The 72,089-nt window shown below is 34.2% G+C and overlaps 2 protein-coding genes across 3 annotated transcripts; both read right to left on the bottom strand.

Annotated features, from left to right (window-relative positions):
* Positions 1–50,541: 50,541 nt before the first annotated feature.
* On the bottom strand, positions 50,542–55,066 carry LOC129880358 (protein trichome birefringence-like 2). The gene is made up of 5 exons (XM_055954348.1): positions 53,980–55,066; positions 53,309–53,501; positions 53,031–53,221; positions 52,758–52,916; positions 50,542–51,084 (listed from the first exon to the last, which is right to left on the bottom strand). Exons 1-5 carry the CDS (start codon positions 54,867–54,869, stop codon positions 50,742–50,744), a joined length of 1,776 nt encoding a protein of 591 aa, XP_055810323.1. The 5' UTR covers positions 54,870–55,066; the 3' UTR covers positions 50,542–50,741.
* Positions 55,067–58,789: 3,723 nt separating this feature from the next.
* Positions 58,790–65,465, bottom strand: LOC129880357 (F-box/kelch-repeat protein At3g23880-like). 2 transcript variants are annotated; one of them, XM_055954347.1, is made up of 2 exons: positions 64,152–65,465; positions 58,790–59,388 (listed from the first exon to the last, which is right to left on the bottom strand). In XM_055954347.1, the coding sequence occupies exon 1, from the start codon at positions 65,309–65,311 to the stop codon at positions 64,169–64,171; it is 1,143 nt and encodes a 380-aa protein (XP_055810322.1). In that variant the 5' UTR covers positions 65,312–65,465; the 3' UTR covers positions 58,790–59,388; positions 64,152–64,168. The 2 variants fall into 2 exon arrangements, with proteins under 2 accessions (XP_055810322.1, XP_055810321.1); XM_055954346.1 differs by having other exon boundaries at positions 64,122–65,464.
* Between the last annotated feature and the right edge of the window lie 6,624 nt (positions 65,466–72,089).

The raw sequence follows: 72,089 nt of genomic DNA, 5'->3' as shown, positions 1-72,089 counted from the left end.
ATCTGAAAACATAATGTCGACCTAGGAAATATTCACAATATTAAGAGGCCCAAGGTTGGGGACAATGTAGTGATCAAGCTGGATATGACCAAGGCCCATGATAGGGTCTCTTGGTCCTTTATTTGTATGGTCATGAGGAGGATGGGATTTGGAGAAGTCCTTATTGATATGGTCTAGAGGATCATGTCAGACAACTGGTACTCAGTGATCATTAATGGTGCAAGACATGGTTTCTTCCATTCTACAAGAGGTCTCAAGCAAGGAGACCCCCTATCACATGTCTTATTCATTATAGGAGCTGAAGTTCTTTCCAAGCTGCTGAATAATCTCCACCAACATTACCTATATACTGGTTTCCAAATGGAAAGAAAGGGTCCTCAAGTAAACCACCTAAGCTTTGCAGATGATGTGATCATCTTTACATCTACCAGCAACTTTTCTCTAACACTTATTACTAAGACTCTTCATATTTATGTAAATTCTTCAGGCCAGCTTATCAACAAGGACAAAAGCCAATTCCTGATTCCTATTAAAACTCCTTCAGAAGTTGTTGATAGAATCAGCAGGATCACAGGTTTTAAGTGTACACATGGTCCTATGACTTACCTAGGATGTCCACTCTACATTGGAGGACAGAGAATCATATACTTTACAAGTATGATTTACAAAGTTCTATCCAAGATTAGAGGTTGGCAGGATAGGGTGCTGAGTTATGGAGGCAGAGCAACCTTGGTGAAATTAGTATTGCAATCACTACCAATCCACTTATTGTCTGCAATCCGGCCTACTACTACCACTATGAAGCAGATTAAAGGCGTCATAGCTGACTTCTTTTGGGGGTGGGACAAAGAAAAGAGAAAATGTCACTGGACTTCCTGGGAGACTCTAAGTTTTCCTTATGAGGAGGGTGGTATTGGAGTCAAAAACTTAGAGGATATGTGTTTGTCATTGCAGTATAAATAATGGTGGATATTCAGATCTAAGAGGACACTTTGGGGTGATTTCCTTAGAGTAAAGTATTGTCAAAGGGCTTATACAGTGATCAAAAAATGGGACACAGGGCAGTCTCTCATCTGGAAACACATGATGACCAATAAAGAAGCTATGGAACCTCACATTCAGTGGTGTATTAACTCTGGAAGCTGCAGCTTTTGGTGGGATGACTGGTTGGGGGTTGGTCCCTTAGCCTATCACAATAGCTTTCTCCCTAGATTGAATAACACCACAGTTTCACACTTCATGGATAATGGGATTTAGAATGAAGACAAAGTGAGACAACAGCCCCTCCTCAGCTTGTTTGCAAAATCCTCAGCACTGCAATCCACTACAAGCCTAATCTACAGGATCAAGCTTATTGGAAGCCTAACTCCTATGGAAACTTCACATGTGCATCTTCTTAGGATCTAGTAAGAAAGAAGAGGATCAAAACTCTCACCAACAACAATATTTGACACAATAGCATACCTTTCAAAGTGTCCTTTTTGCTATGGAGAGCTTTCAGATTCAAGCTGCCTACCAATGAAAAACTTGTAATATTTGGCCATGCACCTGCAACCTATTTCTGTTGCTACAGGCCAGGTCTTGATGATATAGACCATATTTTTATTTCTAACCATTTAGCACAACACATATGGAGGTATTTTGCAGGGTGGTGGGGCATGCAACACAGCAACACTCCTCTAAAGAATGCACTTATAAGGTAGTGGTTGGTCAAAACTAACAATGATATCCATAAACTAATTATGCAAGCTACCTCTATTTTTGTGTGTTGGAATCTTTGGAAGAATAGATGTGCCTGCAAGTATGGAGGCAAGAAGTCTAGCTCATCTAGAATTATATTTTCTATTGTTAAAGACCTATACATGCTAACCATTTCTGCCTTCCCCCAACTCAAGATGCCTAGTAAATGGAGAGACTTTGTAGACATTGTGGAGAACAACAGTCATATTATTAGAGTGATTCAGGTCAAATGAAACAAGCCTCATCCTACCTTTGTTAAGCTGAACACTGATGGAAGTGCCATTAATAATCCTAGTAGGATAGGAGCAGGTGGTATACTTAGAGATCATAAAGGGGAGATGATATATGCCTTTGCTACTCCTCTAGAAGTGGGATCCAATAACCAGGTAGAAGTTCAAGCTGTAGTGCTTGGAATTACCTAGTGTATTCAAAATGGGTACAACAGGGTAATCCTGGAGACTGACTCAGAACTTTTAGTAGGATGGTTGAGGCACAAACTTAGTCTACCATAGAGTATCATATAGTACATCACAGAGCTCCAATACCTTGTTTCATTGATAGATAAATGCTAGTGCAACCATGTATACAAGGAAGCCAACTTTCCAGCAGACACTCTGTCCAAATATAGCCATGAAATTGATACCATTCACCAGTTCTACACTTACCAACAACTTCTACATGCAATCAGAGGATATGTCAAGTTAGACAAGCTGGAGATGGCTGCATTCAGAAGAAGAAAGCTCAAACAAATCAAGGAACCACCATGAACTCTCTTTATGGATGTTGCAGTAATGTTCTAACTTTCTCAGCAACTTGGATGTATTTATTTCATAAATATAGCTACTTTGAAGAGGTCATAGTTAGGACATTTATAAAGGAGAGAGTCTCCCTCATTTATTGCTTTCCTAGAATAACTACCTTACCATTAGAGGTAAGGAATAGAGTAGGCCTTTCTTCTTTGTTCCTGTGTGCAGGTACATTGAAGACCTACAACAAGGGATCGAATACTTGGAGCCCCCTTCTTGTTTGTTTCCTTGGTGCAGGTACACTAAAGGGATGCCACACCTGTCCCAATTTTGGACTTGCTTTGGAGCTTCAGCAGTCACACTAACAACTACTAAAAGAGATTTGAGTATATGCTTCTTGCCTTTTCTGTCTTGGTATAAAGCTGCAGCTCTTTGCATACTGTAAAACTTCAACATACATCTACAACAAAAGCCAACAAGCAACAAGCTACAATAACTATAGCTACAACAACCACATTGAGCAGTACACAATAACAACAAGATTCAACAATAGGCCTTAACATGAGCCCTTTGTGCAGATTTGCAACACTTTTCTCTTGTTTGTTTTAGTTGTGCAGGTACATTACACAACTGCAGCACCCAAGAACAAGATCATCAACATCCAATATCCCACAACAACTTGCAGCACTGTACTTTCCAGCAAATAAAAAGAATCATAGACCTTCACTCTGCAGAGCTGTTGGAGAAGTTGCAATACCCAACAACAATATCTTACAACAACAATCCCAACAACCTGCAACACCGAAGAACCTCAAGAAGACAATTGCAACAACATCCAACTACACAACAATCTACACAACTCTAATACACCTTGCCTTCTTTGTTAAGCTTGATAGGTTGTGTTTGTCAATATGATACAATGCCTAAATCTCCAACAACAACCAAAAGGGACTTTATATTTCTACAAATTGGACAAATTCGGTATGACAAGCCTAAGAAAGACAAAGATGAAATGAACGATCTCGATTCATAGAAATTAGAAGTTTCGTATACTTGTTTTTTTTCAATTTAGCTATGTATAACATGTAGCTTATTTGAATAGGACTAGTGTAGGTTTCTTTCTTGTATTCACATGGAAGGGAGGAGTCTCCCTCATTTATGTTTTTCTTAGTAGCATTGTATCGAGAGGAGTCCTCTCATAGGTTTTACTTTTTTTCTAGTTTCTACGAAGCACCTTTTTGTATTGGGGATGATTAGCCGACCTTAGTAGGTTAGCTGACTTATGAATCATCTTAAGAATGGAGGTAAGGTTTATGTCCCCCTTATTATATTATTTCTCTTTTCATGTATAATAAAGCTTGGGGGTGCTGCTCAACTCCTGACTATGCACGAGAGATGAGAGCCTCGTGTAGGGTCTGTTCCCATAAAAAAATATATACTCTCAGTGATGTTGTAAACGACTTTTGGAAGGGTCAACCACAAATTATTTTTTTTCCATTTTTTTAGCAACTGCCTACCTTTTATTTTGTCTTCTAAATTCAATTAGAATTCAGAAAGGACACACTTATTTTAAAATACGAATAGCCTAAATTTTCATAATTTTACAACTAATTAGGATTTGGAGAGAATAAATTTGTATCATTCTACTAGAGTCCTACCCAAAAAGTAATTATAATTACTTTGCAAGAAGAAATCCCTCACCATCACTACATGTCTATAAATAGACTCTCTCCTTTTATTTATTTTCATCATTGACATTGATAATTTTGATGCTCCTTTTTGCATATCCTCTTGAGTTCATCAATATACGAGGTACACTTTTTTTACTAACACCATCGCATCATTATACATATGTACTCCCAGTGATGTTGTAAATGACTTTTGGAAGGGTAATACACATATTTTTTTATTTTTTTATTTATTTTCATTTTTTGTTTTTCTTTTTTTTAGCAAATAAAAATATTACTTCATATATAATAAATTTTATTCTATTGGAGTCAATGGCATCACATAGTCCAAGTCAAAGGCTTTACACCATCTGAGGCAAAGACTTTACATGATTTGTGGCAAAGACTTTACACCATCTGAGTCAAAGGCATCACACAGTCCAAACCAAAGACTTTATACCGCCTGAGGTAAAGATTTTATATGATTTGTGGCAAAAACTTTACACTATCTGAGTCAAAGCCATTCCATAGTCCAAGCTAAAGATTTTACACCGTCTAAGACAAAGACTTTACATGATTTGTGGTAAAGACTTTACACCGTCTGAGTCAAAGGCATTCTATAGTCCGAGCTAAAGACTTTACAACATCTAAGGCAAAGACTTTACATTATTTATGGTAAAGACTTTACACCGTCTGAGTCAAAGGCATTCCATATTTCGAAGTAAAGACTTTACACCATCTAAGACAAAGACTTTACATGATTTATGGCAAAGACTTAACACCATCTGAGTCAAAGACATTCCATAGTCCGAGCTAAAGACTTTACACTGTCTAAGGCAAAGACTTTACATGATTTGTGGCAAAAATTTTACACCGTCTAAGTCAAAGGCATTCCATAGTTCAACCTAAAGACTTTACACCATCTAAGGCAAAGACTTTACATGATTTGTGGCAAATACTTTACATCGTCTGAGTCAAAGGAATTTCATAGTTCGAGCTAAAGACTTTACACCGTCTAAGGAAAAGACTTTACATGATTTATGGCAAAGACTTCTGTCTAAGGCAAAGACTTTACATGATTTGTGGCAAAGACTTTACACCGTCTGAGTCAAAGGCATTCCATAGTTTGAGCTAAAGACTTTACACCATCTAAGGTAAAGACTTTACATAATTTGTGGCAAAGACTTTACACTGTTTGAGTCAAAGACATCACATAGTTCGAGCTAAAGACTTTACACCGTCTAAGGCAAAGACTTTACATGATTTGTGGCAAAGACTTTACATTGTTTGAGTCAAAGACATTCCACAGTCTAAGCCAAATACTTTACACCATCTAAGACAAAGACTTTACCTGATTTGTAAAGACTTTCCACCATCTAGATAAGACATAGGTCTTGCTCAAAGAATATAATCATTAATTATTGAAATTCATGACCGTGATTATTGAATTACTAATTTAAGAACTAATAAAATATATTTTTTTACAGATTGAATAATGATTTACTTTAGAGATTTGACTTCCTCTTCTTCAGAGTTGCGACACTTTGTGTGTTTTGATAGTACAAGAGATATATCATTGTATGAGAGCATCAAAGCCAGGAGAGACTTAATTTATCAGAAACCAACCTTCTTAATCTAAAACATATCCAAAATATATAGCTTAAGTCCCTCAGGATCGTTTTGAATAAACTTCAAAAATGAACTTTACATGCAGGAAAGTTGACAGATTCATATTCGCATGATCTTATTAAAAAAAATACTCATATCTCAATGTAGAGAAGCCGAAAAGAAGGTTCATAGAACTACACTATTTATAATAATCACAACTAATAGCTTTATGGATTTGTATAAATACTTCTTTGAAGTTAATTCAAATTCTGCCTTGATTGGCCTTCTTTAATTCACACGTTATATATGATAATCTACAAGAACATTGTGATGATCAAATAATAGCGTGTCCTATTTTTTTTTAACTTATGAGACTAAACTTAGGATGTAACTCACGGACTATGGTGAAGAGGGTCAAGAGAGACTATGAGTTCTTTGGATACTCATGCGACTGAACTCAGAATGTAATTCTAAGCGTCTACGTACCTTAGTGAAGAGGATCAAGTTATAACATAGTTCTGAAAGAGTGATTTTTTTATTTATATTTTTTTTGGTGTCCTAACTTTTGCCTAGGCTGCCTCTTTTGAGATATTCAACCTAGCAAATATTGTTTTTTTGAATGTCGTGCACAGTTTATACTCTTGCAGGCCAGGAGTAACATGCAGTTTATACTCATACCTTAAGGAGTGTGTTTTTTTCTTCAGGAAAAATGTCTCTTTATGAACTTTCCGTTAATGGGGCCAATGTGCAATCCTTCTGAGTCAACTAGTTTGTAAGCACCACTTGAGTATACTTTTTGTACCACATATGGTCCATCCCATTTAGCGAAGAACTTGCTTCCAGACCAATGAGAAGTAATAATGGGCGTTCTTACAACCAGAACTTGATTACCCACTTGGAAGCATCTAAGATGAACCTTCTTATTAAAAGATTGAGCTAGACGTGCTTGATAACATTTTAGACTTTGTTAGGCCTCTAGTCTTTTTTCATCAAGAGCCTTCAATTCTTCAAGGCATAACCAAGCATTTTCTTCATCAGTGAGTCTTTCTTAAATAGTAAGGCACAATGACGGAATTTGATGCTCAAGTGGAAGAACTGCTTCAACTCCATAAATAAGAGAATAGGGATTCACTTGTGTTGGTGTGCGATAAGTAGTCCTATATGCCCAAAGAGCCTTTTCCATTCTTTCATGCCAATCTCTCTTAGACTTGAAAATAACTTTTTTCAACAAGTTGTAGAGTGTCTTGTTAAATGGTTTAGCGAGACCATTAGCAGCCTCATAATACATAGAGAAATTGCATTGCTTGAAGCCAAAAAGATCACACATCTTTATCATTAACTTGTTATCAAATGACTTGTCATTATCTGTCAATATGTATTGAGGAATACCAAAATGGTAGATAATATTGACTCGAATGAAGTTGACGACATTCTTTTTCTTTACTTCTCTAAGAGAAACAACTTTTGCCCATTTTGAGAAGTAGTCAGTTACAACCATGATGTACAAATGTCCACCAGAGGACTTAGGCAATGGTCCAACAACATCCAAATCTTAAGCTTTAAATGGACATGAAACAATAGTTGGGTGCAATACTTCTGGAGGTTGATGTATAAAATTCGCATGGAATTGACAAGCTTTACATCTTCAGACGTAATCCAAGCAATCTTTCACTATGGTTTGCCAGTAATATCCCATCCTTTTTATGTGAAAATGAAGTTTTAGCCCAGATTGATGCGCTCCACATACTCTAGAATGTGCTTCTTGCATAACTTGAGTTGATTTATCTGCCCCCAAATATCGTAAGAGAACTCCATCGAACGACCACCTGTAAAGTGTATTTTTATAATAAAGAAAACGAGGGGCTCATCGTCGGATTTCTGTCCTTCTTTGAAGTTTTTTTTGAAATATTCCATAACAAAAATAATCTATTATTGGTTGTCACCAATTGTTAATTTCAGCCTCCGAAGTGGCGATAACTTGTCGAAATTCTTCTTCATGCTTATCTAGAGGCAGAGTTATCCATCTTTGTTAAACCATAACTTACATTTCATCAGGAGATACTAATGCAGAAGCTAAATCTGTCAATGCATTAGCCTTTTTATTTTTCTTTCTTGGGACATGTTGAATAGTCACCTCTCTCAGCCACCCTATCATCTTTTGAGCATAATTGCAGTATGGGATTAACTCTGGCTTCTTTACTTCATAATTACCCAAGACTTTATTGATCACCAACTTGGAATCCCCAAAAACTTATAGTTGTAATTGTTTCATATCAATGACCATCTCAAGCCCAAGTAAGAGTGTTTGATATTCAACAACATTATTGGAGCAGTTTTGTGTTAAAGTGAAAGAGTACAACAAAACTTTTTCATGGGAAGTGACAAATACCACTCCAGCACCAGCTTCTTCACGATGTGCAGCACTATCAAAATACATCTTCCAAGGTGGCTGAATTTCCACTAGCATTGCATCTTCATCAAGTAATTCATCAGATAACTCCCAATCATTCGGAATTGGATAATTGGCCAAGAAATCTGTTAGCACTTGTCCTTTTACTACCTTCTGAGATATATACACAATTTCAAATTGTTGAAGTTGGAGGTACCACCTTGCTAGTCTATCACTTAAGACAGGCTTGGACATGACAAACTTGATAGGATTCGCTTTAGAGACAAGTTGCACAATATAAGCTTGGATGTAATGCTTCATCTTCTGAATCGAGAATATGAGTGCCAGACATAACTTCTCAATAGGTGAATACTTGATCTCATTTTGTGTCATCATCCTACTCAAGTAATATAGGGCATTTTCTTTTTCTTCATTATTTTTTTGTGCGAGAAGTGCTCCTACTGACCTTTCTTGTGTTGCAATGTATAAAATTAATGGTTTTCCAGGTATAGGAGCTACAAGTACTGGAGGTTTCATCAGATAAGACTTTATATTCTCGAAAGCATTGGTACAAGCTTGGTCCCATTCAAAAGGAACATTTTTCTTTATAAGGCGACTGAATGGTTGACATCTTCCAACCAGATTTGAGATAAACCTCCTAAGATATGCTAATTTTCCTTGTAAGCTTTTCAACTCATGAATATTTTTTGGCTCAGGCATCTTCAAAATAACATCTAGCTTATCTTGGCCAATCTCGATTCCTCGATGTCGAACAATAAAACTGAGAAACTTTCCCGAAGTAACTCTAAAGGCACATTTTAAAGGGTTCATTTTGAGTTGGTATCTTTGAAGTCGTTCGAACACTATTCTCAAATCTTGCAAGTGGTCATCACTCTTCTTTGATTTCACCACTAAATCATCGATATAACACTCAACATTTTTATGAAGCATGTCATAAAAAATATTCTACATGGGTCGTTGATAAGTGGCCCCAGCATTTTTTAAACCAAAAGACATTACTTTGTAGCAATATATACCTTTAGGAGTGTGAAATGCAGTAAGTTTTTTATCCCTTAGTGCCATGTGAATTTGATTATATCCATATGAACCATCCATGAAAAACATTACCTCATATCCAGTTGTGGCATCAATCATAAGCTCAGGGATTGAAAGAGGAAATTCATCCTTATAGTATGCATTATTAAGATCTCTAAAGTCAACACAAACTTGTATTTGGCCATTCTTCTTTCTTATATGTACAATGCTTGAAATTCATGTAAGATATTTGAATTCACGAATGAAACCTGCTTCAATGAGCTTGTTAACTTTAGTTTCGATCAAAGGAACTAGTTTAGGTCTAAAGCGACGTTGCGCTTGTTTAATAGGACGAGTGCCTCGTTTCATAGCAAAACGATGAACTACAACTTTAAGGTCTAATCCTGACATCTTTTTGTAACTCCTAGAAAATACATCCCTAAATTCCATAAGAAGCTCAATATATTTCTTCTCTTCATCGTCATCCAGTGAAGCACTTACATATGTAGGCCTTATATCATCATCAACCCCAAGATTTACTTCCTTCAATACATCAACAGTATTTTTTATCCCTTCCTCGAGTTCAGGTGGCGCATCTTCAGCATCCTTATCTTCTTGAGGATCACCATTATTAAAATATATGTGATGGCATGCATGAATATCAACAAACCCATCCTCAATTTTTGCATATAGTAAAGTACTTTCTTCGTCACAAATTGTGATGTGATTTGATGATCCCACACTTTTTTCATCTTTATCTCACTCCCTAGTGTGAACTATGATATGAGTTCTTGCTCTCACGACATCTCCACATGAAACTATAAGTTTTGTTTCTCGCCTCATTCTAGAAGGAATCAAACTGAGCCAATTCTTGGGTAAATTATGCTCCCGAGCATGTACCCATTCTTCCATTGTTCTATAATTTCCTTGGCGCTTGTATTTCTTCTTCATTGGTCCCAATCAATTAAACACTGAAGTTTTTTAAGTTGATTCTATTAGCCGATCAGATGCAGAAATGTTAGGAGTAATGCCACTAAGTCGATCAAACACAGAAGGCTTCTTATTGAACATCATCGGTTCTTTCACAGGGGTAATGTAGTTGATGCTCATCCTTTTTATAGAGATTTGAACTGGTGATGGTTGTTTGTAACCCAAGCTTTCGCTCAATTGCTTAACATCATACCCTTTCTCTATCATCATCCTTTGAGTTGGATTTAGGCCATGATTTGCCCTTTCAATAACTTCATTTAAAAGCTTCCCTACTTTAGAAGCTTCATTGGGATTATATCCTGCTTTCACCAATAACTTATATGCATTTGGGTCAAAACCCTTATTTGTACGCTTTTTAGGAAGTGATTCATGTGAATCATGATTCGATGGTCTGACAAATCCTTCTATCATTTTTGAAGGTGATTTGATTGCATCAATTTGCTTGATAGGGAATGTCAACTTGCTACTCTACAACTCAGAGGGCAGGATCTTGACTTTGTTTGTCTTTGGGACATAGTGAGAAATAGGAATCATTCTCTTACTTGAAGATGCCTCACTTATCTTAGGTACTTTACTCATATCTGAAAGCGTTTTACTCTTTTCAATCATGACCATCACATTATCAGGTGCTACATCAACCTTTTTTGTAATGTCAGCAGGTATCACATTATCAACTTTGACTTCTTTTAAAACATGATTCTTTAAGTAGAATTTTGCATCAGCAAAGTGCGCTTCTATCTCGGTGAAAGATTCATCATCAGCAACTACCTTCTTTTGAACCCCATCTTCAAAGTATTTGAAACATTGATGGTAAGTGGACGACACCACTTTGTTCTCATGTATCCGTGGCCTTCCTAATAAGATATTATATGAGGTTTTTGAGTCAATAACATGTATCCATGCACTCGAACGCATATCTCCCATCGTTATATCTAATTTGATAGCACCAATGGCTATTTGCCCCCCTTGGTTAAATCCTTGAATCATTAGACGACTTTTAGATAGTTCATTTATCGGGATTCCAAGTTCCTTCACAATATGAATAGGGAGAATATTGATCCAAGATCCATCATCCACCATGATCCTATTTACTTTATGTCCACACACAAAACCTACCATATATAAAGGACGATTATGAAATACTTCGCCCAATAAAAGATCATTATTAGTGAATGTAAATTTCGCATCACAAGTGTCTACTTCTTCAGAGAGAGGCTTTATAGGGCCTTTATGTGATGGAGGTAATGATGGCGATGAGCTTTCTCCCATTGTTTCTTCTTTATCAATGTTACAACACGAGGCCTTGGTGTCACAATGAGAAATATTTTTACGAAACCAACTTGGCAAGAATTCCTCTAACGTCACCGGAGAACGTTGCTTTTGATAGTAATTTCCCCCAACTCTTGACTTCTTCGCATTCTTCTTTACCCTTAGAGTTTTAGGTAGTTTTTTCATCTTTGCTCTTGTCACTTGCTTACTTGGCTCTCTTTGTGAGTTTGTTTTACAACATCTTCGTCGTGTTACTAAAATCCATCCCTCATCATCAGTATAAGCACCGCAAGATTGATTTTCCTCCAGAGGTTTATCTTCCTCTATTACTTTATTCATCAAGGGAACATGCGATAATGTGTTAATGTCTATCGGCTCGAAGTCACCAAATTTAATTATTTTTGGTGATGATGTGGCTAGGACATCGCCACCATTATGTATTTTGAAAAAGTTGCAAAGAACTATGGGATTGAGTGAACCAAAAGTGACAGAGACATGATTTGAACTTTCTTTCTCATCTTCAAGCAATATCTTTCCTTCACGGGCCAAGTCCATGATCTTTTCCTTAAATATAAAACACTTTTCAATAGGGTGGCCCATCAAATGGTGATATTTGTAGTAATTTGGATCATTAGTCCTCCCAGCCTCATCTGGGCGCTTCATTTCAGGTAGCTCAAAGAGTTTTAATGCTAGAAGCTCTTCAAAAATTGTTGGGATATCTGAGTCCAAGAAAGGATACTCTTTTGCTTGCATTTCCTTCAAAGTCAGTTTTCTATCAGCGTTATTTTGAAAATTCGTGGTCTTCACCCTTTGATTCTTGCTTAGATTCGTAGCCACTTTTAAAGGCACGACATTAACATTCATCGACTTCTTATTTCTAAACTTAGGTGCTAATTTTTCTCCTTTCTTTACCTCCATTTTGTCTTTTTCTTTGCGAGACCCATAAATAAGTGGTCCTTCAATCCCGTTTGCAGACATGCTCAACTCCATATCATGAGCATGTGTGGCTAGTTCCTCAAATGATTTGGGTTTAATACCCTGTAGGATATAAAAAAGTCCCCAACGCATTCCTTGAATACACATTTCTATTCCAAAAGTTTCACTTAGCCTATCTTTATAATTGAGGCTTGCATTTCTCCATTGGTTGATAAACTCGATGGCAGGTTCATCTTTCTATTGACTAGTATTTGTGAGTTTAACCATGCTCACAGTACGCCTTGTACTATAGAAATGATTGAGAAATTCATGCTCAAGTTGTTCCCAACTATCAATAGAGCCAGCCTCGAGATCCATATACCAGTCAAAGGCATTTCCTTGTAAGGAGCGCACAAATTGCTTGACCAGATAATCTCCATATGTTTCAGCATTATTGCAAGTTTCAAAAAATATGCAATGTGTTGCTTTGGATTTTCCTTTCCGTCAAATTATTGAAATTTTAGAGGTTGATAACCTGCAGGCATCTTCAAAACATCGATTCTTGAAGTGTATGGCTTTGCATATGTAAATAATGACTTTGAAGACACGTCATACTTATCTTTGATAGTTTCCATAATGAAGTCCTTCAGTTGATGAATGGAAATTCCTTCTTGAGCAGATACTTGCAGCTCATCACCCATATTATTTTCTTTGTAACTGAATCTCCCTTTTCTTATATCATCTGACGTTTTCCAGGTGCATGACTTGAGTCCCCCTCCATAATATTTTTAACTCTTTCCGTCAAATTGACAATTTGATTATCCTGATCTTGCACATATTTTGTTAGACCTTCAATTTCCTTTGTCAAACTCATCAGTTGTTCTTCAACAGTTGAGGCGTTAGTCATCATCGCTTGGATGGCCATTATGGATGATGGAGAAAAGCATGAATTTTTCCTCAAACTAAAATTTGTCTAAAATAAATTACGTGGAGTGACTGGGTAGATCTAGTGATCAAGACATCATCTTCATCTTGAATAGTGCAATTCCTTATGTTAAAAGGACTAAGTCGAGCCAATGTCTTTTCAACAATATCAGTTATATTCTCTCCTTTTTCCAATTCATTCAGAAAGAATCTTGTCCCTTTTGAAGATGAAAGATCAAAAATAGGAACTGATGCGGATGACACTTGGAGTGCTTGTTGTCCTAGAAAGTTTGCTCTGTTTCTAGTGATGGGTCCCAAACTTCCCATAGTTGTATCCAGTATGTTCTCCACCTCAGAGGAAAACTTGGAATCAGTAGCCTTAGCAATAATAGTCCTGGAGTCAAACTTCTTAGATGCCATTTAAGTATTCTTGAAGTTTGATGATCGATGTAAAGAGATGAGAGGTAGAGATCGTCCCACTGGGCATGCCAAAATTTGTAAACAATAAATTTTTGAGCCGAGAAAAATAAATAATCAAGACTGGAAAACTAGAGTAACAAAGTGTAATATTTGATTTCAAAAAGTAGTGCGTATTACAATCTCTATGATAATTCTCTAATTCTTCAAATAATATGAAATATCTTGAATTTAATTTAGAGTCAAGGGCTTAAACAACTTGATCTTGAATCTTCATCTTCAAATTTAGATTTGAATTATTCATCACGAATATTTGTACGGTTATGACGAGTAATAAATATGAACAAGTAACTTGATCTCAAACTTTTTGATATTTGCCTTCGTTCTTGAACTTGAACTTGAATTTGATTACTTGAAATTTGTATCTTTGTAGATAATTTGCGGTCTTTGATCCACGAGCTCTCTTCTTGCTTCTTGTTCTTCAAAAAAAAACTGTGAGAATAATGAAGACCCCTATTTATAGTTGTAGGGAGTGGTATGAGGGTGTGATTTGTTTGGTTGGTTTGGATTGACCAATTAAATTTCTTTGGTGGAGAACTTTAATTTAATTGGTTAGAACATGTCACATATATACGTGTGGCATTATTCTAGTGGCTCATTTAATTTGACTTAGATTGCCACATAACTTCAACACATGGCATGATTTTAGTGGCTTATTTAATTTGACTTGGATTGCCACATAATTTTGGCACATGTCATGATTCTAATGGCTCATTTAATTTGACTTGGATTGTCATATAACTTTGACACGTGGTGTGATTTTAGTGGCTTATTTAATTTGATTTGGATTACCACCTAACTTTGACACATGGTGTGCTTTTAGTGGATTATTTATTTGACTTGGATTGCTATATCATTTGGACTATTTTCTTGAATTTAATATATTCTAAATTAATTTACGGATTTGAATCCAATATAATTCTAATGTTTACAATAGTGATGAGATAAATTATCGTAGAATAACTAATCCAAGGATAATTAATCCCGAGATATCTCGTCTTGAATCAAACGACCCCTTACTTTATTTGAAATTCACATGCACCAACTTGAAGGGATATTAGATACAAATATGATAATATGTAGTATATGGTAAACTGAAATTGTGATAAATATATTAATTCTAGACCTAGTTGATAAGAATCCTCGAAATAGATGATGTTATCAATGAGGAAAGACATTTGAAAATTCTCTCAAACATTGTTCTCTTGTTTGTTCTTCTTCTTCTTTCTTGATTTTAGCACCTCCCATCCTCAATTGTTTTTGCTATGCTCTCAACCCAAAATTTATTGAAACTGATTGGAGATTTCATAGAAATATTAATTTCAACCACCCACCCACTAGTTGGGTATCTCTCATAGAAATTAGAATCTCCTGACAACCTTCAACTTCCAATCATTTATATTTTATAGTATTAAGTCATCAAATTATATTAACAGTCTTCTTTGTAAATTACTGGTAAAATATCATGAAGATAAATCCTCTAATGTCAAACAGTTAGAGATTTTGTTACTTCAGTTTTCGATAGCGATTAACGCGACAACAATTGGAGTGGTAGCCGTCGAGAACAATAGAGCACTAACAGTTTTAGAACGACTATAATTTAAGGAGATAATATAACAACAACGATCCAGTGAAATCCCAATGCGTGGGGTCTGGAGAGGGTAAAGTGTACGCAGACCTGACTCCTACCAAGGTAGGACGGCTGTTTCCGAAAGACCTTCGGCTCAGTAAAATCAAATAAAATTAAAAAAAAGTCAGATAAAAATAAGAAGTTCAAAGCTTTATGGAAAAACAAGTAACGAAAGATGCCCTGTACTTAACAAAGATAGAGCAAGTGTAGCATCAATATCCAAAAATAACAGTGTATTGGTAGGATCACGCGGCTAGCCAGTAAGTGAGACATCTGTAGTAAGCACATATATACAGAGTAGACTTATCATTTGTCACCTCATATCCAGTACTTAAGCATACTCAGAAATTAAAAATGCCAATTATCATGCATATTCAAGAAAGGGTCCTCTCATGGGACCTATAAACACCTATTAGTGTGTGGGAACGTGGCATCCGGTCCAAGATTGTGTTGGAATGTGATATTTTATTCAATTATATATCAGAATGTGACACCAGATCCAGTTATGTGTCGGAACGTGACACCCAATCCAATCATACACAATCAACCACAAATATAGTGAATAGTTTGATGCTAAATATACTAAGGACAGGTTCATCACAAGCTACAGACAATAAACAGTTTCATTTCATCCTTTCCTATTCGCATACATATATGTATATAGTGGAGCAATTAGCAAGCACAATAACACATACAGAAAGACAAAACCATCATCTACCTCAAAACCAAGCATGAATGTTCTTACAAGACTTGAGCTTTCCCTTTACAAAGTCTCTCAGCTTGTTCTTGGTCTAAAACAAGTCACATATATACAAAGGATCAATACAATGACCTAATTCACATAAATTATAATATAATTCCCCTTTTAGGCCAAACCCACGATCCTAACCCTCATCTACGGTTATTTCCTACCATTAGTTTCAAGCTAACCCCTTCCCCCAAATGATTACCAGCCATAATTCTAGGTTATAGGAATCAAAATAAGAATTAAGGGAGTGATTTACTTACTTTTTGCACAAAATGGTGAAAATCATCATGAATTCACCCTATATTGCTTCTGGTCTCTTAAGAACGAAGTGGGATGACTAAAAATGATTTTCAGACTTTTTACCCATTTTTATTCGTGACTGCCCCGCCACATCAAGATCATCCCATTCTAGTGGCCCGCCTTGGCAGGATGCACTGAAATAGAATCTCCGTGTTTGAGTTCCAAGCCTCCTATTTTACAACACACCCTCATTTCATGACGTTCTAACATCTATACTTCACGCCAAGTTAAATTTTGAGAGTTTTACTCGCCCGATTACAATTCTGTAAAGCTGTACAAGCTATGTATCATCTTGGCTATCAACTTAATCAATCAAATTGAAAACTAAATCCCTCATCCATTATCGTATTACCCTAGATCTCACCTGACTCATATTTCATCCAAATCTGGCCTAGGCTCAATATTTCTAAGTCACTATCCAAAAGTTTTTTGGCCTGAATTCCTTCCCCATTGGCTTATTCGTAAGGTGTTCAATAGGATCATGACTTAGTTTGTGTGCCTAAATAAAATATTCTAGCAAGTTGAAAAAGTTGACTATGTATTAAGCCATGTATATATGTATACATGCATGTATGACTGTGTGTATGTATATCCACTAGTGTATATACGTGGAGATTAGACATAATAATTTAATGAACTATATAAAATTGTTATTTAATCTGTAGTACAGAAATATTTAGAGTAACTACTTTGGAGAACCTGGTAAGAAACAATAAAGTTTAAAGAATATTTTAATAATCAGAAATTAAGCCCACTAAATGCATAGTGTGTCTTTAGAAAACTATTCCCCTGAAGCATTCGATGTTAATGGAATATATTCGGATATAACAATCTTACTCATCGGTGTATCGGTACCTAAAATTATAGTGTTAAAAAACCACTCAACAACAGTAAAGTACGCTAGAATTTGTTTGTGTAGAAGAAGAAGAAATTAAGAAAATTTGTTGTTTAAAAATGAGAGAAAACCCTCTATTTATAAACAACAAAGAGTAGTATGAACATGTGTTTATTGTGTCTTATCGAAAAGTTCATAATCCTTTGGAATAGTCACAACTCTTTGAAAAAGTCACAACCTTTTGAAAAGTCACAATTCTTCAAAAAAGTCACAACTCTTCAGAAACGTCATAATCTCTTATTTTCCATTCACATCTTTTAAAACCCATAAATTCCCCATATGAATAGGGAATGACTCTAAGAATTTTTCTTAGACAAGTGTGTACTTTACAGCAAGAATTAATTGCATTTGAATAAGTAGATTTTTCTTTGAATTTTGATAGTGAACATATGTTAGATATGCTCAGTCAATTGATAGATTTGATATTTTTGAACCGTTAAGCTTTGATGTACCTAGATAACCACATGTCACACAACCAATCATTTACCATCTATGGTTCTTATGATTGTGCTCATCTAAGCCATGAACACCTCTGATTTCATGAGTGTATAGAGAACTGACTTTTACAATCATCCTCTTTGAAGTGTCTTACACTTCACATTCACATAGGTGGATTTCTAACTGTATTATCTCTTAGATATACTATTTAGTCAAATCTGTCAAACCTAGAAATCATAATTTGTTTTTTAAGTTTTATTAACTGTTAATCACAACTTTGTTTGATGTCTTTGAACTTAGCTCTTGGGATCTTCAATTTTCTAGGTAGAGTTACTACCATGATGACTTGTCCTAATCCTCGAATTCATTCCCTTAGATGATCTTTCAACTGTCTCTCTAGATAGGCCTTTTGTAAGTGGATTTGACACATTATCTATGGATTTTACATAGTCAGTAGTGATAATTCTACAAGATAGTAATTGTCTCACGAAATTATGTCTTTGTTGTATGTGATGAGTTTTTTCGTTGTACATAATGCTACCTGCCTTATCTATTATTGCTTGACTATCACCATGTATGCATATAGGTCCCACATGTTTGAGTCAGAATGGAATGCCTTTTAAAAAATTTCGGAGTCATTCAGCTTCTTCACCGGCCTTATCTAAAATGATAAATTCAGATTTCCTTGTAGAACGAGCAATACATAGCTATTTGGGTGATTTTTAAGAGACTGCTCCTCTATCAAGAGTAAATACATACCCATTTGTGAATTTTACTTCATTTGACCCGATGATCCAATTTACATTACTATATTCTACGATCATAGCGGGATATTTGTTATAATGCAAAATATAATTTTGTGTATGTTTTATATACCCCAAAACTCATTTCATTTTCATCCAGTGAGTTTGGTTGGGATTACTTGTGAACCGACTAAATTCACTAAAAGCACATGCTATATCTGATCGCGTACAATTCATAATATACATCAAAGGTTCGTACTTTATGGCATTTCCACTAGAAAAAGAATCCCTTCCCATCGCTCTTGCATAGTCCAATTGTGAGTCACTTGTACCTTCATTTTTCTGAAATGTGAAGCCCACGTCAATTGGGGTCTTGAAAATATTGAAATCCAAATACTTGAATTTGTCAAGCACTCTTTCATATAATGAGACTGCGATAATGCCTGATCTTGTAGTGTTTTATGAATTCTGATTCCTAAAATCACAACAACAACTCATAAGTCCTTCATATCAAATTTGCTAGACAGCATACGCTTATTAGTATTTATATCATCAATATCATTACTCATTATCAACATGTCATCAACATATAACAAACAATGACTTCATAATTTGAAGTGTTTTTAATGTCGACACATTTATCACACTGCTTGATCTTAAATCTTTTCTAATATTGTTTGGCCAAATTTAGCATGACATTTGTTTGGGTGCTTGTTTGAATCTATAAATTGACATAACAAGTTTGCACACTTTTCTTTCTTTACTAGAAATCTCAAATCCCTCAGGTTGTTCCATATAAATTTCTTTCTTCAATTCTCCATTTAAGAAGTTTGTCTTAGCATCCATTTGATAGATTTCAAGACCATATACAACTACTAGTGCCACTAACATCCGAATAAATGTTATCCTTGTTACTAAAGAGTGTGTGTCAAAGTAATCGAGACCCTCTTTTTGTCTATAATCTATGATCACAAGTCTAGCCTTATATTTGTCAATAGTACCATCAACTTTTATTTTTCTTTTAAAGATCCATTTAGATTTTAAAATTTTATTTTCAGGAGGAAGATTAATCAGTTCTTATGTATGGTTATTCAAAATCGATTCAATCTCATTATTGATTACTTTTTCCAAAATGTTGACTCAGAGGAAGATATCGCTGCATTAAATGTTTGAGGCTCATTTTCAAGCAAGAATGCTACAAAATCTTATCCAAAATAAATAGATGTTCTTTGACATTTGCTACGCCTTGAATCCTGTTTACTTGGTGTACTTTTCTTTAGTTCTTCCCGTGATCATTTAGATCTTTTACTTAACGACTCAGATTTAATTTTATACAAATAAATGTGTTTAAAAGACTTAATATTATCTAACTGAATTACCATATTAACATTAATTTTAGAATTGTCGGATTTGTGAACAAAAAATCGACAGACCTTGTTATTTGTAACATATTCAATGAATATACAATCCATAATTTTTAGTTCAATTTTTATCTTTTTGAATAAAGGAGCTTGTACCTTTTCTAAATACCTCCACACTTTAAAATATTACAATTGAGTTTTCTTCCTTTTCATAGTTCATATGAAATAGAATGAGTTTTGTTATAGGTCACCCTGTTGAGTACTCGATTAGCCATAAGAATAGATACCTCCCCCCAATATCTGCGGTAAACAACAACTTATTAATAAAACATTCATCATCTCTTTTAATATTCAGGTTTTTTTCACAATTATTTTTGATTGTGATGTGTAGGGTGCAGTAGTTTGATAAATAATTTCATATTCTAAACATTTCTCTGCAAAGGAGATTCGTACTCTCCGCCCCTCTCACTTTTAATTATTTTTATCTTTTTTTTTTCAATTGATCCACCACTTCATTCTTGTACTGCTTAAATGCGTCAAATGTTTTATTTTTACTATTAAGCAAATACACATAATAATATTGAGTACAAGTGATAATAAAATTATAAAATATTTTTTTCACCGCGAGATGATATTGACTCCGTATCACATATATCTGTGTGAATTAAATCTAAAATATTTGAATTCATGTCAATAGACTTATCTGATGTTTAACAAACTTAAAGTCAACACAAATTTCACATTTTGATTTATGAAACTCGAATTTAGGCTATACTTCTAAGTTGATTAATTTTCACAATGTTTTACAATTGACATGTCCTAAACCTTCATGCCATAAATAATTTGACTGCAATAAATAAAAAGAAACCGATTTCTTATTCATATTATCAATGATCATTACATTGAGTTTGAAAAGGTCCTCATGAGGTAACCCTTTCCTACATACAAACATTTAGTAGAACCCGTTCTCAATGAGAAGTGATGCAGAAACTAATTCTTCCTAACAGTAGAAACATGAAGAACGTCGTTTAGAGTCAACACTTTACCGGAAGAAAACTTCAAAAATATCTTTTCACTTCCTTCAATATTGATTGTTACTGTATTATCCATGAATAACTCTTCTTCCGGTCCAATGGGAGCATATGTAGCAAAGGCCTCTTTGATGCTCAAACATGTTGAATGGCTTAGAAGTCAATCCATCACTTTTTCAAATTTTCAACAAGATTACATTTTGAAAGCCTAGCACCCAAATCTCCAATCTCATTAATTTCTTCCACCATATTTGCTTGATTTATTTTCTTGTCTTTTTTTGGAGCCTAACAATTTGGAGTTTTGTGGCCAATCTTACTACATATATAGCAGTTGTCTTTGGACTTTCTTTCATTTTTCTCTTTATTTTGCCAAGAAGTCCTCTTCTATTTCTTGTTATTTGGAGCAACATCTTACACAATATTAGCACCAGAAATTGTGGATTTTTCATGCGATGTCCTTTTAGCAAGTTCGTTATCCTTGTCTATATTGAGACAAATCATAAGATCTTCTAGTGACATTCCTTTGAATTTATACTTTAGGCAGTTCCTGCAGTCCTTTCATGAATGGGGAAATTTTTGAATTAGAGTAGCAACCTAATGCCTCATAATCATATCTTTTGCAGTAAGATCATGAAAAAGAACTTGGAGTTCTTGAACTTGGGTTCCAATTAAATATTTGTCCACTATTTTGTAATTAATCTTTTTTACAGTTACAAACCTTTTCAAGTATGCATCCTCAATTTTGTATTTCTTTTCAAGAACCATTCACTGATCATTTTATGTTTTTGCAGAACTGTAGATATTGTACAAGTCATTTCCTAAGACACTTAGCATGTATCCCTTATTCAAGAAGTCTGAATTCGTCCAACCTTAAAGTACCATGAATCACTAGTTTTTGAATATTCCTTCTTCAGGAATAAGAGGATCTTCACTTGTGAATATTTGCATTACAAGCATAGTCAGTCAAAGATAATATTTGTTGTTGCCAACCTTTGAAGTTCACAGTAGAAAACTTTTCTATTTTCTCTACTGGTGTAATAACAACATTTGAATGACTTGACGATGCATCACATGTCACCACAACATTTATCGTTCCAACATCGACTTTAGTTTCATTAGTCATTTTGTTGTCCCTAATTAACACACAATTTAGTATTATAGAATATTAACAATAAAATTTTATCTTTATTCACGTTGTTTTAAGTTAACGACGAAAATTTTATATTATTCGAATTGCTTAACTTTGATATTCCTGACAAAGTTTGTATATTCTTCAAGTCTGATATCCATTCAAACAGAGGGTTAAATAAATTGGTAAAAATTTTATTTTATTCATACCAAGTAACAATCTATTTTACTTGGAAAAATTCTTATATTCTTCCAATCAAATACACAATCTTATTAGCCGGTAAAAAATTTATATTCTGCAAATCGAAGGAGTAAAAAATCAGAAGATTTTAGTTTCCAAAAATTACACAATTAAAATTCAAATGGACTAGAAAATCACACAGGTTTTAATCTCGAAATAGAATATAAATTAATAAAAATAGTATAATAATTCCTTAAGATTGTTATTTAATCTGTATTACGAAAATATTTAGCACAATTTTGGAGAACTTAATAAGAAACATCAAAGTATAAAAAATATTTTCAAAATAAAAAACAGAGAACCAGTAAAGAAAATAGAATCTGAAGATCGGAATTAATATAGAAAATATTTTTCTCAAAGAAAAAAAAATCAAGCTCACTGAATGCCTAGTGTGTCTTTAAGAAAATTATTCTCCTTGAAGAATCCGAGGTTAATGAAATATATCCTTCCAGAATTGAATGATCTTACTCACTAGTGTATCGGTATCTAAAATCACTATGCTAGCGAACCACTCAATGGCAGTAAATTACACTAAATTTTATTTGTGTAGAAGAAATTCAGAAAATTCGTTGTTTAAAAATGAAAGAAAACCCCTCTATTTATAGACAACAAATGATAGTCTAAACATGTACTTATTATATTTTTTTTACGTCCCAAAAGGGTACCCTAGACGTGGCCGGCACTCGAAGACCATTGATGTTCGTCAGGCGAACCACTTAGTCCAATCATATATTTATTCAATTACAATCTATCAGCAAAACACTCAACTCATTAAGAATACTACTCATAAATAAGGTCAAAGGCCAACCATCTATTCAATCAATAACTACTAAGAATGAAACTAGTCAAAATGATACGAATCAACATCATCGACAATCTAGTTTATGAAGCCTCTACAATAATCTAAGTGGTGCCAATGATAGGTTCATGGATACCACAAATCAAATAAAGGAAAGCTAACTCAAAGATGGAAAGATAATTGTAGTATCCTCCGAAAATAAGAAGGATTAGTTGAAAGCGAATAGATCCTCAACGACGCGCCTGTTGTTGATCTCTAGTACTTGTATCTTCATCATAAAATGATGCAGGCCTAAATGAACGTCAATACATGGAATGTACGAGTATGTAAAATAGCAAAAAAATAAAACTGCATCAGGGTAGAATTAAATCAACTCAGACTCTAAAATTGGAAAGGTGAACAACTCAATCAAGATGTCCTAAGTCTAAACAAGAATAAGATTTAGACAAAGAACAATCATGTACAATTCAATCCAATCCAATCCAAATCAGAGCACTATCAAGACCTATATGGGAGTTTCTCTTATCCAACAACTATCACTTATGAGCTAGTGACAATACAACAAGACGACGTTGTTTCTACTTCCGCCCATTACATTGTCGGGGTAAGAATGAATAAACAATCATGGATCCATAAACAATCAAGTCCTATCATATCAGGACAACAATTTAGGAAACATCCGACTTTAACAGTTCAATCCTCTCCTACGTTTGACGATGTAGTTATTGGGTTCGAGTTACTACTTACTCTTATCCAATTTGGTGCTCCATACTCCTCTCAAGACTCAATATTCATAAGACAATCAATCTAAATCAAACCAAATCAGTAAGTCTTTTTGGACTCTTTTCACCTCATTCGATCTATCAAATCAATCCTTTCAACCAAATCAGTTTTCTAATCATTCTCAAATCATTTAGTTAAGAGAGATTTTAGACAATCATTTATGACAACATTCAATACTATCAATACTATCATCATGCTCATATTCCAATCACAATCACCCATTCATAGATCAAGGCTCAAGACTAAATCCTTAATCATATTCATCCAATCATTAGTCGAAATATCATAAGAGTTTATGAAGTAAATAGTTAAAATTATTTGTTCAAGAAAAAGTTTATAAAAAATATCAATTACGCAATATTATGTAAAAATATGATAAGTTTATGAAAAATTATCAAGAAACACAATCATGGGGACTCAATTCATTCACAAATCGACCTATCTCAATCATGGAGCATATGGAAGAATAATATTCATTCTTTACTTCGCCTTACATACCTGGGATGAAGACAGGATAATCAATCATGTAAGATATTGCTTGAATCTTTTGAACCCTAGCCTCTTCGCTACTCCTTAGCCCTAACTCTTAAGTTAATTTACCGTAAACGACATAGGAATGCATTTAGAAACTCTTTTAAGATCGAAAATAACTTATATCAATCGTGGGTTAAGTATATGAGGAGTGGGTAAAAGTCCAAAATGCCCCTCCCTAAAATTAAAAACGGGTAGAAAATTGGTTTGTGGGGGACCAGGTCTGCGACGCGGATTGGTTTCCTCATATTGCAATTTTTTTTCTATCGAATTCTAATCCCATAGAAAATAACTAGGATAAAATTAGGTCCAAGTCCGCAGTAGGTCTACGATGCAGACCTGTTGCCTACTTCTCTATTTTTGTTGTTTCACTCTGAAAATTTATCTTTTGATTCGACTGGCCTAACATTCAACCAAGACCATTTTTCCACACAATATTTCATTCTGATCAATATTCCGGCCTCAGATTGATCGAAAAAATTAAAAAATATATGTTGTGCAAGCATTTTTTAGTCTAGGGATATTTTTGTAATTTACTCAGTGTAACAGCTTTATCGGAAAGCCACAATCTTTTCGAAAAGTCACAACCCTTTGAAAAATCATAATCTTTCAAAAAAATCACAACTTTCCCAAAAGCCACAATCCTTTATTTTCCTTTCTCACGTTTTAAAACCCAACAAAAATTGTTAGTTACACAGAGGGAGCCTTCAGATAGTGGAGAAAACAAGCTTAACACTGTTTGTTCCTGTTTAGGGAATCCATGTGTAGGGGACATTATAAATAACAGAGATGACTGAATTTTGAGCTTTCTATAAAGAACTCCCAATACCCACAAACAAATAGACAGAGCTAATTGCTCTCTTGCAAGGCCTCAAACTTCATGGAAGAAAATAACCTTGTCCTCATTAAGATCAACACAGACTCAAAAAATGAAATTAAAATGCTGAAAAATGAGAATTTGCAATATAATGCTATTATTAATGAATGGCATGTGTTGCTGATAAAAAGACTAGAAGGATCGTAGGTAAAACACAATTTGAGGAAGCATAATAAGGTAGCAAATGTAATTGCTAAGAAAGGGGAAAAAACCTTTTTGGGGAATTATAGATGCATAAATTTTATTGGGTTAAATTCATACAAAATTCTAAATTTAATTCATTTTTATTTGGGTTGATTAATTAATTTGGACTATAATAATTAATTAGTCTATTTTAATAAATTCAAACCCAATGTCCATTACACCTTGAAGCCCAAACTCAAACCCATGCCACATGTCACGACGAATAGATGTCCAAGACCAACAAGATGATGCCACATGTTCAAATGAGGTGGTAGTCCTAGTCAAATTCATAAACCAATCACAATCTGTCAAGTGTCAAAATGACATCTTTTAGCCAATCATAAGCAACCTTGCCCACCCCCTAACAATTATAAATAGGGGATAAACATGACATTCAAAGACATTATGCAAATACTGTTATAACCCATACTTTCGTACCTTGGAAGGTTCTTAAGCTTTTTAAGTTTCTTGAAAGGCTATCAAGCTTCTTAAAGCTTCTTAAGCTTCTTAGAAGTCACCATGTAATCCGGATAATCTATAACGCCATCAAACAACTCTAAGGAAGGGAGAATCTGACACCCCATAATAGAGAAGATTGAAAATAGGGTTGTAAGAATTCGAAAGAAGTTGGAGACCAAATAATGAGTCGTAGGACTCGACTTACTTACGTAAGCTACCAATTTGGAAACCTTACATACTTAAGGTACTTGAGTACATACCAAGCTTAAGTAGCAAGGATTACATAGGTTTGTAAAATAAGATGAGACTACGAACCCATGAGGGGGAAAAGAAGGTGACACATGGCAGCATGGGAGAGTGCCATGTGGAAGCAGGTGGAAGTTCCACGTGGAATCAGTTGGAGCAAGGGGTGGTCCCCCCACATGCCACGTGGCAGCTCATGGTTGGAGGAGGTGGTGTATTGGTCCAATGGGGGCTTGACATGTGTCACCACTTAGGGGTTGATACGTGTCACCTCCTAAGTTGGCCTATATATATATGTTTTATGACTTTTAGTTCATCCTTATCCCATAAGTTTGACCAAGAAAATTCTAGAAAGAAGGAGAAGAGAAACCCTTAAGCTAGAGAGAAAGAGAGCCACGGTTTGGGGAAAAAAGAGGTAAGTCCTCTGATTTCGTCCCTTGAATTAATTATTTAAGGTATACCATGAGTATATGAATGTGTTAGTAATATAAATTAATGGTTTGGAGCAGCACGAAAAGGATAGCAAACAACCACAAAGTTTCAGTCGCGCTAAAGAAACTTTCGAAGGGAGTTTTGGCGAGTTTCGAGAAAGATAAGGGTTTTCCTTTAAAATTGAAGTTTATGATGATGTTATGAGGTATATTACATGTCTTAAATGAGGTTGGAAGTGGAAAAGTTGCATAAGGATACTTGACGTTAGAAATAAACTAAGTTGAAGTCGTTTTAGTTAAATCAAAGTCGCGTAGTGTGTGGTGATTGTGTGCTGCGGTTGTAGCTGGTTTGGTGGTATGTTGCAGGGATGAAAACTATTCTAAAAAGGGAGTGGGTGCTTCTAGTTTCAACCACACAACCCTCCATTTCGTATTGTTAAAAGTTTTACAAAATAAATGTTAAAAACTCTATTTTGGTATCTTAGTTTTGAGCTAGTTGGTTGGAGTTGTATTGAGTAATGTTGAAGTGATTTGATTGTATATGTAGTTGCTAGTTGTTGTTGGTAATATGGCTGCTAAGATTAGCAGTTGGATAGGGCAAGTTATAGGGGAGATGCTTCCCAGTTTTCGGGTACTTCGTAACTAGTAATAAACAAGTCAAGGGAAGTAGATAAGGAAACGATTCCTATGGATACTTGGTTGTGGAGTTGGAAAATAGAAAGCGGAAGGTTATTAACCTTAGTATTATTTTTATGTTATATAGGTTCAAAAGACGATGAGACGAACGTGGTTAAGAGTAATCCATAAGAGGTATGTGAAGCTACCTTCTTTCGAATGACATTTGTTGGTATAAGTAGGTAAAGCTACCCTTCTTCTCTCTTGATATGTCCTTGACATAAGTTATGCTGTTATGATGAAATGTTTATAGTATATGTTTCTAACTAAGGATCGGGTCGTACGTTCCATGGCATATATGTATATGATGACGTGATTATTCATCGAGTCCCATAAAAGGTCGGATACGATATATGATGACGTGATTATTCACCGAGTCCCATAAAGGACCGGGTACAACCGAGTCACATAAAGGGTCGGGTACGATCGAGTTCCATAAAGGGTCGGGTATGATATATGATGGTATGGTTATTGTGATAGTATGATTATTTACCGAGTCCCACAACGGGCCGGGTACGGAATATGACACTGAGATACATGACTTCATTTTATAAGATGCAGGTACAGTGATTTATAAATTGTTATATTTGTTCCCTGCATCCCTGTATCACCTTTACTCTCTTGCGGTAGTTTATACTTTACATACTCAGTATATATATCGTACTGACCCCCTTTCTTTGAGGGCTGTGTTTCATGCCCACAGGTACAGACGCATAGTTTGAAGACCCACTAGCTTAGTACTCCTATCAGCAAGTTCGGGAGAAGATCCATTGTATCGGAGCTTAGTTGTGGTACTGGTCCCTTGACGTATATATTTGTTTCGTTTATTCAGGGGAACGGCGAGGGCCCTGTCCCTCCATATGTGATCATTGTACTCTTAGAGGTATGTGGACATGTATGTGGGTTGTATATGTATGTGTGTACAATGGTGCCTATAAGACTTATATTTTGGGACGTTTCCTTTGTCATGGAAGCCTTGTCGGCTCGCGCGTGTGTTCATTATGGAACGACCCTACATGTTACGATAGCCTCGTCGGCTTATACGTTGTGTTGCCTTATATTGTCTGTTGGTATGTTATAACTCAAACAGGAGGCAGGTTTACTTATAGTTAGCAGGGGTACACATGAGCGTCCAGTTCAGACACCCGTCATGGCCCGCGGGATTGGATCGTGATAAATACTTCAACAAGCAATATTGGAGCAAAAGTTGTAGAAATCTACAACATCTACTACATAGCTCTTTCAATGAGTGATTAACAGAGTTCTTCTCAGAGATCTTTCCATAGCAATGAAGAACTAACTAATGTTCCTAGCGATTGGTATACATCTCTAGGAAATCCAAATCATCTAACAATACGGGAAGTACGCTAACGAATGCCCTTGAATCTTGGAAGAGTTTAGGAGCGAAGAATGAAGAGAGTAACAGAATTATACTCACAAATTCATCAATAAAAAATACTTTATTTATTTATTTTTTATTACAGTTAATTTTTGACACTTTGAAAATTTCTTGCGAAAAGGAATACCTATATTTTTGCAGTTTCACACCTTGTATGTCGAAGACATGGTTTGAGCAAACATCTTAAAAACTCGTTATAAAAGAACAATTAACATTTGTAATAATAATCAGGATAGACATAGCCCGGAAACACTTGATAGTAATGGCGGAGTCAGGATTTTCGTCAAAGGTGTTCATACTTTTGGACAATTAAAAAAATAAACCGATGTTTTGTTCTCTTTTTAAAGTTAAGAAACGGAAGTAAAAAAAAAATTAAACAAAATGCCTAAGTCTAGGCTTGAACTAGGCTACTAAGGCAACTTTGAACAGCCTTAACCATTGAACCATCTTTCTTCAATATGTCAAGGGTGCTCACCAATTAGTATATAATCAAAAATATCAACATTTAATATATATACTCAAAAAATATTTCCAACGAAGGTTGTTCGTCTGACCACCCTTGTTAAGGTATAGCTCCGCCTCTGCTTGATAGGAACCCTACTGAGACTTTGTAAGTTTCTGTTTATATATTATATTATATATATTAGATCGTTGAAAACAAAAGAATTTGAAAAAATTATGCAAAAGAAAAGAGAGAAGTAAGAACAGAAAAAAGAATATAAAATAATCCCACAAAGAATTAATTGTAATTAGTACTGTAAATGTTATATCTTCTTAGAAATTAACACATGTATAATTTTAATCAGTTTTAATGTATATTTTAATCTCCCACACGCTTTTAGGTGAAAGTATTTATTCTGCTACATCACCTTTTAGGGGTACATAAATACACCGCAAAAAAGAATATGGGGATAAATTAACACCCATAAAATTAAAATGTACACTGAGTTCTCACAAATTAGAATATGGGGAGCACATTTATGGCAAGGATCTCACATGAATACAGAATATATACTTCTCAGACATTTACTTTTACTTGTTCATTATACTAAAAACAAATATTCAGTTTAGAAAATTAAGATATAATTAATCATTTAGGAATTGTTTGAAGTGAAGGATAACACTATAGTCATGGGATTAAATTATGGTGCCGCTTAATTTGTTATTTGGTTGGCACGTAAGTCTGAGATAATGTATCACCCCGTATTAATCTAACCTAGACGGAGTCTGAAAACCATAAGAAGAATTGATGAGATGAACTGACCATGTGGACCACGAGTGTACTCTATGACCCATAGAGAGTTCTAGAGTGGTAGGGATGACTCATATTACTTCCCAACACTTATTGATATTTTTGAATTTGAGATCCATTCCTACGATTGACCTTAAAATTTGTAAGGGTTTCCACGAGTCGTAGAGATGACTCATAGAACCCCTTGACACTTAGCCAGAATTCAGAACTTGAAGTCACTTATACGAATGGAGTCGACAACTCATGAAAGAGTTTACGATTCGTAGAAATGGCTCATAAAAGAGGTTTATAGACATAGAAATTCAAGGTCTGAGAAGTTCCTAGGAAGAGAAGGGTCTACGACCCTAACACACTCTACGAGTCGTAGACTCGACTCGTAGAAGAGTGTATAGATTAAGTCCATATCTATGTCTGGTCTTTTATGACCCGTAAAAATTTCTACGAATTATAGAAATGACCCATAGACGATCAGAACTAGTTTAATGAAGGGTAGATTGGTCTTTTCCTACCTTTTCTAAACCAAAACCTTGTCGTTTTGAGACTATTTTGAGTCCCTTATATGTATCCTAAATGTATAATCCCTAATTAACACTTACATTAATTGAGAGCGAGAATTGGAGAAGAGCAAGAGACTAGGGTTCAAGCGTACTCTTTCACCCTTTCAAGTTTCAATCGTTCTCCGAGTTCTAGGTATGTAAGGCTTATCCAAACACTGAACTATATTTTTCCACGTGCCCTACATTTTCTTTGAGTCGAATTGATCCATGAGTTGAGTCCGAATTTTCATATGATTTGAGTTCTTGATATATCTCTGATTCTAGTGAGTCCTTGTATGTGTATATATATTCGATTATGCCTTGATAATGATGAGTTGAATATTTGAGATAACTATTCATGCTTTCATTCCCATGAATCCTAATTGAGTAATATTTTTCAATATTTTACACAATGATTGATTGTATAAAGTTGATTGGAGAATATTGAGCGAGGAATATCAAATTGATTTAGGATAGTAGAAGTCTTCACATTTATAATCATTCTGAACTTGAATATTTTGAAGTCTAAATGATTGTTGATTCGGAGTCTTGAAGAGTCATGAATGAGTCTTGGTAAAAAGTCTAAATGAAAGAATCGTTAATTGAGATAGGAATGAGTTGATTAGAGTCTAATGTGACTAGATGAGATGATTTGCATAATCTGATTTGATTTGAGTTTTATGAGCATAATTGAGTCTTAAGAGGAGTATCGAGGACCAAATTGAGTTAGAGTAACAAACAACTCGAATTCAATAAACTACGTAGCTAGCGTAAGAGAGGATCAAACCATAAAATTGATGTTTTCCTTTTATCCCAAAAAAGGACTTGATTTGATTGATTGTGGATCCAAGATTGTTGATTTTTTCTTTACCTTGGCAAAGTATCAGACGGATGTGAAATCAACATCCACTCATTGTACATCACCGTCTCATAGGGGTGGTTGTTTGATAAGAGAAACTCCCAAACTTTTAAAATGAATTGTTGATTGGATAAGTTGTATTTTACTAAGTCTATTTCTCTTTAAAAGCGTTGTTTATTTTAAACTTGCCTTCCTTATTAAGTTGAGTTGATTGTGGAGTTGAGTCTCTTGATATGAGTTTATTGATGTTGAGTTTGTTGATGGTATTTTTTTCCTGCTATTTTACATACTCATACATTATATGTACTAACACAATTTGGCCTGTATTATTTCAAGATGCAGATACAAGTGATAGAGATCATCAACAGGCGTTCTGTTGAAGATCTACTTCTTTTCTGATAGTGGTGAGACCTCCTTTCTTTTTAGAGGGATCATATTTATTTTATTCTTTACTTTGAGTATTTCTTTTGGGTAGCCATGGACTTGTCATTGACACCTTCTTGATAGTGACAGAGGCTTTATAGACAGATAGTAAAGGTATTAAGTAAATAGTATAGTTTTGAAAACTGTTATTTGATTTGGAGTTGATTTAGTAAATGTTGTGGTTTTCAAAATTCATATTGAGTCTTCTACTGAATGAATAAATGTGTGATTGGACCAAGTGATTCGCTTAGGGACCAGAAAAGGTCTTCGAGTGTCGGCCACGCCTAGGGTACCCTCTTAGGGTATGACAAATTTGATATTAGAGCACAGAGTTCAAAAGTACTAGGGTGTCTATGAAGCTGTGTCTAGTAGAGTTTTGCTTATGGGTGTATTGTGCACCACACTTATAATCAGAAGGTTATAGGACATTAGGAATTTGTTTCACTTCTTCATATTCTGAGTTTGTGTGAAAGAGTGTAACTCTAAAAAAAATTCCTAATTCGTGCGTTTATACATTGCAGATAATGCCTCCTAAATATATTGCCAGTTAGAGGAATGTCGCTAGCATCGAGATCCCACAACCTGAGATTTCCCCACTGTCAAGAGTGAGAACTAGAAGCGGCCTACAAGGTTTACTGAGTCACCCCAAGAGCCTACAACTCAGCCTGTACCGACTTTAGAGGACAATTTTTGAGGAGCGATTTTTATGCTCACTTAGTTAGTAGCTGCCCAAAATAGTAGCCAGAGTTTACCAGCTTCTAGCTCCAGATCTCAAGAGTCATCTGCTGCCATGAGGATTAGAGACTTTCTAAGAATGAACCCACCAATTTTCACGGAATCTAAGGCTAAGGAGGACCCTCAGAACTTTTTCGATGAGATGTGGAAAATAGTAAAAGCAATGTATGCTACTAATATTGAAGGGGTTGAGTTGGTTTCCTATCAGCTCAATGATGTTACTAATGTCTGGTATAACTAGTGGGAAGAAGGTAGAAGTGAGGATGTGGAGTTTTCTATTTAGAATGAGTTGTAGGGAGCATTCCTTGATCACTTCTTTCCCAAAGAGTTGAGGGAAGAAAAGGTAGAGGACTTCGTGAATCTGAAACAAGAGAGGCAGAATGTGAAGGAGTACAACCTTAAGTTTATCCAGCTTTCTTGATATGCTTCGAAGATGGTTCCAAATATGAGGTCTAAAGAGTACAAGGCATCATTGTTGATTTATGACATGGACATTTCCAAATTTATGGTCTATGCTCAGCATGTCGAGGAAGATAAGAAGAAAGACATAGAAGAACACTTGAGCAAGAAGGCCAAATCAACTGGTATGAGAATGATCAGAGGTAAGGTAAGAGCAATAAGTCATTCTTTCAGAAGAGATCTTCTAATTATGTTCCATCATTAGCAAGTGCACCTGCACCGCACCCCATGTATGATCAACAGGCACAGAGCCACTAGAATTCCAAAGCCTAGGGTTCCCAATCCCAAGCTAGTGTGGCTCAAGGTTCGAAAGAAAATCCACCTTGTGGAAAGTATGTTAAGCTTCACTTGGGAGAGTGTAGAGAGGGAAAGAATAGTTGTTATAAATATGGTCAAGTGGTTATTTGTCAGACGTGGGGAAACACAGCCTAGTCTTCTACAACGGCACCACCAGCTTGAGGTAATCAGAGATGTACCACTTCAGGTATAGGTAGAGGTTCAAAACATCTTTATGCAATAGAAAATCGCTAGGATCAAGAGAACTCACCAGATATAGTCACTGATATGGTTCGAGTCTTTTCTTTCGATTGTTATTCTTTACTTGACCCGGTTGCCACTTTGTCGTTTGTAACCCCTTATGTGGCTAATAAGTTTGATAAAATCCCTGAGTGTCTTCTTGGGTCTTTCAGTGTGTCTACTTCTGTTGGTGAGTCTATCTTAGCTGAGTGGGTCTATAGAAATTGTACTATATCAATCTATCAAAGAGATACCATGGCTGACTTAATCAAGTTAGACATGGTTAATTTTGATGTGATTCTTGGCATGGACATGATTTATGCCTGATATGCCTTTGTTGATTGTAGGACTCGAATTGTTAAGTTTAAACTCATAAATGAGCCCGTCTTATAATGGAAGGGTAGTCTCATTATGCCTAAGGGTAAATTTATTTCCTACCTTAAGGCCAGAAAGTTAATCTTGAAAGGGTACATTTATTACATCATGCGAGTTAAAGATTATAGTGTGGAGTCTCCATCTCTTGAGTCTATCCCAATTGTTAATGAGTTTTCTGAAGTCTTTCCTAAGGATCTGCCTGAAGTCCCTCCTGATAAAGAGATCAACTTTGGGATTGATGTCCTTTCTGATATGCAACTTGTCTTTATTCCGCTATATAGAATAACTTCTACTGAGTTGAAAGAATTGAAAAATCAGTGAAGGATTTTTTAGATAAGGGCTTCATTAGGACGAGTGTCTCACCTTGGGGCATTCTTATCCTATTCGAGAGAAAGAAAAATGGGTCGTTGAGAATGTGCATTGACTATCATCAACTGAACAAAGTCTCTGTAATGAACAAGTATCCCCTTCCCAAAATAGATGATTTATTTGAACAACTTCAGGGTATCGCTTGTTTCTCAAAGATAGACCTTAGATCAGGCTACCATCAGTTGAAAGTAAGAGAATGTGACATCCTAAAGACAATTTTTTGAACCCAATATAGTCACTTTGAGTTTCTTATTATGTCCTTTAATTTAACTAACACTCTTGTAGCCTTTATGGACTTGATGAATTGAGTGTTCAAACAGTATTTGGATATGTTTGTGATAGTATTTATTAACGACATATTGATCTATTCGAGGAATGAGAAGAAGTATGCTTATCATCTCTGAAGTGTTCTTCAGACTCTTAAGGATAAGGAGTTATATTCTAAGTTTTGAAAATGTGAATTTTGGCTTGCTTCTGTGGCATTCTTAGGCCATGTTATATCTGGTGAAGGTATACGAGTTGATTAGGTAAAGAATTGGCTCAGATCGACATCTTAATCTGGCATAAAGAGTTTCTTGGGTATGGCCTCTACTACCGTAGATTTGTTAATGGATTTTCATATATATCCTCTCCATTGACTAAGTTGACTTAGAAAAAGGCTAAATTCCAATGGTCAGATGCTTGTGAAAAGAGTTTTCAAGAATTGAAAACAAGGTTGACTACTGCTCTAATTTTTTCCCTACCCGAGGGAATCGATGGTTTTATGATTTATTGTGATACGTCCAGAGTTGGATTTGGATGTGTTTTGATGAAGAAAGGTAAGATTATTTCATATGCTTCCATACAGCTTAAGATTCATGAGAGGAACTACCCGACTTACGACCTTGAGTTGGCAATCATAGTGTTCGTTCTCAAGATTTGGCATCATTATCTTTATGGCGTGCGTGTTGATGAGTTCACAGATCACAAGAGCCTACAATATGTGTTTACCCAGAAAGAACTAAACTTGAGACATATAAGATGGCTTGAGCTGCTCAAGAACTATAATATGAGAATTATCTACCACCCAGGTAAAGCTAATGTTGTTGTTCATGCTCTTAGTAGGTTATCTATGGGAGCCCATGTGGAAGAGGAAAAAAAGAGTTAGCTACGGAGGTGCATAGACTTGCACGTTTAGGAGTTCAACTTATTGACTCTAGTAAGGATGGTACTATTTTTCGGAATGGGGATGAATCATCCCTAGTTGTAGAGGTGAAGGAAAAGTAAGATCAAGATCTCATTCTCCTCTAACTGAAAGATGATATTCATAAGCAGAAAGTAATGGCTTTTTCCAAAGAGGAAGATAGAGTGTTGAGGTACCAAGAGAGATTGTGTGTCCCTAGTGGTGATGGAATTTAAGAAAGAATCATATCAGAGGCCCATATCTCCAGGTATTCCATCCATCCAGGTTCTATAAAGATGTACCACGGTATGAGAGAAGTATACCGATAGATTAGAATGAAGAAATAGATATAGCAGAGATTGTGTCCAAGTGCTCGAATTGACAACACGTCAAAGTTGATAACCAAAGGCCTTGTAGAGTGGCTCGTAATATTAAGATTCCAAAATGGAAGTGGGAGATGATCAATATGGACTTCATTACAAGTTTACTATGGTCTTGTAGACAATGTGACTCTATATGGGTGATTATGGATATGATGACCAAAGTAACTCACTTCTTACCAGTTAAGACTACTCATACCATAGAGGACTATGCCAGATTGTACCTTTGAGAGATTGTCAAACTTCATGGAGTCCCCTTGTCTATTATCTCAGATAGGAGAGATCAATTCATTGCTCAATTTTGGAAGTCATTTTAGAAAGATTTGGGTTCAAGAGTGAACCTTATTACTTCTTTTCATCCGCAGACAGACGGCAGGCAGAATGTACAATTCATACTTTGGAGGATATGTTGAGGGCCTGTGTTATCGACTTCAAAGATAATTGAGATGATCACTTACCTCTTATTGAGTTCGCATACAATAACAACTTCCATTCAAGTATTCAAATGTCTCTTTATGAAGCTCTATATAGGAGGAGATGTAGATCACCAATTAGTTGGTTTGAAGTTGGTTAAGCTGAATTAATTGGACCAGACTTAGTTCACAGGCCATGAGGAAAGTGAAAATCATCCGAGAGAGATTAAGGACTGCTCAAAGTCGCTAGAAATACTATACTGATGTGAGGAGAAAAGAATTGGAGTTCGAAGTGCATGATTGGATATACTTGAAGGTTTCACCCATGAAGGGTGTGATGAGATTTGGGAAAAAGGGAAAGATCAGTCCCCGCTAAATTGGTCCTTATCAGATTGTGGAGAGGGTTGGTAATGTGGCCTATAAGTTAGAATTGCCATCAGAGTGAGTAGCTACTCACCCTGTGTTTCACATCTCTATGCTTAAAAAGTGTTTTGAAGATCCATCACTTGTTTTCCCGACTGAAAGCATTGGGGTGAAGGAGAGTTTGAGTTATGAAGAGATTCTGGTTCAGATTCTTGATCATTAGGTTCGAAAGTTGAGAACCAAAAAGGTTGCATCCATCAAAGTTTTATGGCGAAATCAGTTCATTGAAGAGGCTACTTTGGAAGCTGAAGAGGATATAAAAGCTAGATACCCCTATCTATTTATGCCTCCTAATGATGATATTGATAGTAATATTCCTTTTCCTATCTTTGAGTTGAAGTTCATTCCGAGTTTGAGTATTTGATGTGTATTCTTGAATTCGAGTAGTGATTGTTTTATTAATTGAGTATTTGAGTTTTTTATTGTACTCCTACCTTGAGTAAAACCTTAGTTTGGTATTCATTTGAGGATGAATGATCCCAAAAGAGTTCTACGAGTCATAGGGACAACTCAAAGACCTTCCCAACACTTAGTGAAATTTTTGAACATGAGATCTATTTCTACAATTGACCTTACGATTCCTAAGTGTTTCTACGAGTCGTAGAGATGACTCGTAGAACCCCTTGACACTTATCCAAAATTCAAAACTTGAAGTCACTTCTATGAGTTGAGTCGACAACTCGTCAAAGAGTCTACGAGTTGAAGTAACAACTCATAGAAGAGGTTTAGAGACTTGGAGATTCATGGTCTAAGAAGTTACCAGGACGAGAAGGGTCTATGACCTGTAACACCTTCTACGAGTCGTAGACTAGATTCATAGAATAATGTATAAATTACAGCCTAGTTCTATGACTGCTCTTCTACGACCCGTAGAAGTTTCTACGAGTCGTAGAACTGACCTATAGACGACCAAAATCAGTTTTAATAAGTGTAGATTGGTGTTTTCCCACCCTTCCCAAATCAAAATCCTGATATTTTGGGACTATTTTGAGTCCCTTATCAGTATCCTAAACTCCTAAGCCCTCATTAACATTTATATTAATTGAGAGCAAGGATTGGAGAAAAGCAAGAGACTAGGGTTCAAGCATACTCTTTCACCCTTTTAAATTTCGATTGTTCTCCGAGTTCTAGGTATATAAGGTATATACAAAAGTTTTTCTGTGTTCGTCCACATGCCCTACATCTTCTTTGAGTCGAATTGATCGATGATTTGAGTCCGCGTGTTCATATGATTTGAGTTCTTGATATATCTATGATTCTAGTGAGTCATTGTATATGTATATATATTCGATTGTACCTTAATAATGATGAGTTGAATATTTGAGAAAATTGTTCATGCTTTCATCCCCATAAACCCTAATTGAGTAATATGTTTTAATATTTTACACAATGATTGAGTCGATAAAGTTTATTGGTGAATATTGAGTGAGGAAAAGTCAATTTGATTTGGGATAGTAGAAGTCTTCACATTTATGATCGTTCTGAACTTGAATATTTTAGAGTCTAAATGATTATTGATTCTGAGTCTTGATGAGTTATGAATGATTCTTGAAGAGAAGTCTAAATGAAAGAATTGTTGATTGAGATTGGATTGAATCGATTAGAGTCCAATGTGACTAGATGAGATGATTTGCATAATGTGATTTGATTTGAGTTTTATGAGCATAATTAAGTCTAGGAGGAGTTTTGAGAACCTAATTGGGTGAGGGTAACTAACAACCCGAACTCAATAAAATACGTAGCTAGCGTAGGAGAGGATCAAACCATAAAATTGGATGTTTCCCTTTTGTCCCAAAAATGGACTTGATTTGATTGATTTGGATCCGGATTATTGATTTTTCCCTTACCTTGGCAAATTATCAGATGGACATGGAAAAGACGTCGGCTCGTTGTACATCACCGGCTTATAGGGGTGGTTGTCAGATAAGAGAAACTCCCAAACTTTTAAAATGAATGGTTGATTGGCTAAGTTGTATTTTACTAAGTCTATTTCTCTTTAGAAGCATTGTTTATTTTAAACTTGCCTTCCTTATTGAGTTGAGTTGATTGTGGAGTTGAGTCTCTTGAGATGAGTTGATTGATGTTGAGTCTGTTGATCGTATTCTTTTTCTGACGCCATTTAGCCTGCATCATTTCATGATTTAGATATAGGTGCTAGAGATCATCAACAGGTGCTCCGTTGAAGATCTACTTCTTTTCTGATAGCGTTGAGACCTCTTGATTTTCGGAGGGATCATGTTTATTTTCATCTTTACTTTGAGTGTTTTCATTTTGGGTAGCCATGGACTTGTTATTGACACCTTCTTGATAGTGACAGAGGCTTCATAGAAAGATAATGAAGGTGTTGAGTAAACATTTTGGTTTTCAAAACTGTTATTTGATTTGGAGTTGATTTGAGATCTGTTTTTACATGAATGTCTTTTAAATTCATATTGAGTCTTCCGCTAAATGAATGAATGTGTGATTGGACCAAGTGGTTCGTTTGGGGACCAGCAATGGTCTTCGAGTACTGGTCACGCCTAGGGTACCCTCTCGGGGCGTGACAAATAACTTATCTCAAAATTAATAATTAGTACAAGGATAAGTTATCCCTCCCCTTGGGTATTATTGTGATCTCGAAATATCTTCTCACGGAATAAAATATGTAAAATGACAAAAATATCCTTTTAAACCCTTTTATAGATCACTTTCCACATTCATGTATATTCACATTATTTTAATACCATGTATAATAACATTCACTTCACTACTCCTTATTTTTATGGTAATTCTTTCTATTTTTCTATTAAAAATTACACTATATAAATACTATTTTTATTTATGAATTTATTTGACTAATTTTTATGTTTATTTATATTTTGATTTCTCTACTACTAAATTACATATTTTTAATTATGCATTCTCTTAGTCACTTAGCTTGAAATCTTGTATTTTATATATCAATTAAAATGAGAACTTTAATAATTTATAATTTAAAAGTGATATGTGCTTACATCAAGTAATATAAATAATAAATCATCTTTTACTTTAACAAATTTAAGATGGAAATTATATTTTAAAACTAAATAAGATGAAAGATTTATTTTTAAATACATACGGTACCATCATAGGAATGCACACACAAAAATATTTAAGTTAAATAAGATGAAAATTTTATTTTTAAGAATGAATAACTAAAGCTTGCAAAGAAAATGTAAAAAACCAAATAAAGTGAAAGGTATTTTTGTAAACAAACAACTTGTTCTTAAAATTTGTACAATGTATATTATTTTGAATACAACAAACCAAACAATCAATAAAAAATAATCTCACTATAACGTATCCCACCATAACTAATCCCAACACAACTTATATCATCATAATTAATCTCATTGTAAATCATATTCAAACCAAACGACCCCTTAATTCCTAATGTATCCTTATTATTAGCTATAGTCATTTCTCAATACATTTTCTAAAACATTGAATTTATTATGTCAAAGGATATATAATATTATAAAACTATCATTCTATTAATTGATTCTTAAAAGATGTGTCAAGTCAATATTAGACAAGTAAAAATGAACCGAAAAAGTATACAACTACCTTAATAAGAAATATTGAGTTTGATTAATTCATCTGAATAAATATTTATTTACTAAATTGATAATGCAAATAATGTTCCACATTCATTTTGAGATCAAAAGATAAAATTCGAACATGGCAACTTTGTCATCAAGATGAGATATAGAATCAGAATATTATCTGTTAACATTTTGCAACTTATAAATATACATAGGATGAATATTTCCAAATGACATGTGGAATTTTTTTTATTTTAGAATTTTTGAATGTGCATCATCATATATTCATATTCCCTTATATAAGAAGCAGCACACTGCTTCAGCCGTCTGTTTCATAATCCGATTTTTGTTCATTTGTGTGGTCTGCTTCATGGCTTGTTGGTTAAAGCTTCAATTTTTGTGTGGTAAATTATGGACATAGCTTCAATTTTTATGTTTACTATTATGCTATATAGGCTTCAAGTATTTGGGCCACTTTAGTATCCTCCTAATTTCAATTTACTTATATTATTTTATCAAAATTTATTATATATTAAAAAAATATATTAAAATTATTATAAATGACAATATATAACAACTTAAAATATTTAGTTACACATTTAAAAATTACTATAAATCATAATAATAATTAACAACTATAAACACTTGAAATCATATTCTATCCGATCTACTCAAGTTGGCACAAGAAGAACAACATATATTATTTGAAAATTACGTAAAAAATATTATAGATTGCAATAATTAATAATTTAAAATATTTAAAATTATATAAAAAAATTTAATTAGCTCTCCAAATTTTATGCATATCACCTAAAGAGACAAGTACCAAATACAATGTTTAACAACATAAAATATATTAAAATTTTAATTGATTCTCAAAATTTCACCTGTGTCATAAAAATTGAAACAAATAGAGTAACATATATTACTTAAAAATTGTGTCAAAAATATTATAAATTACATAAAATCATATAAAATTTTATTGGCTCTCATAATTTTATTAGTGTCACATAAATTAAAATAAATAAAATAATATATGTTGAGTCCGATTTTTGTTCATTTGTGTGGTCTGCTTCATGGCTTGTTGGTTAAAGCTTCAATTTTTGTGTGGTAAATTATGGACATAGCTTCAATTTTTATGTTTACTATTATGCTATATAGGCTTCAAGTATTTGGGCCACTTTAGTATCCTCCTAATTTCAATTTACTTATATTATTTTATCAAAATTTATTATATATTAAAAAAATATATTAAAATTATTATAAATGACAATATATAACAACTTAAAATATTTAGTTACACATTTAAAAATTACTATAAATCATAATAATAATTAACAACTATAAACACTTGAAATCATATTCTATCCGATCTACTCAAGTTGGCACAAGAAGAACAACATATATTATTTGAAAATTACGTAAAAAATATTATAGATTGCAATAATTAATAATTTAAAATATTTAAAATTATATAAAAAAATTTAATTAGCTCTCCAAATTTTATGCATATCACCTAAAGAGACAAGTACCAAATACAATGTTTAACAACATAAAATATATTAAAATTTTAATTGATTCTCAAAATTTCACCTGTGTCATAAAAATTGAAACAAATAGAGTAACATATATTACTTAAAAATTGTGTCAAAAATATTATAAATTACATAAAATCATATAAAATTTTATTGGCTCTCATAATTTTATTAGTGTCACATAAATTAAAATAAATAAAATAATATATGTTGAGTCCGTCCTTACACGAGCTCATGTATCCAATAAGATAAAGATAAGATAGGTAACCAATTACATACTGAAAGGCTTCTTAGAAGAAGCAAATAATTAGACCAATTGATAAGGTCTCTCTCTTTGTTTAATTTGCATTCATAAGGCAAAAGAAACATATTATTATTATTTTTATTGGGTGCATCTCTGAGGAGGAAGTCACTGTTTTTTGGACACACATATCACCGTCTATATACAAAAAAAAGTTAGATAAAAGAAAAATAAAGTAAACCGCACTATTGTTAATTGATTACGTTTTTCGATAAAATTGTCACACATTTAACATATAGTACATAAGAAAGCGGAAATTATAAACTCGTCTCACATGCACTCGTTATAAAATAAAAGGAAAGAAATTTTAGGAGTTTGACTCATTAAAAAAATTAAGAATCAAGTCTAATCACACATGTTAAAAAGTATAATAAGTAAATAAAAAAATATATTCACTTTGTTCACGACACAAAAGGCAATTGGATAAACATAATTTTTGATATCGTGTGCAACTGTGCTAAGCAACACATTCTCATATTTATCATGTAAATGAGTATCGTCGATTGCAATTATCTTTCTCATATGGGTGAATTTCCTAATACAATCGCCAAAGGCTAAGGGTAATACATGAACCTACAAGTATCCCCGTTTACCATGATACAATAGGTAGAAACAACATTGTGTCAATCATGTAGGAAAAAGCTGACTAACACGAATACCCGTGCTTCGCTGTCCCTCGGACCATTTCCTTGGTAATCACAATAGCTTGGACTATAACAAAAATATCTAAAAATACTCCATTGAATCTCTTTGATATTTGTACCCTTATCATTACAATATAGATTCACACAAAGCGATACAAAGACTTTGATCGAGATTTTTCTATGGTTGCTGATGGTATGTTCAACACCACAATTGTGATCGCCAACGTACTTGTAGATTCGAAATCTATTCAAGCACTCATACTTCCTAGCCCGCAATATCCACTCACAAATACGAGATACACATTTCACCTTTAAGTATTTAGTACAATTCTTCACTATAGCAAAATCAAAAGACTTTCTTGCCATCGCTTCGGCCAATAACAATTGTAGCTTACTCTTGCTACTAAATATTTGATTTATGTAGAAATTAGTTCCATCGAAGAAGAAATGACTGGGTTGTGATCCCAATCGCCACTCTCCGCGCATTTCTTCAAAATGCTCAGGATCTTCCGCATCTATTGACTGATCTTCCATATCCATTGAATGATCATACATGTTCATTGAACCATCACCCAAGCTCTCATTTGAATTATCACTCAACCCCTTCTTTGGATGATCACCCAAGCTCCAATTTTCAACCAAATCATTGTCGTCGTCGTTAAATAAATTTTTTTGTAGGTTTTATCCGTGGCCTTGCAATGATATGTATCCTTAATATAGGCCTAGAGCCATCGACAACAATATACAAAATATACAAGCCCATATGCCTATCATTCTTTATGAATGTGGGATGCATTTTTCACCTTCCATTCATTTGATAGCTAATCACCAAGTCGCTTGGCTCGCAAGCTTTCATCGGCCTCAATTATGCTTGCAATCATATTGTCGTATGAACCATTGCGATGCAACACAATGAGCACTGTTGTCCTACTAAAACATTTTCAATTCAACTTTGGGGGGATTCTCCTCCCATACTCCCATATAATCATCACCAACAATAACAAATTCAGCTATTGCTATATAGACTACACTGATATATACTAAATTACAGTATCAATCTTTAACGGATTGAGAACAAGTCGAGGATTGGTATAAAATTCATACAAAAACGTGAATCAACAAGACCGGATTCTAATCGAGCTCCTAGAAAAGAGAAAGGTATTTATAGTGCCTTCTAAACTACTAAAATCTACTAACGAGTTCTGAAGCAATTTTGGAGGGCTTCTCAAGCCTTGTAAAATGGCGGAAAAAATATTTTTTGAAGATATTTGAAAGAAAATAGGGTAAAAAATGGAAGCAATGAGTAGAGGATGATAATTTTCACCTATGAAAAGAATAATACCGCCGAAAAATTGCAAGAATTGAAAAAAGCAGTTGCAAAAAGGGGATCTTTTCCGGTGTCTTTTTGGAGAATTTTTCTCTTTTGGGATTGTTTTTTAATGAAAAATGAGATTCCATATTTGTTGAATGAGCCGGGGGAGGGGGGGGGAGGGGGACCTTAAGTGTATTACTAATGACTTGAGAGTTGGTCTTGTAGGTTTTGGAAGTCAAATTGACGATGTCATAATTAGTATTTATATGCTTAATTTTTTAAGACTTGTGTCTAAATGTCCAAATTAAGTTATGACTATTTTAGTAAAGACTGTCAAAGCTGTTATTTTTCTGATGCCCTGATTGTTTTTAGGTTTAGAAGTATGAATAATGTTCTAAGATTTCTTGTAGATCAGGATAGTTATTAATTGGGACTAATTGTCTGCAAAGTTTGTTAGATTTTAAGTCTGTATTGACCCTAAATCCCTAACTAATAAAGAATATCGATTTCGAATCAGATGTCCCCACAAACAGCAAATTCATTAGTCGAATTAGTAAATTTTGAATATACCTAACCAATTAGTGATGAATGAGAAGGAAAAAAACAAAAAGCTAGACCCTCAATGATGTAATACATAAAACTTTGAAAAAACTACTTTTATTTTCATTCTCTATTTTGTTTTTCTTTTCTTTTTTGTAATTGGCCGACAATTATTATGGGATTAGTGAAGTATTGAGTTGATACATGGAGTTATAAAGGGAAAGATGTGGACAAGCATGGTGGATGAGTGAGTGGATTCACTAGTACAAAAGAGAGAAAAAAAGGAGTCCAATGATCACTATTCAACTAAAAGTAATGCACTATTAATTTGGCAAGAATATAGTAAACTTACAAGCTAGCTAGTCATCTCATGTTGTAATGCATCATTAATAATATTTTATAGATTCCACTACCCGTTAGTGGCTGCTCACTATTCAACTCTCAAAAGGAATAAGAGAGATTAAAGACTTTTTTCCTGGATATAAACTACATCACTTCATGTATGTACAATTTTGTGATTGGCTCAACCTTTTTTAAAGAATTGAATTCGGGTTAACAAAATCTCCGTGCACTTGTTATATAGACGGATTCATAATTTAAATATGATGGATTAACTTTTGGATTATTTAAGGGGTGTCGAAGTCAAACAGAGTGAATGGTGGTGATCAGTTATATAAATTTTATTAAAAAAAGAGATAAATGTCAAAAACACATTTAAACTATCATATTTTTTGATTTTATACCTAAAGTATTACTTATTAGTTTGAGAAAAATACATTTCTCTCTTTTATTACACTCTCATCATGGTATGTGTAATACTCTCTCTCTTTTATTTTTAAAAAAATTGTCACATCACACTCAATATGGACAAAACATTCCACCTTGATAAAAATTAAATAAATTATTAGTATTAGTTAAATTTAAATATTAAAGTATTACTATCCCAAAAAAATATAATAAAATAAAATATAAAATATTTTTCTTACCCCACTCCACCATTTCCTCTCATCGTAACCCCTCCCCCCAAATTTTTAGCTTATTTTTTAGTTTTCTTTGTAAAATTTTGAAAAGAAATCCCTTACTTCATCTCCCCCCGATCATATAATAATTTAGGTATTATTTTAATTTTTTTAAAAGAAATAATTCCATCCCACTCACTTAATCCTTCAATTTTAATTTTTTTCTCATTTTATATTATATATATATATATATATATATATACATACATACATATACTTGCCGTAAGACTTTTTTTAAAATAAAATTTTTATTTTTGTTATATTCGGTATGCAAGTAGAAAAAAATATTTTCCTAAAAGTATATGATCATATCTAACACAAAACGAAATAAATGTAAAAAAAAATAGGAGCGGAGGGTTAGATGGGATGGGTAGACTTTTGTTTTTTTTTAAAAAAAAAGATATAATATCAATTTTTTAGAAAGGGGTGGGGGAGGAGGTGAAGTCATATTTTTTTCAAAAAATATTTTATAAAAGAAATTTAAAAAAATATAGGGCGAGGGATTGTCGGGGTGGGGATGGGGGACAGGGTGGATGGGGTAGGGGGAGGTGGTAGAATTAGGTGAGAAAAATATTTTAAATTTTATTTTAATAAAATAATTATATTTTTAGATAGTAATACTTTGATCTTTAACTTTTAACTAATATTAAAAGTTTGTTTTATTTTGTCAAGGTAAAATATTTTATTTATGTGCAATGCCATGTGACAATGTTTTTCAAATAAAAGAGAGAGTGTATTACACACATCACTAAGGTATTTCAAACTAATAAGTGATTATTTATGTATGACACTGCCACTCCAATAATTTAGGTACAAAACTCGAAAAAATGGGATAATTTAGGTGTGTGTTTTATAAGCAAAATGGTCTAATGGACTCCTGTACTTGTATGAGTTTGTACTCTGAACCCTTCTACTTAACCATTTATCAATTGAACCCTTAAACTGAGTAAAACACAATATACTAAACTCCTCTGAACATTGACCAAGCATACGTGCAGGGCCATCTCAACAAGTTCAGGAGCCTAAAACCAAATTTCATAGAGAGACCTTTTTTCTTTTGGTTGTCATATATAAATTGAATAACTATAACATACTCAATGTAATCCTACAAGTGAAGTCTCCAGAAGGTAGGATGTACGTAGACCTTATGAAATAAGAATGTTAACAATAAAAATATTCAACGAAGAAATATAATATAAAGTTAGAATCTAGCTCAAAATTTAAAAAGTTTATATAATGATATTAGCATGAATTTCTTGCAGTGCTTAAAATTTAAAGAATACATAAAAAAAATTGATTTTTTTATAAACACAAAATAATAAACAATAGATTTTGCAAAATGCAAAAGATTTTACCGTTTGGTAGATGTTAAAATGTTCAATAATGAGATAATAAAAATTGACTGGGGAATAAAAAAGGTAAATGTAGGAATTGTAATGTGAGTTCATGATAATCACCAAAATATAAATAAATTAACAAAATAGGTCGTCACATAAAAAAAGATGTTACAATTAATTAAATACTATTCAATTTCTCAATTATTACAGCGACCTTCATATTAAATAAAGTAAACAAATACTATATATATATACTTTAGGAAAAATCTGGGGCCCTAAAAAATTTGGGGTCCCAAGTGGTTGCTTTAGTGGTCTTATGGTCGAGACGGCCCTACTTACGTGACATTAAGATAGCTGAATTGACAAGAGAGTGTAATTACACGCATGTAGAGACAAGTAAATATCATATTTAACTTAAAAAACATTAAAATTATTTATTTAAAAAGAAAAAAACTTCTTCCCCCCACTCACCTTCGTCTTCAGCCATCCCCGCCCCAACGATCTTCTTCAGCCTTCCCCACCTCCATTCCCACCCTAACAATCTTCTTCACCCATCCCCACAGTCACCCCCGCCCAACCATCTTCTTCACTCATCTCCGTCCCAACCATCTTCTTCACCCATCCCCACTCCCATCTCCGCCCAAATTCTTTAATTTTTTCTTCCTTCTTCTCATTCTGCTGCCCTAATCTTTTTTCTTCCTTCTCCTCACCACCATTTCTCTCTTTTTTCCCTTTCCAATTTCTTTTTTCTCTTTCTTTTTTCATATTTTCTTTCTTCCTAGAGAAACAAAAATATGTTGCTCTAGATCTACTTTTTCTTTTTCTTTTTTGGGTAATTTACAACCCATAAGGTGACAAAGATTCAATAGTCTTAAAGGATGTAAAGTGATTGTTGGATGTATTTGTAAAATTAGGTGAATTGTGTTGTAAAATTGTGTACAAATATTATGAAATATTGAAGTATTTTAATGGCGATTTATTGGCAATAATTGAGAAAAGAATTAGGGGAATGAAGATGATGTTAATGGTGGTTATGGGTTGAGGGAGGTGGAGGAAAGATGAGAGAAATAACTATTTTATTTTATTTTTTTAAAATACAAATCTTATTATTTTTGTCTTTTATGGAGTAAAAAAATTGATTAATAGTTAATTAAAAAAAATTAATGAAATAAAGATGGCATGACATTAATATATCTTATGTGGCTATGATATGCCATTTATGTAAGGGAGAGTAAGCTACACACATAGTTGGAGGTAGGGCTGTACATGACAAACCGATAAACCACATCAAACTGACAAACCGAACTAAACCGGAAAAAAAAAACGACTAGTGGTTTGGTTTGACTTGGTTTGGTGTTTGAAAAAAAAACCCGACCATTATAGGATTGGTTTGGTTTTAACTAAAAAAAGTCAAACTGAACCCAAACCGACCCGATTATAGATATACTACTTTTAAATTATGTTATACATAAAAATATTTATTAAAATGTAATTTATAAATATTTATTAAAATGTAATTTATAAATATTTTTTAAAATTTTTTCATAATTTTTGTTTTCTTTCTTACATTTAGATTTGGACTTGAGTAGCCCATCTAAATAATATACAAAAAAAATTTATCTTATAAAGTTATATTATTAAGTTAAAACTTCAAACAGTGTTGTGCCTCCATCTTATATGTTGATATTTTGTACTAGAACTCTTTTTAAGAAGCACTGCTCTGTGTTTTTTATTAGATACTATGAGAAACCCAAAAATATCCGAAAAAACCCGAGAAACCCGAAAAACCCAAAAAAACCCAAAAAAACCGAGAAAAATTGATATCGAAAAACCCGACTTTTATTGGTTTGGTTTGGTTTATAGATTTAATAACCCGACACGAATGGTTTGATTTGGTTTGTAAAAAATCTGAACCAACCCGGTCCATGTACATCCCTAGTTGGAGGGATTTAAAAGTCTCATTTTAATTGAGTTTAAGAGTTCAGTTGACAAATGATTAAATAGAAGAATCCAGAATACAAATTCATACAAGTACAAAGATTCATCAAAACAATTTTGCATTTTTATACTTATCTCTTAATATTTTACACACAAAAATAGGTGCATGCCTTTGATTATAATATGTTAGGTACGTAAAGGATGAATTTCGAATTTTGTTCTCAGAGAAACAAACTGATATTAATTATGTAACATTAAAAAACCTTTTGTCAACCACCAATATTTCATATTAATTCATGCTGAAATCTAAAGGGATTTGTGTGGGGTGCAATAGTGAAAAAGAAAAAGGTAAAGCATATAATATATAGTAGCTAGCTAGTGGTTTATGATGTAATGACTTGTTGAGTTCTTCTATTTAAGGCCACAAATCTATGGGCTAACTTACCACTAGCTTTGTCTCAAGAGCCTATTGGATAAAAGTATAGCAAATAACACTATCAACTGATTGATTATTAAGTGAGAAAAAATGCAGTGGGATGAAGCAATCCATGGGTCTTAAGAAAAGGTATGCAACTTGGAGTGGGGAGGACATTTAAATGCCCCCTCTACTATGTTGCTCGAATCCTCTAAAAAAATATATATATATGTATGAAGGATCTGACACAAATACGACAATCATGGTAAAGAGTCTGATCGAGCAACATACTCCTCCATTTACAATTTCAAGTTTGCTCATGCTCAGCCAAATTCTGTGCTGGAATTCAAGAAAATGTATGAAGAAAAGCAAAAAAGGAAGGTGTGTGTGGAATCATGATCATAAAATTAAATAGCAGAGGATGTTTGGCAAAAGGATGGCAAACCGGCAAGTCACAAAACGGCAATTATCGACTCCGTTTTGGAGTCTTTCTTGGCTTTCAACTTAATGTTGTACTCTATATACATAATATTATTATATTATCCAGTCTTGTGTAATATTTGTATTTTATTTGTATGGTTTGGTAAGATTGTTGTAGATCCCTTCTCTAGTCCTATGTTGGAATATATATTGTGTTTGTACAATTAAGACGTGGTCTAGTGATTAATGAAGTGAAAGTAGAATCATGAAATTTCAAATTCAAATTTCAATAAAGATAAAAATTCAGTGATTTCTTTTTATTTTTTTAAGCCTTTATGAAAAAATTATCTGATATGTATTATTAGTGAAGATATCATATAATCAAGGTGCGCACAATTATATATCAATTATCATGCATATTTTTTCGAAGGTATTAATCCAACATCAGTGAAGATGACTACGATTATATATCAATTACATACATGTATTCGATTTACAAATTGACAAAATTATGGTCACCCGTCTATGTTCATCCGCTATGAAACATTTAGATCATGTATATAAAATAAGTAGTCCACTAAAATCGATGTGAATACTCATAAATTTTAAATTCATAAATTTTAAATTCTCGATTCATATGTACATGAAAATCCACTTGTAAGATCATACTTGAATGATTTTATTACCTTAATATTCTCTTCTCCTTGTAAGATCATAACTTGAATGGTTTCATTACCATTTTCTAGAATTCGAAGATCTATCACAAATAATCCCTCTAACCCCTACACAGATAGGGATAAAATTTGTATGCACCCCTCTCCAGATTTTGTGGAATATATGTTGTAGAGATGATTGGATTGCAATAGTCATCACATAAACACACAGGATTTGGTACTACATTTGGAGACCTATAAACAATTCAATGTAGTAGCAGCAGACTATACACCATATTGTCCAATATCACAGAAAAGATGTTATTGTTAATCAGGAACTTGCTTTATCATTTTTTGTTATTATTCTCCTCAATAGCAAAGGTTGTACAAATTTTACAGATCAACTTCCAACTCCAAGACTGATCTAATACACAAGAACCTCTCTATCGCTACCGGCTTTATATTGACAAGTACCAAAAAATACAAAAAGAAAAGTCCAGTTCAATTTCAGTTCTTCCAAGAACCTTTTCTGCTTTTCAGGAGAGATGCATATAACAACTCGTTCCAAGTGTCCGGTACTCCTGGTAGGCACCAATGACTGCAATCCTGAGAGTGCACTCCAGCTATTTGTTCCTCTACTGTCTTGTACTCCTTTCTGTATATCGATGGATGACCATCTTTCCGATAGTCTGTAAGCCTACTAATGTTCATGTAAATGACAGGGGTCGTCATATTATGAAGGACGTGATGTAGGACTCTCATCTTTGAAGGGTACTTTGCTAAATAAGCCCTCTTGAATATTGGTTCGGTTTCTTTATGGCACTGCCCACCTGAGTTCCATGGACCTCCCCTGCGTAAAAAGATAGTTTGATTGTCGTTCCTCATTAGGGCCCAAACGAGCAAGAGACACAAATTTGTTAACAGGGATAATCAAAAAGCGAGATTATTTTTAACATAAACCATAGAATCGCTAGTTTCTATATGAGACAACACTATCACAGAGTACATGTAATGAAATAAAAGAATTCCAAAAAATGTGATAGCTTACCTAATTTTGAAGGAATCAACATATCTTACGACTAGTTGATAATTAAAGTGATCATTCTTCTATATTGATCACACGGTGTGAACTCTTGGTTAACAGATTGTATTTAAAGAACAGCAAGTTTGCAGTGAGCAAACGACTTGACCATCTCACTAAACAGCATATACCTTTATACATCCACAAAACAAGCCTACCAGAAAACAGGAGATACATTCATTTTTAGAGATAACCTTCCCAGAGGTCCTCATTCCGCCCAAAAGGCACGCCTGTCATTCAAATGATTTTTCAGTATTAAGTTAATGTCTTAACACAAAGTAGGAGCTACACTGTATAATTGTTGTATACAATCCATGTTATGCCTGAAAATGTTTAGGACTCCCGTAGAATATAGATTGGTCACTTCAGTAACATCTTCCAATTTACAGTCTTACACCACAGAACGAGATACCCTTAATATTTAACTAATGATTAACCTACAATGCTACAACTAATTAGCAGTAAAATTACTATATTTTCCTATTTATATGATAATCTAAGATAAAAATTCTTTAAATCTCACATTTACCCCTGTATTTACATACAAATCACTACCCAAACTACAAAGACTCTTGCAAAGAACAAAATCTAACAACAGCCAATTTTTTATCCCAACGAGAACTAGTTAGTATCGTCTATATGGATCCTTTGCTTGCATGGAATTCTGTTTCCACATTGATACTATTCTTTAACCTCCGAACTTGTGGTGGTTCTGTTGAATGCTACACAGCATTTTGTCCTTCATATATGGAAATATATACCATACAAATATTGTGCTGGCAAGTAACCTCACAACTTCCCTGATTCCATCCTAATATTCACGTGTACCGTCAATGAAGGACTAAATACGTAGTCAACTGTGTTGCTCGGACTCTCCAAAAATGTTGCCTTACCCGTGTCGGATTCTCAAAAAATGCACTACTTTTGGAGTATCCGACACACACCCGTCTATATTTTTGAAGAGTCCAAGCAACATAGGTAGTCAATACATGCAGTGGCGGAGCTAGGGAGGCAAGAGGTTCATCCGACCCCCACTTCGCTGGAAAATTACACTACAAGGTCAAAATTATTTTGTTATGCATATAGATTAGATGTTGAATCCCCCTTGAATTCTTCATATGCTTATTTTTTTTTATTGTTTGAATCCCCTTAATAAACATTCTAACTCTACCACCAAATAAATGCCATCAGCTCATAATTGAGACATATAATGCCAATGAGTATATGACCCCTGGTACTTGGAGAAGAGGATAACAATTTAAATTATTTATTCCCACTTGATTCTCAAAAAATAATTATTTATTACCACTTCCTAATAAGAGATTCCTTAAGAACACCTCCATACCAAATGAACACAACATGTAAGTCACGAGTATTAGTTCCTGAACCATGACATCCCCATTATAGTTAGAGCTAAATTAACACGTAACAAAGAATTGTACCTGAAGTGTGTGACCGAATATCCTCTAAAAATAATTTGAGTTCTGCTTCCATCGAAGTTCTGATCCACCCACCTTGCCCAAGTGGAAATGGCTCTCTTGTATGCCTCTAAAACCTTGAGCCTTCCATGCACATGATTACCTTCCTGGTAGTAGTCTTCCCTATAATCCAGCAGGAGCACAATATACAACACATGCAAGATCCAGCTTTTAAGGAACCTAATAACAGCACGGATCTATAAAGAGGAAGCTTTAGAAACAATATACAGCACTAACCCTCTGGAGGTTTTCTCATGAGTCCACCAATGACCAGTGTTGAAAATTACAATATCAGCATCACTATACATTGAAGTCGTCTTGTCCATCAAATCCAATCTTAGTGTCTCGAAAGAACCATTCTTTCCTTTAAAAGCTGATTGTCTGACAAGAAATGGAGAGCTAACAAAATCCACAGAACAGTTATAATCCTGCAACCAATTCACAGCATGATAAGATGACAAGGAAACAGAGTTAGCAATTCTCAGGTCATAGAAGAAAGAGGTTAAATAGCTTGCCTCAAATCTGAACGCATAGAAGCCCTTCTTTTTGAATTCATGCCTTCCTGATATCTCATAAACTCGCTTTTTGTCTCGGATACTGTGGCGAAGAATGCAAACAAGGGACTCCCACATGTTCCTATTCAAGGAGTCCCCCACAAAAACAAGCTTTTGCCCTCTCAATCTCTCCAGAAAATCAGTTGCATTGAGGCTAGTGTGTGAGATGTAAATCAGTTAAATTGACCAATATAACTAAATATGCAACATAGACTATGTAAATCAAATAAATTTCATTGGCAATGTGAATAATGTCAGTAAAGAAACACATTTAAAACGACATCAAGTTTGGCATTACAGCATTTTACAAAGGCATCTGCTTGCATTTCATAGGTGAGACTCAAACTTCACACAAGATATACTTAAAAACTAACACCCCTAAGAAACTTACAAGCAATTGCAACACAATGGATTAACTGATTAGAAAATACATCATACTTTTTGGAGTAGCATCGGAATATAAATTTCTATGTTCTGTCTTAGTAGGTAGTTCTACAACATTTTTTCTTTAAGTTCAATCGAAAAGTCAACATTGTAATATCACTTTATACATTGAGAGTGTTACCAAAGACTAAAAATTGTAATTCATAGTCAATTTCAAACATTGTGACTGAGAGTATTAGTAGTCTTACCTCGGTATGTCACAAGCATATGGCTGCCATCTCCACTTGATAAACTCAGCATCTGGCCTCTTATTAAGGTGACAATCAAAATCTCTATCAATAATAGGGCAAGAACCCGGAGGATAGTATGGCTTCGTGTCATCTCTAACCCATTCACCATCATATATATCACAATTCCCGTAAAAATCCTTGTCGCGTCTAATCAATGATTTTCCATCACTTTGAAACAATACACCGTTCTTCTCCACAGATAAACCCCCTTTTCCCTCAACCACTGCAACTTTTTTTCTATCACCATCACTTGATCCCACAACATCCTCAATATAAGTTGAGGTCACATTATACTTGGTGGAATCTTGGATACCCAAAACAGTTCCTTTCCCATCAACTTGTGACCCATTCACTTGATGGGTTTTCTTGGTAATTCCTGATTCTTGAACAATAAAGCTTTCATTTTTTACCTTTTCAGAGAAATCGGAGACATGGTTATTTCCTAAAATTCCCCCCTTTTCCCCTAAAACTGTTCCTTTCCCAGAAAAATTGGAAAAATTTGCAGTTGCATCAACTCCAGACCCATTCAATTCATCAATTTTCTTGGTTTCTTGAAGACTAAAGGTTCCATTTTTCACATTGTGTGAAACCTTGGAACTGAAACTAACACTAGCATTAGAGAAAGAGAATGGCCAAGAAATGCGGGTACTAGAAGTATTATTATTATCACTGTGACTAAAACCACTAAAAACAGGGGTTACAAATGGAGATTTGAAGGAATAATTCAACAATAGAATACAAAGAAAAATGAAAGAAGCAGCAACACCCAAACCAAATCCAGAAACAACTACCTTTCTTCTTGAAGAAGAACCAAATTGATCAGAAAATGGGAGTTTCTTCAAGTCCATTCTAAATCTCAAATCCCCATTAATGGAAAAAAACAAACAATGATTTACTCTCTAGTATACACCAATTTTTACTACTTACAATATATGAACAACCCTTTTTCTTTCGGCAATTACAATGGAGATTCTTGGGAGATTTAAAAGAAAAAGATAAAAAAAGAAGTTATTATTTTTTGTAGAAACAAGTGTATCAGTAACAGTGTTGTACATCTCTTTAAAGGAAAATTACATGCAATGGCCAATGGGTTTAAATTAACCGACACATTCTCTTTGACTTATTTGGGGGTTTGAACGACTACAAGACTCCATTTGACCATAAAAATTATTTTTCACTTTTTTTTAATAATAATAAAAAAATTCATTTCATTTTAGAATTATCATTTGATCATAAAAAAAATTAAATTAGATAGAAATTTTTTAATTAACCGACACATTCTCTTTGACTTATTTGGGGGGTTTGAACGACTACAAGACTCAATTTGGCCATAAAAATTATTTTTCACTTTTTTTTAATAATAATAAAAAAATTCATTTCATTTTAAAATTATCATTTGATCATAAAAAAAAATTAAATTAGATTGAAAAATTTTCATATACACTCAAAATCTTATTTTCATTTTTTTATTTTACTATATTTTCCTTTTTCAATTTTTATTCTAATTTTTTTTATTATGATCATATTCAAATGATAGTTCATGTTTTTCAGAAAAAGTAAATGCAACCAACCAAAAAATATTAATATTATAATCAAACACAATTTCAATGTCAAAATTTTCAAATAAAGAAAAAAAATATTTATATAATGGTAATAGGTAGTAGTCATATATATAGAATACAATCTATGATATTATGTTACTATCTATTTTTAGATATTGCTCTTTTAAAGATCATTTTGATTTGTATGGTTTTAGGTAAATTAGCTAAATTATCAGTTTTGATAGTTTTTAGAAATTGTAGATATAAATTATATTTTAAAAAGTACATTCAAATTCTTAATGTTCTACGTAAAAAAATATGATAAAACACAATTCCAACTTTAAAAATTATAAATAAAATGAATAATATTTAATTTTCATGAAAAACGTCCACTAACCCTTCATATTTGTCAAAAAATTCCATTTAAGGGTATGTCCTATTAAACAATTACAATGATAAAAATTATAATTAAATTAAATTTTTAAGAAATATTTATGATTAAAGTTCAAAATAATAATTGAAAATTAAAATTGTGTTTGGATATGAAATAAAATCAAAGTTATATGAGTAAAATTTGGAAAATTTCTAAAGTTTAATTTTCAAACTTTGAATTTTATATTTTAAGTTAAATGAAACTAAATCATTTTAAAATATATTGAATTTTGGAGATTTTCCTCTTAACTGAATGATTGTTTTGCATTAAGTTATTGTACGTGTCCACCAATGCTATCTTATTTTAGACAAAATGCATATTTAAGGAAATTAATTAGGGGCAAAAATAAAAGTTCACAGAAAAGAAGTACGATAAGGTATATTTGGTAGAATAAGTAAGGATATTGGATGGAATTATATTTTATTCTATTTTTTATATGAGATAGTACCATCATTTTAATACGAATGATTGAATCACATAATCTTGAAATTAGCCAATATTTCAAACGTTATTAAATACAGAATAAAATTAATTCTAAATTTTATTTTAAAATTATTATTATAATCTCGCGTATCAAATAACCCAACAATCTTTAAAAGTGTCTTGAGCTTTGATCATGAAAGGGCGTGCTAACGGCTGTGTGATAAGGCAAAATATCTTAAGATTAAGATTGAGATTATATTTATAATTTATTTGATCCGATATATATTAAATCTGAAATAAATTTATACGTGCAACCAAATAGAGTATAAATTTTATTCCAACTTTTATTTGTGACCATTAGTCAACAATATTTATAAAAAAAACACACACAAAAAAATATCAGTTTGTTCTATATTATTTTTTTACTTATAAGCTGTTTTCAACTTATAAACTACTTAAATAAGTTCATCCAAATAAACCCAACTATTTATTGAAGCTTATTTTAAGCACAAAATGACTTTAAGTTGGTCAGTCAAACACTCAAAAAAAAATTAAAAACACCTTATAAGCAACTTATAAGTCAATTCAAACGACCTCTAGATCTTTGGAAGGCTAAATTCGAAAGTGACCCCTCATATTTGCCAAAACTTTTCATTTGGGCTCCTTATTCAAGGGCATGTCCTATTAAACACTTAATAAATATTATAATATACTGTAATTGAAATTTTAAAAAATATTTAAAATTCAAGTTCAAAAAATATATTTACAAGTTTAAATCTGAGAAATGTCTATGAAATTATCCCTAAAATTTAATATTTATTTTTTAAAACTTCGAATTATATATTCAAGTTAAATGAAGCTAAATCAATATAATAGGTACAGAGTGAGATTTTCCTTTTAACCGAAGGATTGTTTTGCATTAAGTTAATATATATGTCCACCAATGCTACCTTACTTTAGACAAAATGCATAGTTAATTAAACCTTGATCAGTGGCAAAAGGAAATTATTTAAGAGGGAAAATAAAAGTCTAGAGAAAAGGCAAAGTATTAAGGCATCTTTTGGTATATCATATGAGATAAACAAAAATATTTTATGATATTATTTTATCCATTTGTTATATGAATTAGTATTTTTATTATTTCAATATAAATGATTGGATAAAATACTTTTGAAATTAAGTAATACCTTAAATCAAATTCATTTAAAGAATAATAATATAAGACAGTTTAGTATAATAAAAATTATTTTTCTTAAAAATAAATCTTTTCACTTTCTGCATTTCTATTTCTTCAAGGGAAAAAAAAGGTTTTGGAGGATAATTTGGTCATTTAGTAAGGGCGCCAAGACAAATGCTTTGGCACGTGCCTTCATTGGCAAATCAAATAAGCTTTCCCTTCAGCATGTGCTTCCCTGATTTGGATCTCCAAAAATCTAACAAATGCCCTTGTTTGCATTTTCGAACTATGTAAAATTGAACAAAAATATTTTTATTATTATTTAAAGAGTTAAAATATAAATTTTTTTGTTTTTAATTAATTGAAGATACTTTTATTTAATTTTGAATATTCTAAAAATATTTTTGACTTTTTTTTGAACTCTTATAATTTAATTTTTTTAATATAAGATAATACATAATGTATCAAATATCTTTTAAATTTATGATGTTAAATATGTTAGAATAATAAAAAAAGCCAATATAAAAAATAATATTTTTTAAAATAGACTAAAAAGGGTAAAAAGATAAGTAACTAAAATGAAAATATTGTTACCTTTTTGGACTCTTTGACGTTTAAAGATTTTCCTTCATTTCTTTTTTCAAAATCCTAATTATTTGGAATTCTTTTCGTTTATTAAATAGCAATTTCATTGACTTCTAAAATTAAGTTAAGACTGAATTAATGTATTTTAACTAAATGTAAATATTTCGAAATTGTACTAATAAATTACTGGAATGTAATCAAAACTTACCGTGATATCGAGAATGAAAGGTAAAGTATTTCAAAGTACATGTATTTTCAACAAGTTTAACTTTTCTTGTAAATATTTAGAGGTAGACGGAACAAGAATGAAAAGTTATTAAACAAGACAAGGCACAACTTGATCTAACTGAGGACATGACTTTAGATAGAAACGTATAGAGTTTGAAGATTAGAGTAAAAAGTTAGTCGGTAGATGTTATCGAGGACATGACTTTAAAAAAAGGTATAGAGATCGAAAATTAGAGTAAACGGCTAGTCACTAGATGAGTGTTATCGGAGAGGCAGGAAGCTAATCTCCTCTTTTAAAAATATAATCTGTACATGTTCAAATTTGTTGACATTTAACAAGTAATGTACTTGAGATGTACATCATGACCTGTAGATGTCAAGTTATCAAACAACTAATTTTGTATAGCAAGTAGAATCTTAAAAACAAAAAAACAAGAGCATAAACTTGTATGATTATGTTCCTACTTACAAGTTTAACTTTCTGTTCTTCAATTTATGAACGTTTCTTGCTTCCTTCAACAAAATAAAGTAACATCATAGAATTTTTACAACCCGCGATTCTCCTACAAAACGCGTAACTGAAGAGTCCTTAGGGACCTTAATCCTGATTGATGAAAAACAAAATCAGGAGGTGAGGTGTACTATAATACACTAGCCCCCTCCTCGTCACTATTACAGCAAGTACAAACATTAGCATATAATAGTATAGTGCTAACCTTGTTACTCTTACTTCCACTGGCAAGAGAGCTTCTGCACGTAAAATACCCCTGGCCCTAGGGATATAATCTTACTTCCTAGTACGGAAAAACCTTTTGTATAAGGTTTGAAATGGTAAATTGAGGTGGAGTAGACCGATGATCCTGTAGTTATTTAGCCGGCTATTGAAAGAAAAAGCTTGCACCTGCTTCTCTGTAGTTGCTAAAAGCATCAGCTAGTAAGTATATATGTTCCCCTGAACACATGTATGATTCTACAGCAACCTGCAAGCATCAGCAATAGTGAGTATAAGAAGTTCTTATTGACGTGCAAAATTTATGAGCTAAATATCAGTTTAAACCCCTAAAGTTGCTATTTGCCAGGCCAAAAGTTCATTTCTTATGGAGACATAACCAAGAGAAATTTCCAAGTAAATCCTTTCCAGTTTGACAACGTTGCTGCCTACATCTAGAAATGAGCCATGTTTTTATCGGCAGTTGAATAAAAGGACACAAAGAAGGTCCAAGAAAATGAAAAAATTAACTCGCGAGTATATAGGTTGAAAAAGAAACTGGGAAAAAGATGGAAGTAAAAAGAATGATGTAAGCTACAGAGTGTTTTGGACACTGCAAATCAGCACTTCCAACAGTGCCTATGCTCAACCCAAAATGATTCAAACTTTAGAAAAATGAGAATTTCCTAGTAAAGTTAGACAGTTTTTGTCAACTTAAAATGATGGTAACATCTACCTTCTCAACTATGGTCACCATAGTTATTTAGTTAAGAAAATCTGGGACATTAAATTCTAAATGGGACATGTGTCATACATATCCAAGTAAAGCTCAGCGAAATAGAGAGAATGACTAGTGAAGAAGAGCCTAATACACTCAAGATTATAGCAGCACACTTCCTAAAATTGTTTTCTCTTTCAACTCACTTTTCCCAACTCAATGGTATTACTAAAGTGAAAGAAGATTCCGCCTTTTGATTAACTAAAGAACTAAAAGGAAGCTATTAGCAGAAAGGAAAATCATCCAAACTTTGTAATGTATCAGAAGTTAATTAACTGTTATTCAAAGATCTCTGTAATTCATCTATCTCCTCAACAAGTGTCACTCAAAATGATCATTAAACAAGTTTAAGCAGTGGCGGAGCCAGAAATTTGTCAAGGGTGTTCAATCTTTGAAGAAGTAAAATATCCAAAATTTTCGATGAGTGAGTTCACCACCATGCAAGCCTGGAAACAGCCTTTGGCAGAAATGCAAGGTAAGGCTGCATACAATAGACCCTTGTGGTCGGGCCCTTCCCCGGACCCTGCGCATAGCGGGAGCTTTAGTGCACCGGGCTGCCCTTTTTTTTCGATGAGTGAGTTCACCACCATCTTATTTAGCCTAGCAAATTTTTGAAGTTCCGTTGCTTTTATTTAGGAAAATATACGAACTACTGTATAAAGTAAAATATTAATGGAACGACTAAGTGGACTTGTAAACATAGATCACACAATCAAAGGAAAAAAATTTCACTAATTTATCAATTTAGGCTTCGGATTTAAAACATGAAATTTTGACACAAAATATTAACCAACTTTTTAACCCTTCAAAGTACATTTTGTGTTGGTAAAATTATAAATACAATTAATATCTATATAACGACATGTTTTAAGAGAATATATTTGGTTAAATTGTAATATTAAGGAATTTAACTAATAATTTCAAAATAGATAAAACCAAAATTAACAATTCAAGTTTATTTTATAAAATTCTTTGCGGCGGAGCTTAAAGAAAATGAAACAAAAGTATACTGTTGGGGCTGCACCAAGTCTCGAACTTAGACCATCAGTGTGGAATTGGAACATCATTACCATCGCGCCAAAGTATCTTCTTTGTACAAAGGGTGTTCAACATTACATATCTATGCTTAAACAACAGAATTCGACCTATATATACGATATAATTTTTCTGGCAAGGGTGCTCAACTCTCTGATGGCTGTAGCTCTGCCCCTGTGATTCTGCCAAGGACTATGCCAATTATCATTGGCATATTCACTTGCGCCTTAGTGCTCTTTACTCTTACTTTATCTAGCAGGTTACCATGGTTGCCGCGTTTCGTGAAGAATTTGAAAAGGTGTCGGCATCTATGAAGGAGGAAGGAGGTGTCTGATGGAAAATTATCTGGAGCGTTTTGAATGGATGCTTTTATGTGATGAAACATTGAGGGAGATAATCGAGATGGCTAAATGAGGGAGGAACAAAATTCTGTTTTGCAGCAAGTTCAGGGTTTAAAATTTGAACCATGTAGAGGAAGTTCAAGCAATAAATCAGTTGGGTTTAGACCCAATTATCCTCGAGTCGCAAACATACTTGAAACACGTAACTCAAGAGCTGGAGCAGAAGGCGTAACACACTGATACACCATCGCATACGACCGCAAGTCGACTAGCTTCAACACGACTTCAGTAGCAAAATCCAAGGGAGATTCAAAAGGTTGTATGATTCAAAATTTGCTCGAAAAAGAGAGCCAGTGTTATGTTTCAGATGTGATGAAATATTTGGCCTCAATCATTGTTGTAAAAATAGGCAACTTAACCAATTGATCATTTCAGAGGCACCCAGCACAGATGAAAATGATACAGAAGAATTCTTTCAGCCTACCAGAGAAGATGTAGTTGAAGGGGAAAGTAAGGGTACTATGATGGTGTTGAATATGAATTCGGTTGTGGGCCTTACAGCAGGTATAAGTTGTTCTTCTTATTGACAAGGCAAAATTTAAGAGCTAAATACCAGTTTAAGCCCCTAAAGGTTGGTTTCAAAGTAAGCCCACATCAACCTATTTGCCAGGTCAAATGTTCATTCTTACGGAGACATAACCAAGAAAAATTTCCATGTAAATCTACGGTTTGCTTGCGAATTGTGTGCTTTTTTGTAAAGTTTTTGTAAAAACGAAGAATTAAATTCGGGTTACATCAAATTGAGATTTAATTTGAGAGTGAAAGTTCAGGCAAGGAAAAGGATATCCTGACCCCTAAAAGAAGATTTTTAAAATAGAAGGCTTAGAATTTAAAATTGAGAGGGAAGAGATAACGTTGCTGCTGACATCTAGAAGTGAGCAATGTTTTATAGGCAGTTGAATAAATGGAAGCAACGAACGTCACAGAAAATGAAAAAATTAACTCACTAGCGTATAGGTTGAAAAAGAAATAGAAATTGATCTTCCCATCTGTTAAGGGGAAAAAGAAGAAGTTAAAGAAAGAAGTTAGTTTTAGAGTGTCTTGGACACTGCAAATCAACACTTCCAACTGTGCACATGCTCAACCCAAAATGATTCAAACTTTTGAAAAATGAGGATTTCTTACTAAAGTTGGACAGTTTTTGTTATCTTTAGATGATGGTAACATCTACCTTCTACGGATGGCAATGAGGCAGTGTAGTTGTGGGGCATGGTGGATTTAAGCCTACGCGTTGTGCTCTGCGGGGCGGGTTGAAGTAATTCTATTTTAAATTGATGCGGGGCAGGGCGGGTTGCGAGTTTTATGTTTAAGTCTTACTGCCACGATGGAATTGCTCCATCATCTGCAATGCTTCTTATATCCTAATTTTAATCTGGGTGACTTAAAGTGTACCTTAGGGGATAACCAGTTGAGTAGAAGTTATACAAATTTAGAGTTGGTAGGAATACATGATATATTTGTTTTTAATATTTTGAGTAACATTCAAGATTAGAATTGATAAATCATTTTAAGTAGGAATATCTGGGATATTTAGTTTGAACATTTTGGGTAATATTCTAAATTTAGTCTACTATACAAGAAAAAAAATTAAGAAAGCCATTTTGGAAAATGGTCAAAGTTTGAGCAACGAATTGTATAACACAATGATCAGAAACAATGTTGTTTGATTGAAGCCAATATCAGGTCTAAAGTATTCATCTTTCATATCTATTAGTGTTATTTACATCCTTAGTGTCAAAATTGTTCTTCTAAGGTAGAAGAGGGAATAAAAAGAAAGAGAAAAGAACTAATTAAACTTCTTAAGTAAGAAATAATTGCTAAACTCTCCATTTTTAGAAAAACTGAAATATTAATCTATTTTGTTTAAGCTTAAATAATAAAATAATTTTAAAAAGTAAGTTTCTTTGCTATGCAGAGCGGGTTGAAAATAGATAAAAATGCTACGTGGTGTAGGGTGGGGCGGGTTGAAGACTTTGCGGGTTTAGACTAAACCCGCACCGCAACAACCCTGCCCTATTGCCATTTCTACTACCTTCCCAACTATGGTTACGGCAGTTGTTTAGTTAAGAAAATCTGGGCCATTAAAATTTAAATGAGACATGTGTAAAACATCCATGTAAAGCTTAGGAACTAGAGAGAATGACTAGTGAAGAAGAGCCTGGTACGTTCAAGAGTCAAGATTATAGCAGTTAAACACTTCCTAAAATTGATTTCTCCTTCAACTCACTTTTCGCAAGTCAACGGTATCACTAAAGTGAAAGAAGATTCCGCCTTTTGATCAACTAAAGAAAACTAACAGGAAGCTATTAGCAGCAAGGAAAATCATCCAAACTTTATAATATCAGACGTTAATTAACTGTTATTTAATGATCTTTGTAATTCATCTACCTCCTCAATAAGTGCCACTAAAAATGATCATTAAACATGTTTAGGCTTTGATTCTGCCAAGGGCTATGCCAATAGTTATTGGCATATTCACTTGTGCCTTGGTGCTCTTTATCTTACTTTGTCTAGTGACACAACATGTACCCCTAAACACTGCTTAAATGGACTAAAGAACGTCCAATGTCATTTACTTAGAAGCGCAGAAGCCACCAAACACAAGATACAAAAATGTTCTTGCAAAACGTTGTTGTTCCTTGGGTGTAGGCAAAAACCAAAAAGGGCAACCAAGATTTCTAAGTAGATATGGTATAAAAATGGTCCTTAAATATGCAACATCTTGTTCATTATTTGACAAAATAAGCAAAATTTTAAAACACGTGAAAAATGCAGCAAAGGAATACTTACAAGTTGTTAACTATTACGACAGTCATTCACCTGAGTCCTGACATCTTTCAATCATTGTTTTGTAGATCTGGACAAACTAGGCTTTCGATGCAGAGTTCTGCCTCAATACTGTCATCAACATTAGTAACCTCTCGATATGTGATAGAGTCATTCTTTGTATTGTATATCGCAAAAGTTGATTCAAACACGAAAAGAATTTCACCTTCATTATACATGAAAAGGGGCGGAGAAAGCGTATAGTTCTCAGGAAACCTTATGGTATATAGTTTTGTCCAAGACTCCTTAACTCCGTATTCCTTCATTACCCACACATCAGAGTGAGTTCTCTCATAACTATTACAGAGCACTGAAAGATCACCTCCCAACACGCCAACGTTCAAATCTCCTTCTTTGTAGCTGCAGGGCTGCTCCAACTTTCCCCATTTCTCATCAACCAAATCAATAGACGTGATGCCCTGACGACCTCTACGCGTAGTAATCCAATGAAGCTTTCCCTTCACAAATTTAGGCGAACCACAGTAACTCAATCCAGGTTTAAAATCTTCAAGTGTTTTCAAAGAATCATTCTTTAAACTATATATCATGGCCTCGAAATTGGCCTTAATCATGCTACTAAAAATACCCACTACCTTATAATCGTCATGAACCTCATCATATCCAAAACCACAATTGAACCAGCACTGACCCATCTGTGTAGGCAAAAAGTCTAACACTTTCTTGAACTTTCTAATTGATGGATTCCAGATAACCAACTCATTAAACCCATTGGAAAGACAAATCAACCCATTAACAGAACCCGAAAAATAAACACCTTGAGGTGGATTTTTCATGGGACAATCCAAATCAAATGCCTCACTAACAGAGTCATCATGAAATAAAGAGCTGACAGAACAATATTTCATATTACTGTCTTCTAGTCTTTCAAATTGTAACAGAGATATATGGCGGGTGTAATCCTTAGCGGAAAAACTAAGATGGGTTTTTACAAATTCAGGGCTGGAAATTAAATCAAACCAATTTTTCGAAACACATTTGAACTGTAAAAGGTATTTGACTGGAACCCTTACAAGAATTGCTGCGATGAGTTCGTCTGGCAAAGTGGGGATTGAATTGCTTGAAGTGGATGGAATTTGAGTAAGCTTTCTGAGTTTCCTCCGTTTTGGGCGCTGATGAGAAGCCTCAGATTCCATTTGGGGTTGCACAAAATTTGAGCTTTGCTTATTGTTTCTTGAGAAAGCTCAACTTTTTGCCGCAGGTTATATATACTGCTCTTATATATCTCTCTTTTTTATGGTTGGTAATATAGGGTTTCTTTAATCATTCTACACCTTCATCCAAGAGAGCGTTTAAATTGACAATACATATTGCTACGATGATATCCATTTTTGTTTGTCTAAACTTACGTGATACATTTTCTTTTTAGTTTTTTTTAAGGCTGAATTCATCGGTGACACCTAAAGTTAGCATCAACTTTCATTAGACATTTTAATTATACTTTGTTCATTTTAGACACCTCAAGTAAGAACTCGATGTGTCATTTTGACATTTTGTGCTGACTTGGCACATTGCATGTGTTACACCCATATTGAGCGCGTGAAGAGCGTTTTAATATTTTTTTTCTTGTTCTTCTTCTTCTTCTCCATTTTCTAGCTACCATTTTTCATCTATGATGAAATAGATTTGAGCCAAATATAAAGTGAAATAGATTCTATGTGACCAGGATTCAAGCCTTGGAAACAGCCTCTGACAAAAATGCAAGGTAAGGCTGCGTACAGTAGACCCTTGTGGTCGGGCCCTTGCCCAAACCCTGCGCATAGCTGGAGCTTTAGTGCACCGGATTGTCCTTTTATAAAGTGAAATAGATTCCAGCCTTGATAGTAATATATCTCTGCCATCAACACCATAGCTACTACCTACCCCCTCCTTTTTATACCCATTTTCATCAATACCATAGCTGTCATTTCTCCGATGTCATTCTCTTCCTCAAACATCAATTAAGATTTGTTGATATTTTTTGTATTGTGGGTTCTTTAAGATTTGAATTCTTTAACAATTTCAAGAAAAATAATTTTAGATTTGTATTAGTCTTGCCGGAAAATATGGTGGTTCATCGGATTTTTTTGACCTAATTTGATTTATATTTTTGGATTAAATTCCCTTCTACAGCTTAACTCTTTTGAATTTTTCAGTTAGAATTTTTTAGACAGTCCTATAAAACAGAAACGTCTGCTTCAAAAAAGTTCTACTAATCTCTATCAAATGGAGTAGTGAAACAATATTCGAACATGGATATCATCATTCTTGCCATCTTGATCCATTTTAACAATTTTCTTGTATAACTCCATTTTTTCCCTTTAAATGATATGGATAGGATTGGCATGAGTGTGGGGGAGAAGAAGATCTGGTGGGATGGGGGAGGGGTTGAGGTTGGGGTGAGTGGGGTTGGACAAAACAGCGGGAGGGGTGGGTGGTGCTGGAGAGATCACTGGGAGGGTATGGGGGTGGGGGTTAATAGAAGTTGTTAAGTTTTCTTTTTTTTAAAAAAAAAATTATTATTTGGATTAAAAATATCACGTGTCTTTATTTAATTCGTCACTTTTGACACGTCATTGGCGAGTGCATTACACACACTTTATATATTTGGATGATTGTCAAAAACGTGTCAAAATGATATATCGGGGCCTTACTTGAGGTGTCTAAAATGAACAAAGCCTAGTTGAAGTGTCTAAGTGAAAGTTAGTACCAATTTTAGGAGGCCACCGATGGATTCCGCCTTTTTTAAAATCTATTTTAAATGTATGTCAGTTGTTCTAATTTTTTGACAATTTTGAGACTTTTTGTAGTTGAGTTTCTTTTTTGATACAGTTTTTTTTTTATTGATACTATTGTGTTGTTGTTATTATAATCTTTGACACTAACACTAGAGTTGCTTCTCTTTCAAGCCTTCACTCATTTATCTTTCAAATTTCCTTCCATATTCTTCTTTCCTTTTTTAGGGTTTTTGTGGAGTTTCTTATTCTGAATCAAATTTATTTTTGGTAAGTTTTCTCTTAGTTCTTTTTTTCCTTGATGTTCATTTTTGGTAATGAATTTAAACGGTGTATAAATATATTTTCTCTTTATTATACGTGAATGTCATGATTAGCGGAAACTGTAATCATCAGTCTAATAGTCAGTGGAATTTGCGTGATCCACAAAATGGGTATGGTATTTTGTAAAGAATCTAGTACAAAGCTTAAGTAAAAATAAAACAATATTTTAAGATCAAAGACAAAAATTTCTAAAATAATATTCGTTTTGCGCTTTTCAAGATTTGACTTAGTCAGAGTCACGATTTGATAGATTAGTTAAAGCCTAATTGACTAACTATCACTTAATAATTTTTAGAAGATAATTGATTCAAAGATTTATATATGTGAAGAGAAATTTGACACAATTAATGTCATGCTCCGAGCCTACACTCTGGATATGGGCAGCACTCGAAGAGTTTTGTTGGTCCCAAGAGAACCCTTGGCTAGACTAACTATCACTTAATAATTTTTAGAAGATAATTGATTCAAAGATTTATATATGTGAAGAGAAATTTGACACAATTAATGTCATGCTCCGAGCCTACACTCTGGATGTGGGCGACAATCGGAGAGTATTGCTGGTCCCAAGAGAACCCTTGGCCAGACTGACTACGAAATGGAAGACTAAACAAACACGCAAAATATTTTTAAAGTGAACCGTTAAAATATTTAAGCAAAACACAAAACATTTCAATCTCAATTTATGCAAAGTCTGAAAATAATTCTTAATACAAATAGTAATAATGTTTAAAACATTATAATAAATAGACTGAACTAACTCACAAATATTTCTATGAATCCTCTTACTAAACTGAGATAGATGCCGAGACAAGACCCACGACTACCTGACTACTCCACTAAACATGAATCATAATCAAATACACTGAACTAACTAAATTAGAGCCTTCCAAAAGTGAAGAGGTCTCTCTAACTGTAGATAGATAGAAGTCTTACTGAAGTGTCTGCGATAGTGAGTACCTATGTAACACCCCCCAAAATTCTTCACTAGGATTCGGATCCTTCTTATATACGTGTAGGATCGAACTCGATTATTGTAAAGTATATGCATGAGTTAGGATGAGTCCCTGAGTAATTGAAGAGTGTTAGAGGTGATGTGGGGTAACAAAGGACCCCTAGGACCAAGCTAAGTCCAAGAATTCATCGTGGCTAAGTTTTAGAATGAGTTCGTGTAAGGGGTCGACTTCTAATGACCCTATCTTTTGAAAGACGATGATCTGGGTGGCACATGACCTATTAAATTAAAGGTCTTCGAGTCTTCTTTCCAACGCCACCAAGATCGTAATTTTTGGAGTTCGGAGTCAAAAGTTATGACTATCCTAAGGCGAACTAGCACGATAGGAATCTCAGGCCTAGGTTGCAATGGCTGGAAATCTGGGCTTGGCGCTACAGTGGCACGACGCGCCACTATCGCGCCAGGAACAAGCCTCAGTAGTTTGGTCCCTAGCGCAGCGCGCCACTAGAAGATGTGCAGGGTTTTCAAGCCTATTTTCCAGAACTCAGAAAACTTGGGCTTGGAACTGTAAGGGCGCGACGCGCCACTATCATGCCATAAAACAGCCTCAGTTGTTTGGTCCTTGGCGCGACGCGCCACTAGCAGATGTGCAGGTTTTAAGCCTAATTGACTTGGCGCTACAATGGCGCGACACGCCACTATCGCACCAAGAGTGTTTTTGGCCTATTTTTCAGAATTTTAGAGAAAGGGCAATTTGGGAATTTTCCCAAATTATATATGTATCAGCCTTAGAACATTTTGGACCATTATTTTCAGCTCCTCTCTTTCTCTCTAAAAGCCCTAGAAATCCCTCTCTTCTTCTTCAATCCTTCTCCAACAAAGATTTCATTCAAGAGCTTCAAGAAATTCAAGTTTTCCATTGAAGACCCAACAACAAGGTTTTCTTCAAGTCTTCACTAAGGTATGTAAGGCTACCCAAAGCATGGGTTGAGTCCACCACTGTGCCCTATGTTTTCTTTGAGGTTAAATGTCCATAAGAATGGAGTTTCTTGGTAGGTTTATGTTCAAATGAGTCTTGTCACATATTTAATTGATTCCTATTATGTTGATGTTGTTGAGCTAAGAAATTCCTAAAATCTTCTTGTTAGCATGAGTCGATGGAGTTGAGTTGTTAACATACTTTGTTGATTTCCTTAACCATGTGATTATGTTAGATATGTCAATTTCCTTGAATGAGTTATTCCTCTTGAATTGTTGATTTAAAAACCTTGGAGTTGTGATGAGTCCTAAGGATGTGATAAATGAGAAGAGAAATGGTTGGTTATGTTTGTAGGTTTCTATAAATGCGCACCTAAGATAGACTTGATTGAGTTGAATTGAGGATAGAGTCGATGAGTAGGCAAAGTCCTAAATGAGACCAGCCGTGATCACTTATTTGAGATGATTGAATAGAGTCTTATGAGCATGGAGTCATAGGAGGAGTATCGAGCACCGAAGCGGGTAAGAGTATAGTCCATACTCGAACCCCATAAAATACGCCGCCAACGTAGGTAGGGATGAAATCGTTAAAGTCGGATGCTTCCCGTTGGGATCGAACCGTTAAAGTCAGATGTTTCCCATCTTATTGTCCTGAAATGATAGGACTTGACTAATTGATGGAATCCATGATTGGTGACGCATTCATACCCTGGCAAGGTATGGATGGACGTGGAAACAACGTCAACTTGTTGTAATATCACTGGCTCATAAGTGATGGTTGTCGGATAAGAAAAACTCTCATTTAGGTCTTGATAGTACTCTGAGTCGATTTGAGTTGAGAGGCATGTGATTTGGTTCCGTCTAAACCATTTCTTGTTAGACTTAGGACACTTGATTGAGTTGTTTTCTTCCTTCTGAGTTGAGATTTCCGAGATGGTTTGACCCTTTTCTGATGTTGTATTATTTGGTCATTTTATATACTCGTACATTTTATGTACTGACGCTATTTGGCCTGCATCATTTCATGATGCAGAGACAGGTACCAGAGATCATCAACCGGCGCACCGTTGAAGATCTACACACTCTCAGCTACTTGGTGAGCCCTCCTAGCTTCCAGAGGATGCCAAGACTTTCTTTATAGTTTTGTTTTGTTTCCTTTATTTTTGCTTGTTGGTAGCCATGGGCTTGTCATTGGAATCTCCTAGATTATTGATAGAGGCTTCATAGACTAGAGTGTGGGAATGTTGAACTATTATTTTGAATAGTTTTATTATACTTATTTGTCGATTTGATAGTGTTTGGCCTTCGGCCCTATAATAGGAACAATATGCCTATGTTTAAGTCTTCCGCTGAGAAAATGTGAATGAATGAAAGTGTGACTGGATCAGGTGGTTCGCTTGAAGGCTAGAAATGGCTTTCGAGTGCCGGCCACGCCTAGGGTACCCTCCCGGGGCGTGACAAACATGGTATCAGAGCACAGAGTTCAAGAGTCCTAGGGAGTCTATGAAGCCGTGTCTAGTAGAGTCTTGCTTATGGTTGTGTTATGCACCACACTTATAATCAGGAGGCTATAAGACATTAAGAATTTTTTCACTTCTTTCATACTCTGAATTCGTGCGATAGAGTTAAACTTTATAAACTTCATTTCTAATTCGTGCATTTATACGTTACAAATAATGCCTCCTAAACATATTGCTAGCCAGAGGAATGCTGATAATGCAGAGATGCCATAGTCAGAGGTACGCCCATCGAGGGCTAGGGGCCGACCTGCGAGGTATGCAGAGGCACCTCAAATGCCTACTACTCCACCTACACCAACTTCGGAGGCAGATTTTTAAGGGGCGATTGCTATGCTCACTCAATTAGTGGTTGCCCGAAATGGTAATCAGAGTTCGCCAACTCTTAGCTCTAGTTCCCAAGAGTCGTCTGCCGTCACCAGAATTTGAGACTTTCTGAGAATGAATCCGCCGGCATTCACGGGTTCTAAGGTTGATGAAGACCCCCAAAACTTTATTGATGAGATGTGGAAGATCCTGAAAGCTATGCATGCTATAGAGATCGAGGGGGTTGAGTTGGTGTCCTACCAGCTCAAGGATGTATCAAACATCTGGTATAACCAATGGGAACAAGGTAGAGGTGAGGATGCTGAACCTGTTATGTGTGATGAATTTGAGAGAGCCTTTCTTGATCACTTCTTTCCCAGAGAATTGAGGGAAGCGAAGGTGGAAAAATTTGTGAATCTAAAACAAGAAAGTATGACTATTAAGGAGTATAGTCTAAAGTTCATCCAGCTGTCCAGATATGCTCCAGAGATGATCCTAGATGTGAGGTCGAAGATGAGGAAATTTGTCTCTGGCTTAGGAAGACATGTGAAGAAGGAGTGCAAAGCAACATTGTTAATCTCCGATATGGATATTACAAGATTAATGGTGTACTCTCAACAGGTGGAGGATAAGAAGAGAAAAGAAAGAGAGGAGCATCTGAGCAAGAAGGCAAAATCAGCGGGCCATGAGAATGAACAGAGGCAAAACAAGGGCAACATGTCCTTCTTCCAAAAGAGACCTTCCAGTTATGCCTCATTGACTGCAAGTGCACCTTTGCCGTAGAACAGGTATGATCGACAGGGAAAGAGTCATGAGAATGTCAGACCCTAGGGTTCTCAATCCCAGGCTAGCGTGGGTCAAGGTTTGAGAGGGAAGCCACCATGCGACAAGTGCGGTAAGATCCACTTGGGAGAGTGCAGAGCAGGAAGGGGTGGTTATTATAAATGCGGCCAAATGGACCATTTTCAGAGGGAGTGTCCAACAGGGGGGAACAGAGCCCAGTATTCTACCACTGCGCCACAGGCTAGAAGTAATTAGAGGGGCATTGCTCCAGGTATGGGCGGGGGTACAAACCGCCTATATGCCATAGGTAGTCGCCAAGATCAGGAGAACTCCCCAAACA

This window comes from Solanum dulcamara, chromosome 2, assembly GCF_947179165.1.
Source record: "Solanum dulcamara chromosome 2, daSolDulc1.2, whole genome shotgun sequence".
NCBI classification, from domain to species: Eukaryota; Viridiplantae; Streptophyta; class Magnoliopsida; order Solanales; family Solanaceae; genus Solanum; species Solanum dulcamara.
This window is presented reverse-complemented; position numbering and strand designations above follow the sequence as displayed.

Excerpts from the sequence above, each read along its gene's own strand:
- LOC129880357 (XM_055954347.1), bottom strand. The coding sequence starts at position 65,311 with ATGGAATCTGAGGCTTCTCATCAGCGCCCAAAACGGAGGAAACTCAGA.
- LOC129880358 (XM_055954348.1), bottom strand. The coding sequence starts at position 54,869 with ATGGACTTGAAGAAACTCCCATTTTCTGATCAATTTGGTTCTTCTTCA. Across the intron at positions 53,502-53,979 it reads TATGCTTGTGACATACCGAG|CCTCAATGCAACTGATTTTC; the intron begins GTAAGACTACTA and ends CTCACACACTAG. Across the intron at positions 53,222-53,308 it reads TCTATGCGTTCAGATTTGAG|GATTATAACTGTTCTGTGGA; the intron begins GCAAGCTATTTA and ends AATTGGTTGCAG.